This window comes from Theobroma cacao, chromosome 5, assembly GCF_053813885.1.
Source record: "Theobroma cacao isolate CCN51 chromosome 5, ASM5381388v1, whole genome shotgun sequence".
Classification (NCBI taxonomy): domain Eukaryota; kingdom Viridiplantae; phylum Streptophyta; class Magnoliopsida; order Malvales; family Malvaceae; genus Theobroma; species Theobroma cacao.
The window spans coordinates 28,974,128-29,046,216 of record NC_142643.1 but is presented as its reverse complement, the minus strand read 5'-3'; the positions used below and the strand labels follow the sequence as shown (position 1 = coordinate 29,046,216).

The following is a 72,089-nucleotide window of genomic DNA, read 5'->3' as shown; positions in this document are numbered from 1 at the left end:
CTGCCAGGCACCTCTCTCACCTGCCAGACGCGAATTTTTCGCGTCTGGCAGGATAGTGGAACTTGCCCCTGGGTGCCCAGGGACAAGGCAATGGGGCGTGCCCCCTTCCAGAACCCGAGAATCGGGTATAAAGGAGAGGGGGCACTGTAGCATTTCGGGCAGGGAGAATCTGCAACAAAAAACTACCAGCTTTCTAAGCAATGGAGAGCAACCACAATAAAAAAAAGACACCCTAAGTTTGCCTAGCAGCCAGAACAACCCAAGAAATTTCTTTTTTCTTTTCAAAAAATACGAAAATGTGCAATGGGGAGAGGCCGACCGACGGTAGTTGAGAGGCCGACCGACGGTAGTTGAGAGGCTGGCCAAAAGTCGACCGGCGGTAGGAGAGAGAGGAAGCTTGACCGTCGCTCCACCGTACACGGTACAGGAAAGAGGGCAGCAGCACCCGATCGACGCCAAGGGGGTTCGCGCCGGCAGGAGGAGTCCATCGACGTGGGTCTTCCGACAGATCGGCGGCCAAGGGAGGTTCGCCGGCGTGAGAAGCAGGAGCATCGGTGCCAAGGGGGTTTGCGCCGGCAGGAAGTGTTCGTCGGCGTGGGTCCTCCAACAGATCGGCGGTCAAGGAAGCCCGACCGTCGCTCCACCGTATCCAACACAGGGAAGGGAGTAGCAGCACCCGATCGACGCCAAAGGGGTTCGCGCCGGCAGGAGGAGTCCGTCGACGTGGGTCCTCCGACAGATCGGCGGCCAAGGGGAGTTCGTCGGCGGGAGGGGGAGAAATCCAGCGGAGGAAGAGTGTAGAGAGAAGTTAGAGAGTTTGTGGGTAGAGAGAGAAAGTGAAGGGAAGAAATGGGAAGAAAAGAAAGAAGAAAGGGGTTTTATAGTTAGAGTTTAAAGTTAAACGGTGTCGTTTTGGGGAATACGATTGGGCAGCTCAAGGGCATTCAAAACGACTGCGTTTTGGCTCAGGAAGGCTGAATACTTGGGGCACGCTCACGGGCTTTCTGCCAGACTGATGCATACTGGGCTAAGTTGGGCTTGAATCTTGGGTAAGTTTTAAATCTTGGGCTTTTGTTTGTGATAGTTATGATGATTTTCTTAATGTAGTCTTTTGTTAGTAAAATAATGGGGACATAGTATAATAACATGGTAATATAAATTAAAAATAATAATAATAAGTAAAAAAATCAAAATCATTAAAATAGAAAATATATAAAAAAATAGGTAAATAACAAAAACAATGATAATAAAATAATAATATAAACGAATGAAACAAATGGTAGGCTAAAAGATTAAATTAAAAATTATTAGATTAAGCATTAAAATAATAAAATAGGTATGAGAATCAATATTAGAAAGTTAACCCTTTTAAAAAATATATACATATATATAATTAATAAAATAATTGGCTGATGATGGGATAATCGATCGAGATGCGAGAAGTCGCAATCCCGAGTTTATGTTCCCTAGGCTCGGGATCCGAATCAAGGCTCCACCAGTATGATGGGAGGGCCTCGATTTCAAGATTCTGAAATCCTTAGTAAATAAAGAGCTTGATTATACAAAAAAAATTACTTGATAAAATTACTTGATAAAAATGAATAATAAGTAATAAATAATAATAAAGTAATAACAATTCAAACATATGATAAATAATTAATTTACGGAAATATAATATACATGACATTAAATAAATAAATAAATAAATAAATAATAAAAATAACTAATCTAAAATTAAGTATTGAGTATTAAGTGGCATAAACTATAAAAAATGTGAAGATAAAGATAAAATAAAATAAAATAATAATAGTATACATATGAAGTAAGATCTTAGGCATTAGGTTTGAATAAAAGATTGCTTATGAAAATATGTAAATAATAAAAATATATAAAATATATATAAAATAAAAAATAGTATAATAAAAATATATAATTTTTGCTTACTAAAATAATATAGAATTATAAGCAATTTGTCTAAGTATAAATGGAAAACATAAGAACTTAGAACAAAAAAATGTAAAGATAAAGATAAAAAAATAGTAATAATAAGAAATAAGAATAGGAAATATGATAATAAAATATATAATAAAATAAAAAATATTGATGATAATAAAAAATAAATAATTGTATTAGCATAGCATATACATATCGCATCATACATATCATTGCATATTAATATTTTTGTTTTCGAGTTTAAGCCCCGATGATGGGATCTTTCGGGGATCCTGCGAAGGCGGGTATTTCTCGAAAAGTTCCTTAGGTGAAAAGATGTCCTCGGGTCCCACCAGTATGATGGGAGGGCTCGAGAACCATCTTTAATAAAAGGCTTTTGCCCGAATTAGGTCCATTATGCACAAAATATTATTTTAAAAAGAAAATGTACGATGACCCCGAAGACGGGAATTATTCGTCGAATTTGCGAAGGCGCGTTTCTCGAATAATTCCCTAGGTGAGAGAATATCCCGAGTCCCACCAGTATGATGGGCGGATTCGAAAAATATCCTCGATAAAAGGTTATTTGTCCGGCATTTTTATCTCACGCCATGCATTTCATCTCGCCACTCATTTGCATTCCATTTTAGGTTAAATAGGAGATAAAATAAAAATAATAATTAAGGAAATCTAGTGAAATTAAAATTAAAGCCCAATAGGATAATCTAAAAATGGTACCGTTCATGGAACGGGCGTCCGAGGGGTGCTAATCCTTCCCCGGGCGTAACTGTACTCCCGAACCTAGATCCAGAAAATTGTAGACCGGTTTAAGGTTCTTTTCGGTGGACTTAAAATTAATTTAAGTTTGCATCGATTAAAATCGAGTCAATAGGTGGCCAATCGTACCTAGTAAAAAAAAAGATTGGTGGCGACTCCTGGTTTAATTTTTTTAGTGAGTTTTCACATTCACTTCTAGCGGTCGGGTTCCCGGACCTGCACGTTACGACAGCTGGCGACTCCACTGGGGACAAAATAGAGAGTCGAGCCATAAAAAAAATAGGTTATCCAAGGCTTTAAATAATTCACTGTTTCCTTAATATTAATGATTTGTACTGCATACTTTGTTTGGTACATTAGTTTATTTCGCATTTATTACGTTATTGCTTCTAATACTTGCGGGGATTTAGGGTAGAGGGATGTGAGATTGTTACTTTGAACTCATGATTTCCTTCACACACACAGCACATTTTACATTCATGCATAAACCCTCCACCCGGGTTATGTCCTTTTTAGGAGGGAGTTTAGTAGCTACGCTCTCGTGAGGTGATAACCTCCGCACGGGCTAGTGAAGACTCCCACTCAAATCGAACCTAGTCCGTTTAAAGCCTGTGATGGGTGAGGACCGGGGTGCCTTACTAGTCCGTGTGGACGACAGTGAGGAACGATTTGGGAACCTTAGCTCTGTTTATAAACCCCGCTCAGCATATAGAGTACCGAGAGCAGCTTAACCTTAGAAAGAGCCATACCCGTGAGAATATACCTTATAAATAGGTACACATGAAGGAATTTCTTCCACTCCCTCTATTTTAAATTATGCCCCGAGATAATAAAGTATCGTGGAGTAGACAATAATACCCATGATATTGCTTGTTATTCTCTCATTATTTTTAACATTCCATTATTTCTTTTTACCATACTAACTTAAGTTTATTTTGCTTGTCATGCGCATGTTACATGTTCATTTGCATACATCGTAATTGCATATAGGAGGAATATTGGCTACACAACATTCAACCTAAGAGATCCCAGTTATATCCATGGCATCGTCATCAGCAGGCCCGCTCAACATATACAGAAATGACTATGAGATAGAGTTACAGATAAGGCAGATTCAACAGGAAAAAGGAGATTGTTTGACCCAAGGACATATCTCAATTTTACCCGAGAGAGTTCACTTGGATCTTCAGCAGAATGACTTTACAGAGATGATAGGAATTTGGGAACAATGGAGACGTGCTCACCGAGACAATTTTCAGAACAAGTATGGACACATTGCATGGCTCCTATATGTACCGGTCGATGACCAGATGCTCCGAGCCATTGTCCAGTTTTGGGATCCCTCATATCGTTGCTTTGTCTTTAACAAGGTGGACATGACCCCTACCATAGAAGAGTACTCCTCCCTGCTCCGGATAGACCATATGCAGCCTGACAAGATCTATTGGAGGGCCCAGAAGACGGGACACCGACGAAAGTTGGCCAAGTTGTTAGGAATGACTACGGTAGAAGTGGATCAGCATTTGAAGAAGAAAGGAGACACAGAATGCCTTCCGTGGAGTTTCTTGAACGGATATATTAAAAAACACATGGAGGATGAACAAGGTCTCTTGGCTTTTGCGATGGCAATTTACGGCTTAGTGGTTTTCCCGAAGGTTTTAGGTCATGTGGAGGTGTCAGTCATAGACTTCTTTGATCAGGTGACAATGAGCATCAACCCGGCCCCATCCATCTTAGCTGAAACCTTCAGATCCTTGAATTATTGTCGACGCAAAGGTGAGGGACGATTCATCAGATGTGCTCAACTCCTAACCATATGGATCAAAAGCCATTTCGAATGCAAAGAAAGCAAATTTCGAAAGCTTTATCTGTCTGCGAGTTGTCCTATCCTTGAGTTCTGCGAAAGTGAATGGCCCGACTACAAAAAGAAAGAAGAGTAGGTCGCAAGGCTCCGAAGGTTAATGAGCATTGAAGTGACTTGGAGAGCTCCATGGATGCCACGAATGCAAGTAATGTATAAATGTGGGGATAAGCCGTGGGTACCACTGATGGGACCTTGGGGAGCCATCAACTATGCCCCAATAATGGTACGGAGACAGTTCGGATCTGAGCAGTTCGTGCCCATGACTCACCAGCTCGACCAGTTAGAATTTACATATGGAGAGCCAGAGACGCTAAAGAGAATTGAGGAAATTGCTCAGGACTGGAAGAAAACTTGCCGAGTAGATCAGGGAAGGGTTACTGATGAAGTCACCACAGGATATCATACTTGGCATGACCAAAGGGTGAAAAATGTCATACATCCCCCGAAGAATCCATCCAAACATCCCGTAAACCCAGAACCTCAAGACGTCCTGCTGGAGAGTGAATTAATGAGAAAAAGACTTGAAAAGGAGATGATGAATATGAAGCGTAGACATGAGGATGAGCTAGAAGAAGTAAAGAAAGAAACTGCAAGAAAGGTACGGGTGGCTTTGAAAGAGCGGGATGAGTGGCAAAGCAAGTTTGAGGAAGTGAGCGTGGCAAATTCTTCTCTGTTAGCCCGAATACGAGAACTCCAAAATGCCAACAACGCTTTGCAGCACGAGGTACAAAGGAAAGAACAAACCATCCAAGAGTTGAAAAATGACTGCGACATGTTGAAAACTGCCATGGAGGGCTATAAGGCACAGTATGAAGCAGTAAGGCAAGAATATTTCCAAATGAGGGAAAGAAACAATTCATGCGCACAAAGCCTTCAAAGGAAAGAAGCTGAAATGCAATGGATACTGAGACAGATGAGAGAAGTGGCATTTAGAGCTCGAGTAATGGCAGACAAGACTGAAGAACTCAGGCGAGAGATCCTTCCCAAGGATGAATTGAGTGAGCAGTTGATCAGTCACCTCAAGATGGTTAGGGACCAATATGACAAAGTCGGTTTTTCTTTTTGATAGCTATGGACGGTTTCAGACAATGATGTAATTGGATATTTAAGTTTTATGGATGCGGATTTTCTTATGGTTAATGTTGGATGGCCAATATTTTTCCTATTCAAATACATTTCATTTGCATCATAATGCATGATTCAGATAAAAATAAAAAATAATAATGCACTCAATATAAAATTCTAACTTATTCCTTGAACTAATAGAACAAAATTCCAGAAAAACAAATTCTCCACAGATACAACACAAGAGCCCGTTCTAAGATCATGGGGGACGAGCATTCAGAGAGGATGGATAAGATTGAGAAGAAGCAAGAAGAAATCATGGGTCAGTTATCAAAAATTTTGGAGTTAATATCTACAGATAAAGGAAAGAAAGCGGCAGGGAGTTCTGGTACACCAGAAGACGTTCAACAGACAGAAACCAATACAGACCCCGTGTATCCACCAGGATTTACACCTCCACCTGCAAGGAATGCTTCTATTCCCATGCCATCCGTGGGTCAATATCCATTTTTTGGGATGCCAATAGGACCACCACCGACTTATGCTCAACAACGGCCAATTGGAGGGGCAAGTCCTTCAGATCCCATCTCTGTACCTGATTTGGATGATCCAAAGGAACAAGAGAAGCTCAAATGTGGATCCGTTGAATCGAAAGATAATCCCGATACTCATCAAAAATTTGACCTTTTTGAGGAAAGACTGCGCATGGTAGAAGGAATGGGAATGTATTGTTCTATGGATGCAATTGAGCTTTGTCTGGTTCCAGATGTGGTTATACCCCCAAAGTTCAAAGTTCCAGACTTTGAGAAGTATGATGGAACCAAGTGCCCGGTCACACATATCACCATGTATTGTAGAAGGATGGCCGCATATGCTCATGATGACAAACTCTTGATACATTGCTTCCAAGATAGCCTTACTGGTGCTGCAGCAAAATGGTACGTCCAACTGGACCGCAATCGAATCCACACGTGGAAATACCTTGCTCGGGCATTTGTAGCTCAGTATAAGCACGTTACAGATATGGCTCTGGATCGCCTTTCTTTACAAAACATGGAGAAGAAAACCACTGAAAGCTTCAAAGAATACGCTCAAAGATGGAGGAATGTGGCCTCTCAAGTTCAGCCACCATTGACTGAGAAAGAAACCACTGTAATGTTTGTTAACACCCTGCGAGCCCCTTACTATGAACGATTGGTTGGTAGTGCCACAAAGAACTTTGCTGATATGGTGATTTCCGGAGAAATGATAGAAACTGCCATTAAGCAAGGGAAGATAGAAGGAGGTGATATGGCAAACACAAGGAAAGGGGGAACTTTCAAGAGGAAAGAAGGAGAAGCCCAAGCCATTACTTCAGGACAACACCAAGGAGGAACATACAACCCTTACCAGCCATACCTACCATACCCCTACTACCCAGCTGTGCACAACACTTCACAAAACCCATACCCATACCCGCCTATGCCAAATGCCTACCCTAACCCGTACCTATATAATCCCATCCAACGGACACCTTACCCACCTGCTTCCACACCTGTTACAGCTTCAACCACACAACAAACAACACCTTCAAACAACCATACTACCGGTGAATCAAGAGGATGGCGAAACAAGCAAGAGAAAATGCAGTTTGACCCAATCCCAATCCCTTATGCTGAACTCTTTACTCAGTTAGTTGCAAACCATCTAGTAGCACCCTTATACATAGAGCCATTAAAACCTCCGTTCCCGAGATGGTATGACACTTCCGCCCATTGTGATTATCATTATGGAATCGAAGGTCACTCGATTGAGAATTGCACGGCATTCAAGCATAAGGTGCAAGGGTTGATCAAGGCAGGAATCCTGAACTTTGAAAAAAAGACAGAACAGAATGTTAACAACAACCCACTGCCAAATCATGCTGGGGCAGGGGTAAATGCGATCGAAAGGGAGGTGTATGTCAAAAGGAACATTCGGGAAGTGGAAACCTCCATGGAGAAAGTATTTGAAGCCTTGGTAGAAGCCGATATGCTCGAGATGTGGCCTGAATGTCCTAATGTGAATGACTCACGAGATATCCAAAGACTATGTTGCTTGTATCACAAAGGATGTGTGGGACATTCAATCCAGGATTGCAGTTCTTTCCGGAAGGAAGTGCAAAGAATGATGGACGAATCAAAGATCGAGTTTTATACGGAAGCTTCAGAGTCAGCAGTAAACATGATATCCAAGGAGTCCACTCACCCCATGAAGATAAAACCTTTGACCATTTTCTACGAACCAAAAGGAGAGTTTGTGGAGGACAAAAACCGTGCCAAGATGATCATCGAAGTCCCTAAACCCTTCCCTTACAAAGACAACAAAGCTGTCCCATGGAACTACAACTGCAATGTACAAGTGTCAGAAGCGAAGAAATGGATAGCTGAATCTCAAGATGATGCTGCCAATATAACTGGCGTTGGAGGGATTACCCGCAGCGGACGCTGCTATTCACCGGAAGCATTCGAGAATCTCAAGAATGAGAAGGGAAAGGAAAAAGAGCAAAGTCCTAGAGGAGAAGAGGTACAACCTCCGGAATCGACAGATGGTTCAAAAAGATCGGTGACAGAAAAAGAAGCTGCAGAGTTCCTCAAGTTCATCAAACATAGTGAGTACAATGTAGTTGAGCAATTGAACCGGATGCCCGCTCGTATTTCACTACTATCTTTGCTTCTCAGCTTAGAACCACATAGGAACTCTTTGATGAAGATTCTGAACCAAGCATATGTGGATCATGATATCTCAGTTGAAAATTTGGACTACATTGTTGGGAACATTTCGGTGGGTAACATAATATCCTTTAGCGATGAAGAAATCCCTTCTGGAGGTAGAGGAAATTACAAAGCCTTGCACATCACTACCAAGTGTAAAGGTTCTACCGTCGCAAAGGTACTGCTTGACAACGGATCGTCCTTAAATGTGATGCCCATGAGGACCTTGGCCCGTTTACCCATCAACATGTCCTACATGCGAAAGAGTCAGATGATCGTAAGAGCTTTCGATGGAACAAGGAGAGAAGTAGTAGGGGACATTGAGATACCGGTAGAAATTGGCCCATGTACCTTTACCATTGAATTCCAGGTTATGGATATTGCTCCTTCATACAATTATTTGTTGGGAAGACCTTGGATACACATGGCTTGGGCCATACCTTCATCTCTTCATCAGAAGGTCAAGTTCATCATGGAAGGGAAGATTGTCTGTGTTAACGGGGAAGAGGACTTACTCATAAGCAAGCCAGCAGATACGCCTTATGTGGAAGCGGCGGAAGAAGTGCCTGAATGTTCCTTTCGATCCTTCGAGTTCGTTAACACCACGTATGTGGGAGAAGGAACCACGCCGCCTATTCCGAGGCTTTCCAAGACCACCAAGATGATTGTCAGTCAGATATTAAGAAAAGGATACCGAGCGGGGGCAGGGTTGGGAAAAGAACTACAAGGCATTAGAAGTCCCATACGTACTACCAAAAATGAAGAAAGGTTTGGCCTGGGGTACAAGCCAACTAAGAAGGAAAGAGAAGAAATGATAGCCGAAAGAAGAAAAGAAAGGTTGGCTCGCTTTAAGGGGCATGAGTTGGAAATCCGAGGAATGACATATCCTCATCTTTACAAGACATTCCGATCTGGAGGGTGCATCTTTCCTGAATCACTCATCGTTGGGAACCAAGAATCAGTGTCAGCTTTAGGAGGGACTTTTTCTGATTTATCAATATGTGCAACGGAGGAAGGTGAAGAACAGTCAGGAAATGTGGATGAGATTCCTACTACATACCTTGGGCCACCGAATCTAAAGCTAAGCAACTGGACCACCATGAGTTTACCAGTCACTTGTGATTCAATTTCAAAGTAATGCAAACTAAACATCCATGCTTATGCCCAAAAGCATTGGAATTTTATGTATCGGGCTTTTTATCATTTATCATTTTAATAAATTGACATGCGTAGTGCATTTCTCATATCTCTTCTCATAATTAATCATTTCCATTAGTGTCATTTCATCCCTTTATTTTAACTATTTACCTATACAATAGCTCTACATATTTCAATTCCCTTTACCTTCCAGGATTCCAAATAATGAATGCAAAGATGATAATGACAGTGGTTTTGAAGTTGATTTTGAAAAAGGTACAAGTGTCAGTGAACTTGACAATACAGAAAACGTGGAGGATTATGATTTAACTCCGGACTTGTTAAGACTAGTAGAACAGGAGGGGAGACAAATTGTCCCACATCAAGAGACACTTGAAACAATTAATTTGGGAGATGAAGAAAATAAGAAAGAAGTTAGAATTGGTGTGACGTTGGTGTCAATGGAAAAAGAAAAACTAATAAAGCTACTTCATGAATATGTAGATATGTTTGCATGGTCTTATCAAGATATGTCAGGACTCAACACAGACATTGTAGCCCATAAACTGCCTTTGAAACCTGAATGCAAACCGATTAAGCAAAAGTTGAGAAGAATGAAACCTGAAATGTTGTTGAAAATTAAAGAAGAAGTGAAAAAGCAGTTCGATGCAGGATTCTTGGAAGTAGCTAAGTACCCTGAATGGGTTGCAAATATTGTCCCAGTTCCTAAGAAAGACGGGAAGGTGAGAATGTGTGTGGATTATCGAGACTTGAATAGAGCTAGCCCAAAAGATAATTTTCCTCTTCCCCACATTGACACCCTTGTTGACAATACTGCCCGCCACTCCATGTTTTCCTTTATGGATGGCTTTTCAGGGTATAACCAAATTAAGATGGCACCAGAGGATAGAGAGAAAACTACCTTCATAACTATGTGGGGGACCTTTTGTTATAAGGTAATGCCATTTGGTTTGAAGAATGCCGGGGCAACTTATCAGCGAGCTATGGTGACTCTCTTCCATGATATGATGCACAAAGAGGTTGAGGTGTATGTGGATGATATGATTGTAAAAGCTCGCAAAACAGAGGACCATGCGACTAATCTTGAAAGATTATTTAAGAGGTTACGAAAATTCCAGCTCAGATTAAATCCGGCAAAGTGCACTTTTGGAGTCACTTCAGGAAAGCTACTGGGTTTCATCGTCAGTGAAAGAGGAATAGAAGTTGACCCAGATAAGGTTCAAGCAATCCGTGATTTGCCCCCTCCCAAGACGCAAAAAGAAGTTAGAGGATTTTTGGGGAGATTAAATTATATAGCCCGGTTCATATCACAACTCACACTCAAATGTGACCCGATCTTCAAACTCCTTCGCAAACACAATCCGGGGGCGTGGAATGAGGAGTGCCAAGTTGCTTTTAACAAAGTTAAAGAATATTTGTTGAGTCCGCCAGTATTGGCACCACCTGTGGTCGGGAGACCCCTCCTCTTATACTTAACGGTAAATGAAGGATCCATGGGATGTGTGTTAGGGCAACATGATGAAACTGGTAAGAAAGAAAGGGCAGTTTACTACTTGAGCAAGAAGTTCACTGAATACGAGTCCAAGTATTCCTCGTTGGAAAAGATGTGTTGTGCTTTAGCATGGACGGCGCATCGACTCAGGCAGTACATGCTATATCATACCACTTGGCTCATTGCAAAGTTGGACCCAATTAAATACATCTTCGAGAAACCTTCCTTATCAGGTAGAGTGGCAAGATGGCAAGTGTTATTGTCTGAATATGATATTGTATATGTGTCCCAGAAAGCTATCAAAGGAAGTGCAATCGCAGATTTTCTTGCAGAAAGGGTGGAAGAGGATTATGAACCAATGGAGTTTGAGTTTCCAGATGAGGACTTGATGTCAATATGTCAAACAAGTGGGGAGGAATCAGAGAAAGAGAATTGAAAGATGTTTTTCGACGGAGCTTCGAATGCCTTGGGGCATGGCATAGGGGTCGTGTTAGTATCACCAGAAGGAGATCATTATCCCGTTATAGCTAAACTCAACTTCTATTGCACCAATAATGTAGCCGAATATGAAGCTTGTGTCATGGGCATTCAAGCAGCAATCGAGAGGAAAATTCACATTTTGGAAGTGTATGGGGACTCTGCTTTGGTTATTTATCAGTTGCGAGGAGAATGGGAAACACGTGACTCAAAGTTAGTTCAGTATCACAAGTATGTATCAAAGCTGATTGAAAATTTTGATGAAATTTGCTTCAATCATTTGCCCCGAGAGGAGAACCAAATGGCCGATGCATTAGCCACGCTGGCGGCAATGTTCAAAGTTGGTACCAATGTCAAGATCCAACCCATCATGATTAATCTTCGAGAGTGTCCCGCGCACTGCTCTAGTGTAGAAGAAGAAATAGACGGGAAACCGTGGTACCATGATATTGTGCATTATCTCAAATTTCAGCAGTACCCGGATCAAAGCTCAGAAAATGATAAGAAAACCATTAGAAGGTTGGCAATGAATTTCTTCTTGGATGGGAACATCTTATACAAGAGAAGTAGGGATCAAACGCTTTTGAGATGCGTGGATTCAACCGAAGCTCGGAGAATAGTCGAAGAAGTTCACGAAGGAGTTTGTGGAGCACATGCAAGTGGACATAAGTTGGCGAGACAGGTCATGAGGGCAGGGTATTACTGGCTCACGTTGGAAAAGGATTGTATAGACTTCGCTCGAAAGTGTCACAAGTGTCAGATATATGCGGACAGAATCCACACCCCTGCTAATTCACTGCATGTATTGGCATCACCATGGCCATTCTCAATGTGGGGCATGGATGTGATTGGGTTGATAACCCCGAAGGCATCAAATGGGCATCGATTTATTCTGGTGGCAATTGACTACTTCACTAAGTGGGTAGAAGCAGCATCTTATGCCAATGTGACCCAGAAAGTGGTATGTAAGTTCATCCAAAAGGAAATAATATGTCGCTATGGTCTCCCGGAAAGGATCATCACGGATAACGCTAGTAACCTCAATGGCTCGATGATGAAAGAGGTTTGTGCCAAGTTCAAGATCAAGCATCACAATTCAACACCTTATCGCCCAAAGATGAATGGAGCAGTGGAAGCAGCCAACAAGAACATCAAAAGGATAATTGAAAAGATGACAGATATATACAAAGATTGGCATGAGAAGTTACCTTTTGCTTTGCATGCTTATCGCACAACAGTCCGAACTTCCACGGGAGCTACACCGTTCTCTTTGGTGTATGGGATGGAAGCAGTTTTGCCAATTGAAGTGGAAATTCCTTCCCTTCGGGTCCTTAAAGAAGTACAGTTGGAAGAAGCCGAATGGGTTAATGCTCGTTATGAGCAATTGAATCTCATAGAAGAAAAAAGGTTGACAGCACTTTGCCATGGGCAGTTATATCAAAAGAGAATGATGAGGGCATATGACAAGAAGGCACACTCTCGACAGTTCCGAGAAGGAGAATTAGTATTGAAAAGAATTCTCCCGAACCAGCATGATCCTCGCGGGAAATGGACACCGAATTGGGAAAGACCATTCGTGGTAAAGAAAGCTTTTTCAGGAGGAGCACTAATTTTGGCAGAGATGGATGGAAGGGAGTTTTCCAACCCGGTGAATGCCGATGCTGTCAAGAAATATTTTGCATAAAGAAAAAAAAAAAGAGAAAAAAAGAAAAAAGAAGAAAATTTTCAAGTTGAAAACCTGAAAATGCAGCTTGAATTTGGGAGATGTGTTTAGGGCGGAAACCCGAAAGGGCGGTCTAGACACGAAAAAGGTCCAAATACTACAAAAGCTTAACGTAGAAAGGGCGAAGGTCATGATCCGAGATGTTCATGCAAAAGACAAGGGAGTTGACAAATGTGCCTATTTCGGGATAAAATTTTGAGACTACTGTTAATATCTATCGAAACAGTCATTAAGAAAGGACTATATCCCGTTTGTATTAATCAATTTTCCCTTGTTCCTTGTCATTATACTTGATTGTAGAAACTTCACTTTTTTCTAATGAAAAATAGCCTTTCACTCCCAACAATGCCCTCATTTCCATTCTGCCAAAAGAGGAGATATGAGTACATTGCATTGCATTTGCCATAAAATTAGAATGATACTTAATAAAGAGCATGATAAAGTAAGAAATGTTTGCAATATGTTGAAAAAAGGATCATAATTGACAGGGAATGAAATGGAGTCTAAGAAGGGAAAGAAAGGAATGGAATTAGCAATAGAATGGAACACAGTTAAAATGTGAAGAGTGATTGGAACATACATATGATAGAAGAAGAAAACAGTTATGAGCAATGAATTGAGGAAGACGAGAGATCAGAAATGTGATCGATTCATCCCCCATTGATCAAAGAAAAGGCTCTAAAAACACTAAAAAAGGGAAACTGGTGAAGATGAATTGACATGTTCAAAATTTTAAAGTAATTGAAAAAGAGGGAAATTCATCTTTAAAATTATATGAATCTCAGATGAGGAATTGATTATTTTTCACCATTTCAAAAAAGGAAAAAGGTTTCGTTGCCTCAAGTTTGAAGAATTCAATTTTTAAAGGTACGTTGCCTCAGCTTTGAGGAGCTCACTTTTAAAAGTTCTCGTTGCCTCAGTTTTGAGGAGCTCATTTTTAAAATCTCGTTGCCTCAGTTTTGAGGAGTTCATTTTGAAGGTTTAGTGCCTCAATTTTGAGGGGTTCATTTTAAAAGTCTCATTGCCTCAGTTTTGAGGAGTTCATTTTAAAGTTTCGGTGCCTCAGTTTTGAGGAGTTCATTTTTAAAGTCTCGTTGCCTCATTTTTGAGGAGTTCATTTTAAAAGTCTTGTGGCCTCAGTTTTGAGGAATTTATTTAAACTATATATGTATAATAAAAATTTGGTAAGAGAATTAAAGAATTTAGTCAAATACAGTGTCTACGTCTTTGCACTATTTCGAATTTTCGAAAAGCTCAAAGAGGGGCAGCTGTAGACACTAAATTATAAACAAGAAAAATTAAAAAATATATAAAAAATATATATATATAAAAAATGAAAAATAAAAAAAGAAAGGAGAGAGGTACGACTGGCAGGGTGCGGACGCACCCTGCCAGGCACCTCTCTCACCTGCCAGACGCGAATTTTTCGCGTCTGGCAGGATAGTGGAACTTGCCCCTGGGTGCCCAGGGACAAGGCAATGGGGCGTGCCCCCTCCAGAACCCGAGAATCGGGTATAAAGGAGAGGGGGCACTGTAGCATTTCGGGCAGGGAGAATCTGCAACAAAAAACTACCAGCTTTCTAAGCAATGGAGAGCAACCACAATCAAAAAAAGACACCCTAAGTTTGCCTAGCAGCCAGAACAACCCAAGAAATTTCTTTTTTCTTTTCAAAAAATACGAAAATGTGCAATGGGGAGAGGCCGACCGACGGTAGTTGAGAGGCCGACTGACGGTAGTTGAGAGGCTGGCCAAAAGTCGACCGGCGGTAGGAGAGAGAGGAAGCTTGACCGTCGCTCCACCGTACACGGTACAGGAAAGAGGGCAGCAGCACCCGATCGACGCCAAGGGGGTTCGCGCCGGCAGGAGGAGTCCATCGACGTGGGTCTTCCGACAGATCGGCGGCCAAGGGAGGTTCGCCGGCGTGAGAAGCAGGAGCATCGGTGCCAAGGGGGTTTGCGCCGGCAGGAAGTGTTCGTCGGCGTGGGTCCTCCAACAGATCGGCGGTCAAGGAAGCCCGACCGTCGCTCCACCGTATCCAACACAGGGAAGGGAGTAGCAGCACCCGATCGACGCCAAAGGGGTTCGCGCCGGCAGGAGGAGTCCGTCGACGTGGGTCCTCCGACAGATCGGCGGCCAAGGGGAGTTCGTCGGCGGGAGGGGGAGAAATCCAGCGGAGGAAGAGTGTAGAGAGAAGTTAGAGAGTTTGTGGGTAGAGAAAGAAAGTGAAGGGAAGAAATGGGAAGAAAAGAAAGAAGAAAGGGGTTTTATAGTTAGAGTTTAAAGTTAAACGGTGTCGTTTTGGGGAATACGATTGGGCAGCTCAAGGGCATTCAAAACGACTGCGTTTTGGCTCAGGAAGGCTGAATACTTGGGGCACGCTCACGGGCTTTCTGCCAGACTGATGCATACTGGGCTAAGTTGGGCTTGAATCTTGGGTAAGTTTTAAATCTTGGGCTTTTGTTTGTGATAGTTATGATGATTTTCTTAATGTAGTCTTTTGTTAGTAAAATAATGGGGACATAGTATAATAACATGGTAATATAAATTAAAAATAATAATAATAAGTAAAAAAATCAAAATCATTAAAATAGAAAATATATAAAAAAAATAGGTAAATAACAAAAACAATGATAATAAAATAATAATATAAACGAATGAAACAAATGGTAGGCTAAAAGATTAAATTAAAAATTATTAGATTAAGCATTAAAATAATAAAATAGGTATGAGAATCAATATTAGAAAGTTAACCCTTTTAAAAAATATATACATATATATAATTAATAAAATAATTGGCTGATGATGGGATAATCGATCGAGATGCGAGAAGTCGCAATCCCGAGTTTATGTTCCCTAGACTCGGGATCCGAATCAAGGCTCCACCAGTATGATGGGAGGGCCTCGATTTCAAGATTCTGAAATCCTTAGTAAATAAAGAGCTTGATTATACAAAAAAAATTACTTGATAAAATTACTTGATAAAAATGAATAATAAGTAATAAATAATAATAAAGTAATAACAATTCAAACATATGATAAATAATTAATTTACGGAAATATAATATACATGACATTAAATAAATAATAAAAATAACTAATCTAAAATTAAGTATTGAGTATTAAGTGGCATAAACTATAAAAAATGTGAAGATAAAGATAAAATAAAATAAAATAATAATAGTATACATATGAAGTAAGATCTTAGGCATTAGGTTTGAATAAAAGATTGCTTATGAAAATATGTAAATAATAAAAATATAAAAAATATATATAAAATAAAAAATAGTATAATAAAAATATATAATTTTTGCTTACTAAAATAATATAGAATTATAAGCAATTTGTCTAAGTATAAATGGAAAACATAAGAACTTAGAACAAAAAAATGTAAAGATAAAGATAAAAAAATAGTAATAATAAGAAATAAGAATAGGAAATATGATAATAAAATATATAATAAAATAAAAAATATTGATGATAATAAAAAATAAATAATTGTATTAGCATAGCATATACATATCGCATCATACATATCATTCCATATTAATATTTTTGTTTTCGAGTTTAAGCCCCGATGATGGGATCTTTCGGGGATCCTGCGAAGGCGGGTATTTCTCGAAAAGTTCCTTAGGTGAAAAGATGTCCTCGGGTCCCACCAGTATGATGGGAGGGCTCGAGAACCATCTTTAATAAAAGGCTTTTGCCCGAATTAGGTCCATTATGCACAAAATATTATTTTAAAAAGAAAATGTACGATGACCCCGAAGACGGGAATTATTCGTCGAATTTGCGAAGGCGCGTTTCTCGAATAATTCCCTAGGTGAGAGAATATCCCGAGTCCCACCAGTATGATGGGCGGATTCGGAAAATATCCTCGATAAAAGGTTATTTGTCCGGCATTTTTATCTCACGCCATGCATTTCATCTCGCCACTCATTTGCATTCCATTTTAGGTTAAATAGGAGATAAAATAAAAATAATAATTAAGGAAATCTAGTGAAATTAAAATTAAAGCCCAATAGGATAATCTAAAAATGGTACCGTTCATGGAACGGGCGTCCGAGGGGTGCTAATCCTTCCCCGGGCGTAACCGTACTCCCGAACCTAGATCCAGAAAATTGTAGACCGGTTTAAGGTTCTTTTCGGTGGACTTAAAATTAATTTAAGTTTGCATCGATTAAAATCGAGTCAATAGGTGGCCAATCGCACCTAGTAAAAAAAAAGATTGGTGGCGACTCTTGGTTTAATTTTTTTAGTGAGTTTTCACATTCACTTCTAGCGGTCGGGTTCCCGGATCCGCACGTTACGACACTATATGGAAAAGAGTGCCCCAATTCATATCCAATAACATATCACATCGCTAAATTTTATCCTCATAAATAATAATTAATAATGCTAAACTATGGAAAAGATCACGCATAAACTATGGAACCAAATGCTCTAAATATTCATGCAGAATTCTGATCCATCACAGTATATATATATATATATATATTTCATTAAACGGAATCCATGTCTCGCATGACAATCTAATGCACAACCGTGTGCTCAAAGTATCCATATATATCACTACATATATCTATTGACCGAGACTACCTAAAGAACAGATGGTGACCTCTCCAAAGATGACGACCCAAAAAGAGAATTGAGCCATAAAAAAAACTAGAGAAAGAAAACCCCAGATTGAGTCTTGAAAATATTAGGCTTTTAGTTTGGCTGATTTGGGGTTTTAAGGGTGAGTTAGGATTCGGGATTGGCATTCAAGTGAGAAGGGAAGGAAGTAGTCTCCATATGCGGTGATAGAGGTTGGCCGTGAGAGCAGGTCCGAGGCGGCTCACTGTGGTAGAAAGGGGTGTTTAGGCTTTGGTTATTGGCTGAGAGCTTCTGGAGAGAGAGGAAAGAGCAGCTGCGAGTTAGAGAAAGAAAGAGCAAAAAATATATATTAAAAAATGTTAATTAAATGTTCATTTTTTATATTACAAAAACTGTAAAAAAAATATTATATAAATTTTGGTTTTTTAATTTGGGAAGGGTAGATCTTAAAATTTTGAAGAACAAAATAAAAAGGAGAATTTTAAAATTTTCATTTTTTTTCGAAAATTAGGAATTTATTTTTTAATAAAATTTTCAATTCTTTATTTTAAAAATAGAACAATTATTTTGTTTGTTTTCAAAATAAAAAAAATTAAATAGTTTTTTAACAAATGGAGTCATGCCACGTGTCTATCCTGGACACTGATTTGAAAAGTGAGGGGGTGTTTATTTAATCATATGGTATGATCTTATTAGTCAATTGACATGACACTAGATTTTGTTAATGTTGTTAGCAGCTGAAACACATTAGTAGATGGAATGGTAGTTCCAGTGCATTGAACATTATTTTAATTTAAGATGTTTTAGTATACTAAAAAATTGTTATAAAGCAACTTTCGGAATCCTAGGAATAATGACTCCATCTCTCCTATTCTTTTCTTTTCCTTTTTTTTTTTTTTTTGTATTTTCTTATTTTTATAAGCAAAATTTATTTTTTTTATAATTCTTTTTAATTTTTGGTGGCACAAGTCATGGAACATCAATTTCTTTTAAAAAATTCTAATGAAAAATACACTAAAGTTATAGATTTTTTTGTTCTTTTAAGAAATAGGGAAAGAATTGGACAGAGAAACTATATAATATAATAATTAAAACCTAAAACCAATAACCAGATAAATCATAGGAAACAAATTATAACTGATAAATAAACAAAGCAAGTAAATTCAGAATGACTCAAACCTAAATTTAGTTACTCTTTTAAATATGAAGGAAGTTGATTAAACTATAAATGTAACATAAATGATTACTGTATTAGTAACTTTAAAAGATAATAAAAATATAAAATCCCTGTATGTTTTATTTTTAAAATATTAATTTAATAAAAATAATAAATATAAGGAGGAGAGAATTAAAAGCAGAATAAAGAGTGGGTAGAGGTAGGCAACAATGCAGTAACAGAGGCTACACAAATTTTGCCAAGATCAAAAGCAGCTGTCATCTTCTGCACTGACTGAACAAATCCGAAAGAAGAGTTATCATCACGCATCCAAAGCACATGGCATCTACATGTCCCCCAGCTCCGCCAACTTCATTCCAATTGGAAAAGAATCCCTGGCAAGCAAGGATCAATAAAAGTAAACTCAAGCAGATAACCTTGAAATTATGAATGCTCACCTAGCACAATTACCATCAATATTGCATAAAACCACCTTTGAGGCTGAGGCAATAGCCCCATAATAACCACATTTTATCTCCCAAACTAGATTTTCAGTTAAAATCACCTCTTATTCCTAATTAGAAAAATTAAAAAAAATTAAAACCATTGTTCAAATTTATATTAATTATAAATACTGCCTAGACCCTTAAACAGATGCATGCACATGTATGCACAAAAACTCACATGAGAGAGAGAACCTTCAACAAAGGGCTATTTTGCCATCATTTAAGATGCATTCAAGTTTTCATGCTTATACTCTGCACCTTGAGGTGCCCAATAGCAGAAGTATAAGAACTGAATCAGTATCTGCAAAATGCAATAAGGTTCTACAAAGAATATGAAATTTTTTCAGGGTGACTGTAGCAACTCAATTAATGATAATAAGGAGAAACAGTGGGCAACATAAGCGACACCATAAAAATCAAAAAGTATTACTCAACAAAATAAAAAATTCCCAGGGTTTGTGACTCTAAATAACACATCCATTACAAAAATTAAAAAGCATTATATCAGAACCATCGTTAATAAGGATACAAAAATATCAAGCAGCACGCATCCTCCTGCATCCACCAGCCATGGTAAATTTGGTCTGATTCTTGACCAATCCGTGCTCTTGACAAGTATGCTACAGGGAAACAAAAAAAAAAAAAGGAAAGGTAACAACAACAGTGGAACAAATATGCACCATTAGGTAGCTGAGAAATGGTTCAAGTACAAACCACACTCAATACAATGATGAACAGGACTCGAAGTGAAGCCAAACATCAATGATGAGTTGACCAAATTTACCTTGCAACATATGTGGAGTTTCCAACCAAAGCGAAGACAAACATAAAAGGGTTCAGACCCTGCACACGTGGACAAGCCATACAAGATTCAGACCCTGCATACAAATTGATATAAATACAACATGTCCCCTCCCAGCCTTCCTCCCTCTTTTTCTCAGTTCTCTCATTTCGGTGACAATGATAAAGAACTATATATTAAGTGCCATGCTTATATGACTGGCTTCAAAAGCATTGTTCTTTTATTTCATATAGCTAAGCAGCATTTGACAATTGACAGAGGTATTGAATGAAGATTTTGAGCTGAAAAAGATATTATTAATTCTTTCATATAATTTTAATTCCAAAGCACTTCCCAAAAAGCTCCAATTCACAGAATACTTTTTCCTCTAATCCCAAGTAGAAAAAACAAGCTCTAAATATGCTGCATGCTTATTCCAGTGATTCAAAACGTTTTATAAACAAAAAGGAGCAGCACATGGCACCAAAATTTTTTGTGTGTTCTTGCTTTCATGTGGGTATTGAGAACTAAAATATTAATGAATATGCTTACCTCTACATTGCCTCTTCTAATCTGCAAAGTTGAACGGGAAAACTACATTAAGTTCAACTCAAATACATGATATTCAAGTTGTCAGCTTAAAACAAAATGTTGCCAAAAAATTTCATGATTTTGGACATACAAAGCATAGATACCAAGGCAATCCTTCCTCCACTAGTCAAAAGTGTAATAATTCTTTTATTAAACACATGCTTTGTGAAAAAATAACATTGTATCACAAAACTTGTGACAACTAGAAAGAGAATTTAATACTATAACAGACATAATATTAATTTGGCCCCAATCTACTAGCTTAAGTATTTAGGTCTAATGGTTTAGTATCATGGTATTAGATCCTGTTTTATCTAAAGCCCTAGAATTCTAATCCTGATATCCTTTGCTATATTTCATTTAAGGATCAGCAGGCAGTAAGAGGAGGCACTGTTCTTATTCTACTTGGCCTGGCAAGGAGGGGAAGTCTTACATATAATGCTAGCTTGCCCCAAGTTACCAATGTATAAGAACCATACTTATACACATCTGATAGAAGTTCAGTCTAACACTATAGTTACTAAGAAGTTGAAGGATTAGAAATTTAAAATTGAAAGTTCAAGGGGACGTGAGCAATCAAGTCAAAATAGAAGAACATATAGCATTTAAACACTTTCATCTTTTTATGAGAAACAGTTAAAACACACTACTCATTTGGTTCCTGCAAAACTTACATTTAAGCAAATTTGGGGAAGGCGTCCACCCATGTAAATAGCTGCCATTGCCCAACCAAGAAAAGTTCCAACCCTGCTGCCTCCTCCAATGCCACTTTCTCCTAATGACGCAGCATTTACCTGAAATCCCAGTAAATGGTTGGTGATGCCTATTCCTCTTCAGCAAAGTTTAATTTAAAATATCACAATGAATTCAATCTAGTTGAAGCAAAAGGGCATAAAAAATAAGAGCTATGAAGCCAATAGGCATTCAAGAGCTTTCCAATTCCCTAAAACATGGTGGCATCCAATTTACATGCTTGTCTACAACAAAGATGAATTCCCAATTTTTGACACACTACAACTGGAAGTCAAATAAAATAGGTAATGCCCATAAAAAAGTAAATAAATTAGGGTTAACAAACATGTTGGATAGAGGAGGCCTAGGAGAAACTCTAGAATGCTTTAATATCAGGCTATACATATAAGTGTGCTGTTCCAGCAACTGATTATGCACATATGGAGGAAACTAATAGCAGGTTGAACTACCTGGAGAAGCTTTCTTCCTATTTGTATCGCGAATCCTTGATTTATTATCTCAGGCTTTAAGTGAAGTTTATTAAATGCTGAGAGCTGGAAATTAAATGTGGCAATGAACATTAATGCAGATACCTGAAACAGAGAAAAGTTAATTCATATATTACATTCTTTTTAGAATAGAATAGAATGTAGTTCTTCAAGTTAATTAATAGTCACCAAGCATAACAATGATTTGGTGCTTGGAGGGGAGGCAGTCTGGGTAGAAACATGTGCACTGAGCAATGGCTCTTCAACTGAATTTCTTGTATGAAAAGGAGTCGTCATTCTTCGTGCAAGGAAGGATCCTTCTGTGGGAGTATGACTTGTTGATAGAGATCTTGCTGACCTAACATAATATAAAAAAAACAAACTGAAACTATTAGATCATCACTATATGCATCATTCAGAAGGGCATATCAAAATATGCATATGGTTTTCTGTGATCTCCATCTTTCGGTATGACATATGTCTTGAAGTAGTTTGATTCATTATATGTCCTACTGGTCACTGAAAACTTGGTTTCTAACCTTCTTTCAGGATCTGAAAAAGTATGAGAAAACTCGCTCTAAGTCTATCTTAGTGTCTGCATCAGCATCTATCAGTTACTTTTTCTTCCTAAATGTCCCAAAATTTTGTTGAACAAACAGAAAGTGACATACAGTAAAATATATGTATTTGCAAGTGCACATGTAGGCAGGGAAGTGGGTAAACCAATTCTAAGTCTATGACATATGCTTAACTAAATGACAATCCGGGAGGTATTTAAGGAAATTTGATCTTTTAACTTGGATGGCAGAACCAATTCTAAGTTCAGTGAAACCAAATATTCCAAAAAATAACAGAATCCAGATGCAAACTTCAAAAAAAGAAAAGAAAAGAAAATGAATCATATTGTTTGTGTTTCTCATGTACAAAGGTTGTTGAGGTGTTAGGTCCAAAAAGTAAAGCAAAATAGTGAAAGTGTGAGAACTTAAAGGTGAATATTGAATTACATGTAGTAAAATTCTCTGCCCGGAGAACTCTTTACATTAATTGCTGGAAGAGGAATAGGAGAACTTAATCTGTCAGCATCAATAACTTGTTTCACATCAAGATTGTTAATCTGTTCCCCAACTTTTTCCACCGCCTCAGGTTGGTGCTCTTTGGAGCCCTACATATGAAACACAGTGAATGGTGGAATTTTGTTGCGTGATACATCTATGAAAACAAAATAAAAACCTTCATAGAAAAAAATGCGACCATCAAAAACCAATGAAGATGTTTAATACTCCTGCAATGCTTTCAGAAGGTTATATTTATGTTGATCTCCACTGCGGGGAGACTAAATACAAGTATGGAGAAAACAACTGAGCGAATATCATGAAGATTCCATAGCATATCATGGTTAGATACTTTGAGATTGTTCCATGGCCACATATCAGGAACATAAAAAGTTACATAGACTTGATCTCTCAACTTAAGACCTCCTACCACAATAATTTGAAAGTTTTTTTCCTCGTATGCTTAAAATTTATTAACAGCAAAATGGAACATACTAAGTGAAAAAGCAGCACATAATCAAACAAGAAATTAGAAAGAAATATTAAATACATCTTGAATGTCCAAATAGAATGTCGGTGAAAATAAGTTAATACCCTACAAATGCAATTCCAACTTCTGCATATCAAGCTTTATTTCTTCGCATTAGAGCTAAGGACACTAAAATCTACAGCCCTCCCAATATGTGTGTTTTCTGAAACTCATTTTCCAAGCATGTAATAAATCAACCACTATATCTGGAATCACCCAAGTGGCCAAGCCACTATGAACAAAGCAAAAACTGGAGACCATAATTTTTAAGCTGTTGGACAATTAGGTAAAAGATGGTTTATTGATTCATTGTTATTCTGATACAAATGGTTAAGTAGATTATTTACATTTATTCCCTTTTCACTTCCTTGTGTATGGGCTTCCAACTATTAATTTCCATCCATATTGATTATTAAACATAAAATTGAGAACAATTAGCACCCTAGTGATTCATCCCTTGGTAAAGCAATCAAATCTATTTTATTAAGACCTGACAGAACCAATTCTACATAATTGTTTAAACTACAAGTCAGCTGAAATCGAATTTTCGAGAAATCAAGTTTACAAAATCCATATCAAGATGACCAAGAATCTGCTTCATGTATTTGCATGATCATAACAATACACTAATTCCATAAGATACCATATACTCTTCTGAAGTAACATGAAAAACACAATTGATCTGTGTATTCTTTCCCAATTCTTTTTTTTTTTTTGACCTTTTAGTTAAATCCAATCAAAAGATTGATATCATTTAAATATACAACATAAAATACCATACAAGCTAGTCTTGGTTTAATGAAAAACTAAACATTTTTCTCTCCTGCTCACCATTTAACAAAATAGTCTATTTCCTTTCTCTACTAGGTTCACTAGTTTCGGGAGTGCAGAGCTTTAACTTGTTGCCTAAACTTTTCTAAGAGAAATGTAGTTTAACTTCTTACCTTGTGGCACACTCCTTTGAACTTTAATCGAGGATAAATGTGACCATAGTACACAGTCTGGGCCGCAAGAATTGAGCTAGTCATTGTATACAACTGTGCTTTGACGAAGGTCATGTAAATCAATAACTGAGAATTAGAACAATATACTTATTAAGAATTGACTACACTAACAACATTTTGGGTTTCGTACATTCTTACAACTGCCATATGGTATTGCGTCGGAAGCTGCAAAGAGAAGCAATAAAGTTTCAGTATACTGGCTGCAGTAATACTCCCCATAGAAAATCAAAATAATTATTTCTTTCAAACTAGACTAGAGCTCCATGAAGATTTATTCTTAATATTTCAGAAAGCAAGAGGATAAAGTGTCGCTAGTAAAAAAAGTCATTCTGTGCTAATGTGAAATGTCTTTTAGCAATGAATAGATGCATGTTTTTACACTGGACAGCAAAAAATTTGAACCTGTCTGATAGAGGTGACCCAATAAATTTAAAAGTTTAAAATGAAATATTTAAATGGGGTTTTTTTTAATTAAAATTTTATTTTTTTATTTTTTTGAGATGTAAAATTTTTAATTAAATTTTTATAACTAAGTTTTTCTAATATTTTTTTTTCAATGGATAATATAACCAATCCATTTAATATTTCTTGAGACATTGTCGATCTTAAATAAAATTTTTTTAATTTTAGTTTTGAAAAACATTTTTCTCTTAAAGCAACACTTATTAGAATTGTTAACATTATTCTAAAAGCAATATATACATTCGGAAAAGAATCTAGTCTTTTTATATGATTAAGTATGTCAATTTGACTGTTTTCTTTGTGTATAATTTCTTTTAAAAATTTCAACTTTGAAAATAAACTGAATCCATCAATGTTAGAATAGTTGCTATATTTTTAGGAACATTCAAGATTAAGGCAATATTTTTTCAAATGAGGCTCACAGTTTTATGAAAATAATAAAATAACAGACTTGTTGTGTATTTTTTGAAAAAAAATTGAAATTAAAGGAAGAAAGAGCAAATGAGAAAGGAAGATTTCAAAAGTATATATTATATATTCAAAAAAAATAATTGGTTTTATATATAGAAAAAAAATAGCTGTTGAAAATCATTAAAAACGTTGATTGAAAATAAAAGAAATAAGTGAGAAAAAAATAATTGTTGAAGATGATTAAATACATATGACTATTAGTTAATTGAAACTTAGAGAATATAGTTGAAAATTAATAACATTCTAGAAATAAATAAGTAATAGAAAATTGAGATTTATTAAACACATAATTAAAAAATGAAAGAACAAATAATTTTATTAATTATTTTTTTAATTTTTTTATATTTTTAATATAATTAATTATATTATAATTATTATAAAATTATAAATTTTCTCTAAACTTGGGGCCTAAAGCCCTTGGGTGGCTTCACCCGAGGGCCGGCCCTGCTGTCTGATATGGAAACAGTAACAAACACCCAAAACAGGTAACAATCACCATGTATATACAGGAATCGAGCAAATCACTTACCGTAGCCGGTTCAAGAATACAACCGAAAAGATTAAAAAGATCCCTGCAAGTGTATAAGCAAGAAACAAAAGTGAAACAGAATGGTCCGGTAAATAATATGGAAGTAGGAAAAGAAAAAATAGTCACCCAACAATCCAAGTGATCAAGAAACCGAGGGAGAAGCCCTGAACCGACTTCTCCTTATAGTTGGTGATAATCTGAGGGATTTCAGCGACGCTCCAACTTATGATACTGATCAAACCCAAAGCAAACGAGCCTTCATCTCTTGCGCTGCAAATACAGTAGTTTATGTACACCCTCGCCCACTCCCAGCATTCCCCACGTCTTGGACATGTAATTGCCATTATCTCGAGAAAATGTAAGATTCGTATTCTGCAAGTTTTCTTTATTAACAGAGAATGAATAAAGAATTACTAGCCAAAGCTAAAATAGTAATGTATGTGTACACTAATTGAGTAAGATTTAGAATTTTAGTAAACTTCAAGCTCAGCAATAAAGGAACGAAATTTAATCTTATTGTAGTTTGTAGATAAATACTTATAACATAAATGTTATTGTTATATGAACATATATGCTATATTTATAACTCATAAATATTTTATATAAAAAAAATCGGTTACTTTGATTGGTCAGAACTAAAATTTTAAAATCAAAATCAATTATATTTTAAATCAATCATACTTTATATAAAGATCACTTCTAGTTGATTTTCATGAGAATGTTTAATTCATGTATGTTTCAAAATTTAATCAATTATATTTCATTATTTTTTTAAAAGAAAATTAGAGAAAAAAAGAAATTCGAACTTTGTTATTTGAGTAAAGAAATCATGTATCAACTATTAAACCAAACACTATATGGTTGCAAAGAGATTAAATTCAAGAAAAAGGCTCTGAAATACTTCAAATTAAACAATTAAGCATTTTTTGGATTATTGAGTTCAATTAAATCCTTAATTAACAATATATCTTCAAATTTTTGCCAGTTAAGAATTTGGAAAAGGTTTTTAATCAGTGGTTGAAGCTGTGGCATGAATGGAATTTTACACTTGTTGAAATATAAATGTATATGCCCCATGATTATGGCACCAATTGCTGCAATCTGCAAGACTTGAATGACTGCAGAAGAAAATTGCTAGGCTATCTATAGAATAGATTCCATAGAAGCACATTGATATTAGGGCATGACATTGCTTTTTATCATATCAGGAAAGATGCATTCGTGCATTCCTTACATTGAAACAAGCAAAGCTGCCTCAAACAAAATTAGTCAGGATGCTTTACTCTTGCACTGCATCATGTGTAGATGAATCCTAAATCTTGGACTCAACTCTAAATGCTAGTACCAATTTATATTATGCCATGACTCAACTTTTTCATCAGTAGAAATGCTTTCCTGCATTTGCTTTTCTTCTCATTGATGCAAGTAGAACCAAGTAATATAATCACTTCAGAAGAATTACTCTAGTTTCCCTTGTGAACTCCATTAGCCCTTCTTCCCATATCAAGTTGAGGAAAAATCTTTATTATGAATTACTGATAAAATGTTTTAAGCAAAAGTTTCATCTTCAAATTCTAGGCGCTACGAATACAATTTATGTTGGATTTGACATTAAGGCAAAACGATCTCAATTTTCATAAGAGGGAGCTGAGATTCTGGTGCAGGGTCCAATCTAAGTGGTTGGAGTCAGCAATCATTTTTATTATTTGGTAAACCTCCAACCAAGATAGGAACAAGTGAAATTGAATTGAATTATGATCAGGTATGTGTTGGATTAATGTTTTGTTTCTATCACAGGTATCATTATGGATAAGTTGTCCTGATGACCCTTTTGATATTAATGTGTTATCAAGCAAGGATGATCAGCTAGAGAAGTGAAAACGTTTTCTATTTGCATAAAACTGAAAGAATGCTAACTTGAGAAGAGAATGTTCGTTTTCATTTTCTATTTTTAGGATAATTTAATTTGTTTTTCTTCAAAAGAATTGAAAAAAAAAAAACCAAAAACAGGAAAAGACAACAAAGGAACTAGCTAAAAATCTTTTCATTGATTCCCTGCTCCTTTCCATCGTTGCTTGAGCCTCTTCCTCTGACTCCGGTGAGCTCTCCAGCCGAGGGAAAAGACTGAAAAGAGCACGATCAATGTGCTTATAATACCATATCCTCCATCTCTTCCAAAAGATAAGGGGTGCAATGACAATTCCTAACCCAGAGAAAAAACCTATATCAGCACTTATAAAATTCCAACGAATATCGCTCCCTGCCTCAGCTCTGGTCGATCTGCTTCCCAGTTTCAGAATCTCAAGGGAAGGGCTGTCTGGGGATTGACATTTTGCCTCTAAAGGAGGTCCACATAATCCCCCATTGTTATCAAATGAATCATCTGAAAGCCACCGGAACTGATTACCTTTTGGGATCCTTCCCCCCAGTTGGTTGTGTGAGAGGTCAAGGAATGCAAGGAAATTTAGTTTTGCCAGCTGTTGAGGAATACTGCCACACAGGTTATTACTTGAGAGGTCCAAGGATTCCAGCTGTTGCAACTTTCTTAAAGATGGTGGGATTGCGCCTGTGAAAGCATTGTGTGACAAGTTCAGAGCATAGAGTGCTTTGAATTCACCGATCACATTTGGTATTAGCCCTTCAAATTTGTTGCATAAAAAGTCAATGGAGGAGAAAACAGTTAGGATCTTTACCAGCTCCATTGTTAGACCTTTCATGGTAACTGTTATGCCGTGCAGATAATAAATTCCACTGAGTTAATTTCAGAACCTCAAATTGGAGGTGTTTAACACTTAATTGGGCTTCATCGTCATCACCCATCATTGCCTCCCATGTTGTTAACCATTTCTCCGGTAGTCTTCCATTAAAACTATGGTGAGCAATGTCGACAATTTGATGTTTTGGCCGGGGGGCCATAATTGCTGGACAACCAATTTTCCCATGAAATTCATTTGCTCTCAAAACCAGAATCCGCAAGGTGGATATGTTCTTCAAATGGCAAGGGAAGGAATCACTGATCCGATTGTTTCCAAGGTCTAACACCTCCAGCATTTTGCACCTAGCGAGGGATCTTGGAATCTTCCCTTCAAGCTCATAGCCATTGACATTTAGTGTTTGTATGGAACAATGACTTAAAAATGCATCAGGAATATTGCCACTGAGACTGTTGCCCCTAAGATTCGGTACCCCTAGAGATACTATCCTTTCAATTAAACATTTTGGTATTGCACCAGTCAGACTGCTGTTGGACAAGTCAAGAACTTGCAGATAACCAGCTCACATATTGAATTAGGAATGAAACCCTTAAGGCCATTGCTTGAGAGAGAAAAGAAAATAGTACACGAGAGGCAGCTACTAATGTTAGGCGGTAAAGAAGAAGTAAAGTTATTTCTGGAATAATCCAGATAGCTCGCACATGGAGGAAGAGTTGGGATATTACCACTAAGTTTGTTAGAATGCAGGTCAAGGACTGAGAGACCAGGTATTTGATAAGGTTTTTGCAGACTAACTAGCTGATCAAATGAAAGGTTCAAATGCTGGAGAAGGCCATTACCGACATTCCAAATCCAGTTGGGTACTTCACCTGAAATTTGGTTGTCTGAAAGATCCAGATAGGTAAGTCTTGCTTGGTTCTTTAGATCAGGAAAGACTTTCAGTCCGCAAGAAGCCAGTTCCAGTCTAGTAATCTTGGGGAAGGATGCCAAGGTAGAATAGCTGCCAGTTGCATTGACAGACAGATTGTTATGCCAAGGTCAAGACATATGAGGTTGAGAAGCTTCTGAATGTCTCCTAGCCGTATAGTACCGTTAAACTTGTTGGAAGAAAGCGAAAGGATGAAAATTCTACTGAGCTCAAAAACAAACTTGGGTATAGGACCTTGCAGTTGGTTGCTACTGAGATCAAGAGTATCCAATAAAGATTGTGGTGCATTTGGAACGTCAAGAACTTTTCCGTTAAATTGAATGTTGGAAAGCTTAACCTTCTTCAGTAACTGGAGTGCCAAAAGAGAGGAGGGAATATTCCCATAAAGTGAATTATGACTTAAATCAATATGAGTAAGATTTTGAAGGCCTTTCCAGTCATATGATTGGACCTCACCAGTCAGTTTATTATGAGAGAGGTCTATATAGGCAAGATTTTTGGACATATCAAATGATGGATTTTGACCAGTCCAAATAAACAAGCTGTTGGAGATATGGGATTGAATTCAGAATTGCTCCACTGAAATTGCAATAGGAAAGGTCTAATCTTGTCAAGTTCAGAAGGTTGCTTGTGGAATGTTAATGACTCAGAAAACTTTGTTTTGCTAATCACTAGGATACGAAGAGAACCATTATGAGAGAATTCTGGCAAGGAACCTTGAACTTTTTCATTTTATTTCAAGAGACTGTAGCTTGTTTACCTGAAGTATCTCTTTTGGAAATAGTCCATGCAAGCCACACGAACTGAGCCGCAAGGAAGTCAAATTTGAAAATTTAGCAAGGAATTTTGGCATCGTAGAAGACAAATTGTTCTTATCCAAATGTATAACAGAGAGATCCTTCAAGTTTTAAAGGTGAGGTTCAATTGGTCCAGAAGAAAACAGCTGGACATGCTTAACACTTGCAATTCACTTAATGAAGCAGATATGGCCTGGCACAACTCTTTTCCCTACGCTGATACGTTCACGCCATCAAGGTAAAGCTCTTGTAGCTTACTCAGATTTTGAGCAAGCATTCGTAGATTTGGCTTTTCAAGCTTCAATGGAACGTCTCCAGGGAAGTTTAGCGTAGATAAATCAAGAGTAACCAACCTTGTCATTCCTGAAATTGCTACAGGTATTTGACAACTGAAGCCAGCATTTGACAAATATGTTCTTGTTAACACAGAAAAGAGGCAGCAGGCATGCAAAGGAGAAAGTAAAAGCAATAGACAAAACAGAGAGCAGAACTTGGTTAATATCGATCCCTTGCATTAACTGAGGAGAAATGCATAAATATATACAAGAGCTATTTAACTAACACTTGTACAAAAAAAATCCAAGTGTTTGACACAGCATTAGAGCAAACATGCAGTGCTTACACGTCCTAGGACAAATGTGCAGCAGCATGCATTGTGAATTACCAAACCAGCACAACAAAACAAAGTGGACACTTGTCCTGTACATAATTAGACAAAATGACATTCAAGCTAGTTTGTATCTCAACACTCCTCCTAAATACTAGCTTGCTGAATATTTAATTTGCTTCTCAGTTCTTCAAACGTGGACAAGTGAAGAGGTTTGGTTAAAATGTTTGCAAGCTGATCACTGGAGCTACAATGCCGAATGGATATCTCTTGATTCTTCTCAGCTTCTCTCAAGGCATGGTATTTGACCTTGATATGTTTTGTTCTGCTATGAAAAACAGGATTTTTCACCATGGCAATAGCAGATTTGTTGTCCACATACAGCTTGACTGGAGGCACATGAAGAAAGCCAAGATCAGTGAAGATCTTTTTCACCCAAATGGCTTGATTTGCAGCTGTAGCTGCTGCTATATACTCTGCTTCTGCAGATGATTGAGCACTGGTTTCTTGCTTCTTTGAATTCCAACAAAAAACACCATTTCCTAATGTAAACACATATCCAGAAGTGCTTTTACAATCATCCACACAGCCTGCCCAGTCACTATCCGAGAATCCAACCAACTCAACTAAACTTTCATCTACATAAGTGAATTGAAGACCAAAATTTGCAGTGCCTTTTAAATATCTAAGCACTCCTTTTGCTGCTGAGAAATTCTGAGTTGTTGGAACCTGCATGAACCTAGACAGATAACTTGCAGCAAACATCAGGTCAGGTCTTGATGCACAAATATAAAGCAATGATCCTATCAAGCTTCTAAAGGCTGAAGGATTTTCGAGTGCAGACCCTTTGTCAACTGACAGATTCTCATGAGGAATAAGTGGAGTGGCTACTGTCTTGCAATCTGTCATTTTAAACTTGTCCAGAATCTCACCAATGTAATTTAATTGGCATATGAAAATTCCAGTATTACTTTGAAGGATTTGTAACCCCAGAAAATAACTCATCTGTCCAAGATCTGTCATTCTAAATCTGCTTTGCATTTCAAGCTTGAGTTTTGCAATTCTTTGATCATCTCCTCCTGTAACTAACATGTCATCAACATACAATGAAATAATCAAAGGATTTTGATAATCAGTTTTCTGTATATATAAAGCAGCTTCATTACTGCTCTTTTGAAAACCTTGACCCTTCAAATAGTCATCAAATTTGCAGTACTAGGCACGTGGTGCCTGCTTCAAGCCATAGAGTGCCTTATGAAGTTTATACACTTTGTCTCGGTTAGGCTCACTTTCAAAACCATAAGGCTGCTCAATGAAAATTTCTTCCTGCAAATCACCATTTAAGAAAACAGATTTGATATCCAAATGGAATATTTTCCATTTAAACTTAGCTGACAGTGCTAGCAGCAGTCGAATGGTATCCATTCTTACAACTGGTGCAAATGTTTCAAGATAGTCTACTCCAGGCAATTGAGCAAAGCCTTTAACAACAAGCCTTGCTTTATGCTTGCTCAAAGAGCCATCTAAGTTCAGCTTCATTCTAAACACCCATTTCACTCCAACAACATGATGATGCTTAGGTCGTCTACCAAGCTCCATGTCTTGTTGAGATTTATCATCTTCATTTCTTCTTCCATTGCTTCTTTCCATCCTGGTAATACAATAGCTTCTTCAGGTGTAGCAGGGTCAAATACAGCTACATTGCAGCTTTCATAAATTTCTTGTAATGATCGAGTATCTCTCACAGGAGGTTCATCTACAATCTGTTCTGCATCAAGTATCTCTTCACTGTTTGCAAGTTGAAGATTAACATCTTCATCTAGAAATTTAGTATGCTGCATTTGATTCTTTTCCCAGTTCCAATATGCACCTTCATCAAATGTTACATGTATGCTAACAGAGACTGTGCCAGATTCAATTTGATAAATCCTGCAAGCTTTTGACTGCTGACTGTAACCTATAAAAACTCCCAACTTTGCCTTGGGTTGCAGCTTGTCTCTAAGTTCGTCAGGAACATGGAGATAGCAAATGGATCCAAAGATCCTCAAGTGATCCACAGATGGTCTGATGCTGTACCAAACTTCATAAGGAGTTTCATTATTCACAGCTTGAGTGATCAGGATATTTTGCAGATAAACTGCAGTGTTAGTTGCCTCAGCCCAAAAGCTTTTAGGAAGCTTCTTCTCAAACAGGAGACACCTGGACATCTCAATAATTGTTCTGTTCTTCCTCTCACTAACACCATTCTGCTCAGGACAATATGGAGCTGTTAGTTGGTGATGAATGCCCTCCTTCTCCAGATAGCTTGTGAATTCTGAAGAAGTGTACTCACCTCCATTGTTTGTCCTTAGTATCTTAATTCTGCAGCCAGATTCATTCTCAACTTTTGCTTTGAATTTCTGAAATACTGAGAACACTTCTGACTTATGCTGTATGAAGTAAATCCAAGTCATTCTAGACATATCATCAATAAAGATAACAAAATATTTGCTTCCATTTAAAGAAGGCTCACTCATAAGTCCAGCAACATCTGAATGAACTAACTCTAATCTATGTTCTACTCTATTCAAACTTGCTTTAGGAAAAGACCTTCTAGTCAGCTTACCATATTGACAGGAGCTGCATATAGGACCATCTTCATGTAGTTTAGGAAGATTCAACAACAAACCAGAGGCACTTACTTGCAACAAGGACTAATAATGGTAATGGCCTAGCCTCTTGTGCCACAGATAAATTTGTTTTGATGAAGATTCTGTTGCAGATAAGCACAAATTTCCCCATTTAACAGGGAAGCAATTTCTAACCATAGGAACAGACATCATATAGACAGCAGAGGGATCATAAACTGTGCATGCATTGTTTTTGAATACCAACATGTAATCTTCATCAACTAACTGACCAACACTTAATAAATTTTGAGTTATTTCAGGAACCAGAAGCACATTCAAAACATACCTGGTGCCTGAAGTAGTTTGAATTGCAACTGTTCCTTTCCCCACAGCATTCAGTATAAAGCCATTTCCAATTTTAACTGAAGAGCAATGATCAGTATCCAGCTCTGAGAATAGCTCAGCCTTTGAAGTCATATGATTAGAGCATGTACTATCGAGAAGCCAGTGATTATAGTTTGATGAGTTAGAGTCTTCAATAGTCATGAACAACACTTCTTCTGCAACTTCAGCTTTCTCGACTTGCTTTGCAATCTGTTGCTTTTTGTCTGCAACCTCAGCTTTATTCTTGCAGACTTTCTCTACATGTCCCAACTGCTTACATGCATTGCATTTAACTCTAGGTCTGAACCAACAATAAGCTTCATAATGGCTTCTCTTTTTACAATGAGGGCAGATTGGAAACTTGCCTTTTTTGTTTCGAAATCTTCCGGCAGTTGTACCAGTTTTGTCTTTTTCTTTAGTCTCATTTGAATTCTTTTTAAATGAAGAATCAGCAGGAGCTTTACCTTTTGCACGAGCTGCCAGTGCATGATCTACCCTTTCATCTCTTCTTGCTGCCTTCCTCTGTTCATCAGCTTCCAAAGCACTAACCAAGTCTGATATTGAGAGCTCTGTAATATCCTTAACTTGCTCCAGATAGGTGATCGTGGGATCGAACCTTTCTGGTAGGCTCAACATAATCTTTTCTACCACTTTCAAATCAATGAGGGAGTCTCCCATGAGTCTGATCTGATTTACAAGTTTCATCAGATCTTCAACAAACTCGCCTATTGTCTGATTCTCTTTCATTCTCAGAAGCTCATATTTCCTTCTGAGGTTTTGCAAACGCACTTGTTTGCTCCTTGCAGACCCCAAAAACTCCTTCTCAAGTTTACTCAAAGCCTCGTTTGCAGTCTCACATCCCATAATCCTGTTGAAAACCGATTCAGACACTGTTGAATGTTTGAATGACAAGGCTCTATATCTCTTTGCAATATCTTCTACATATTGCTTCACTTGAGCCTGCGTAGCATTCTCCTTTAGCACTAGCAATTCAGTTTCAAACTCAACAGCATTCCAGAGGTTAACACCTCTTAGAAATGCCTTCATTTTTATGGCCCATACTGTATAATTGGAACCATACAAAAAAGGAGGTGACTATTGTGTAATGGTTGAAGTTGAAGTTGACATGTTTGATAAAGAAGTTTGGTTATTGTAGATGAGACTTTCAAGGTAATTTGTAAGTGTTTAAATGACTCAAAGGATCAATTCACAACTCTGATACCATGTTCTTGTTAATACAGAAAAGAGGCAGCAGGCATGCAAAGGAGAAAGTAAAAGCAATAGACAAAACAGAGAGCAGAACTTGGTTGATATCGATCCCTTGCATTAACTGAGGAGAAATGCATAAATATATACAAGATCTATTTAACTAACACTTGTACGAAAAAAATCCAAGTGTTTGACACAGCATTAGAGCAAACATGCAGTGCTTACACGTCCTAGGACAAATGTGCAGCAGCATGCACTGTGAATTACCAAACCAGCACAACAAAACAAAGTGGACACTTGTCCTGTACATAATTAGACAAAATGACATTCAAGCTAGTTTTTATCTCAACAAAATTGAGGTAACTCAAATCCGCGAGCTCATCAAGCCTAGAAGCAATTGTGGAGTTGAATCTGTTATATGCCGAATTTAGACTCTGGAGATACAGAAGGCCGAAGAGGCTGCTTGAATTGTCAATCACACCGCTGATTGATTGGTTGCTCAAGTCTAGTTCGATAACACGACCCCCTGCATCGCAGCTTACATCATCCCAAGAACAACAATCCTTGCTTTGATTCCACTTCACCAGCTTCACAGATAAAGTAGAATCGAGGCCATTTTTCAATCTGAGCAGCAACTCTTGCTGATCGCTTTGACATTGGCCAGAAACCGAAACTGCGTTAATGATACAGAAAATTGCTATAAATGAATCGAAGAAGAGCCATGAAACAAGTGAAATCCTCATTTTGTGAGCCCAGCTGGACAGTTATAGATTGCTGCGCTACAGGAGTATGCTATCGTGTATACGGTAACGGGAGACCAAAAGATGTCGAAGGGGAAGCAACAGAGTAAGACGAACTTGCTCAGTCTCATATGAAGGAAGGAAAATTCTGGGTTGTTGTGGTGGAGAGCATAATGGATTGGATGTGTTACGACTTGCATATATAGTTGCACCAGAAAATTTCAGACTTCTATCCTTGACTTTGTTCTTTTTATTATTTAAATAAAAAAGTGAACTTTAATTTTATTAATTATGAATAGAAATTATGACTCGGTTAAGTATTATTGACTTTTTTTTAATTTAAGCTAAATATTAAAATTTCACTTTTGAAAAATATTTTCAAAACTTAATTTAGTTTTAAATTTAACTGTTGATCTTAAATTGTTTTGTCAGCTTGGAAATTTTGATATAGTCAATGAAATCCAAGTATATCTACAAGTTTAATTCACCATTTATCTTACAATTGCATACAATAGACTTAAAAGTTTTTGAGTTTATGATAATAAACAGCTTCTTGGTCTAATTAATTTCAATAATATATAACTCAATATCTTTTCATATTTTTGTTAGAAGATATTTAAGATTTTAGGTTGATAACTTTTATAATCTCTTTAGTATTTATAATTTGAAAACTTTTGTCTATTTTTCCAAATTAATTCTTATCAATCCCAAAAACACACTCGGTTGCAGGCAGGGGACTTGGCCTTCCCTCTGCTTTCCAATTTTTGGACGTCATGCTTGATTTGTCTAGCATAACGTGGAGAATTTTCATTTTAGTCCCTTCCAAAAATTTATAACGTGACCTCTCTTTACAAATGCTTGGTAATTGATATAACTTCAGGGCAACGGATGGGAGAAGTGGGAGATGTACCAACAACACTAACCTAAATTGCATAAATTTATTCGACTAACAACTCAGCTTTAACCACAAGAATGGAAAAATCTGTATGATTCAGTCATTAGCATCCCGAGTTGCTCTTTTCTCAAATTACCAACACTTCAATGGACATTGTCTTCTGACAGTAGCATTAACGGAAACCTAGTAAGCTTGTTTGGAATTGGAAGTACGAGTGTTCTGGTAAAACAAAGCAAGAAACACCAACCGCTACAAGTCCTCTGTTGCTTTCAGCAAACCATCGGATATTTGTACTTCCACTTGTCCTCATCCAAGGCAAAACAATAAATTGTGAAAATTGATTCCCACCAATACCTGGAAATTGACTTCGAAAAGAGGAAACAGAGAGATGGGGAGCCGACTCATAGATGAACAAGGAAAGAGAGCGGAGAATATGGCGAAGAAGCAGCAGGTTATGGTTTTTGCAGAATGGGGTGTCAGGACCAGCTTCCAATCGCTTGTTGCCCTTCTCATTGCCATTGTAGTCATTGCCGCCATCTACCTGAGACAAAAGAAATGAACAACTCTTCGAGTACGGGGACTATATATGAAAGTTCTGGTGGCAGCTTGACCTCAAGATGCAATTGGTTTTCAGGGCTATACGAAGAGAGAGAATGCACGTTTATGTCTAATCAGTTAGCTAGCTTGTGAAAAGTTCGGGAGAAAGGTCCCGAACTCTGAGTTCTGGAGATGGCAACCTCACCAGTGTGACCTCCCTAAGTTTCTTTTATTCTCTTTTGTTAATTTTCCATTCCAGATGCCTATGTTTATATCCATAAGAACCATACAAAAACAAGGATGATGATGGTTTTAAGATTGCATATGACAATGTTTTTGAGTTTTATGCAATGTTTCCTTGTTTTATGTTAATGAGGTCACATGTACAGGAAAAGTTCAATTCTTTGCAAGACAACAACTGAACTAGCTAAAAATAACATGATATGTCACTTCCTATGTCATGAAACAGGACGAACCCTAATATGTATCTCTGATGTGGAAGCCATATCTCACGTTTCTCTTTGTAAAGACAGATACAGAAGTATGTCATTAGCTTACTTACACATTAAATTAAGAAAAAGTATTTTTATAGTTATCTTTTTTAATTATCTTTTATTTTACTCTTATTTATTTTAGGCATAATATATAAAAAAATTGCTAAATTATTTAAGAAAATTCAAATAAGTTGTTATATTTTTATTACGTCCAATCAAGCTTTTTTATTTTTATTTTGAACCAAATAAGCCCTTATACTTTTATTCTGAATCAAATAAACTCTTATTACTAATAATTAATTTAATCAAAATATCATTTGTTATTCTATGTCGCATGACGCTGATTTGGTATGTTAAAATATCATAATTGATTATGATGTGACATACTAACGTATCATAATTAATAATGATACGATATACTAATTTGACATGATAACATGATCATGTGGCATTTTTCACTCTCCACATCAATGTCATGTGTATATAAAAAGAAAGTGACATTTTTACTAATAGCAATTAGTTAATCATTAGTCATAAGGGCTTATTTGATGCAAAATAAAAGTATAAGGATTTGATTGAATGCAATAAAAAAATAAGAGTTTTTTTTTTTATTTTTTCACTAGATTTTGACTTAATATAAAAGAATAAGAGTTTATATGCATATTCTTGAATAATATAAGAGCTTATTTGAGTATTATGTCTTTATTTTATTTAGGAATTATAATAATCTCACATGGGTCTTTGCTTTAGGAATAGTTATATAAAGCCCTATTAGGTTAATTATTAGACACATTCAAATTGAGAATTAATAAAGATTTAAATAAGAAGTGTTTATTTTTTCTAAATTCTTTTAAAAAGAGCAAGAGGTTCTAGTATTTCTTTAGACTCTCTAACCTCTAGACTATAAAAGAGTCTAGAGGTTCTAGTAATTCTTTATACAGAGATTCTAGTAGAAAAGTCTAGGGGTTCTAGTATTTCTTTATTCATAATTTATATATATGTATATAGAAAGTAACAATGCAATTTGTATGAGCAGTGCAATGAAAAGGATAACAAAGTAGATTCAGTTATCAGACTAGGGTAAGGAACAAAAATAAAGTAAAAATTACCATATATATACAGGAAACGAGCATAACACTTACAGTAGCTGATTCAAGAATACAACCAAAAACATTGAAAAGATACTTGCAAATAGAATGGTGATAAAATCCTTTTGGTAAATAATATAGAAGTAAGAAAAGGCGATGGTAGAATAGAAGAAATACCCACCCAACAATCCAAGTGATCAAGAAACTGAGGGAGAGGCCCTCAACGGATTTCTCTTTATAATTGGTGATAATATGAGGGATTTTAGCGACGCTCCAACTTATGATATTGATCAAACCCAAAGTAAATGACCGTTCATCTCGTGCGCTGCAAAAACAGTAGTTTAGGTAAACTCTCGCCCATTCCCAGCATTCCTTACATCTTGGGCACGTAATTACAATTATCTTGAGAAAATGCAAGAATCGTATTCTGCAAGTTTTCTTTATTAACAAAAAATGGAAAAAAGAAGTACTATTGATACTCAAGGCTATTAACAAACAGAACAACCAAAGGTAAAATAGTAATGTATCTGTACAGTAATTGAGTAACAGTACATTGTAAAGTAAAAACTAATATTTAGAATTTTAGTAAACTTCAAGCTCAACAATAAAGAAAGGAAATTTAATCCTATCATAATTTGTAGATAAATACTTGTAACATAAATGTTATTGTTATATAAACATATATGCTATATTTATAACTTATAAATACTTTATATAAAAAAATTAGTTAATTTGATTAATCAGAAACAAATTTTTTAAATCAAAATCCATTATATTTTAAATCAATTATACTTTATACTTTATATAAAGATCACTTCTCGTTGATTTTTATGAGAATGTTTAATCACGTGTGTTTTAAATTTAATCAATTATATTTCACTACTTCTTTTATTAGAGCAAAAGTGAAATTCGAACCTTGTTTTTTGAGTAAAGAGATCATGCATCAACTATTAAACCAAGCACTATATGGTTACAAAGAGATTAAATTGAAGAAAATGGCTCTGAAATATTTCAAATTAAACAATTAAGCATTTTTTGGATTATTGAATTTAATTAAATCCTTAATCAATAATATATCTTCAATTTTTCACCAGTTAGGAATTTGGAACAAAATTGTCACTTGGTATAAATGATCAAAATGATTTTAGCACACATTAACTTTGATAGAGTTGTTGTGTACCTTACAAGCTGATGGACATGTTTTATAGGAAACATTAATATTGATTTTATACATTGTAATAACAAAAATATTTTTTTTATTTATGAGTGTTAGATTTATAAGCTCAGAAAAATAGAAAGTCAAGAGGGGTGAATTGAATATTTAAAAATTTCCTAAGTTTAAAACCCTAGACGCTTTGCTTTTTGAAAAATTCATTTCTTTGAGACTTTCACAATTAAAGAAACACTTTTAAAGAAATTGGTTTTTGAAAACAACAACTATAGTTAGAACGAAGAAAAGCTAGACACGATTATTTTATAGAAGTTCGGCCTCTTTGCCTACGTCATCTATCTTAGTTCATTAAGAAATTTGTAATCCACTATATAAAATGCCTGTTAAGGATCAAGCACAGCTTTTACATTAGTCTTTTCAAGTCTAAGACTCAGCCTCTCTATCTTTTCTAAGGTTTAAGCATTAACTAAACAACAATGCTTTTTGAAGGCTAAGGTAGAACCTTTTAATCCAATACAAGGGTGAAGATATGAAAGCTCTAATGCCTTTATAAGGTTGATAGTTTGTGTAAGTACAAGAGGTTTACAAAGTATGTCACTAAAGAATGAAGAAATTCAAAGTTCAATGATTGATACAATAAGAAGATATAAAAGTGAGAGAGAATTTGATGATTTTGAAGATGATTCTTGTTCTCTGCTTAAAGGAATGTTTTTCAGTGCCTTCTCATCTATCAAATCAAGTTGAAAACTTGTATTTATAGTCTGAAAGTTGGGAGCCATTTAAGTCAATTTGTACAAAAAATAATCGTTATTTGTGCCTTTTTCACGCCTTTCAGTTTTGAGGTATTGATACTTTGTCTCATGGCTTCTTAAGTATCGAGACTTTTCACAGAATACTTTCTGTTTGAAATACATCAATACTTTTCTTTTGGGTTTCGATACTTTTGAAGTTGACTTTTGATATTTGACCCGTCGAGTAGCAAATGATTATGGTTTTAGATATGACAAAGTGATCAAAATTGCTTTAGTAATCCTTGAACTTATTAAGTAATCCTTGAACTTAATTGAGAACTTAATTGAATGATTCTTGAAGTTATTAAAATTTCATATGCTTGTTCTTGATTAAATATATGTATGAGTTTTACTTGCATAAGTTTCATGACCTTTCGAATATTCATTTTTGAGATGTTGAAGTGTTTTGAATTCCAAAAATAGGTTCACAGAGTGAAGAATTTACCTTAAACTATTAAAAAAGGTCAAGCCCTATAATACCGAGCTTAATTCAAAATTTGAAAAACATGCAACAGAGTAACTGGAAGTTTATGTGACATAACTTCTAGAAGAGACTAGACATTTGACTTTTAAAGCTCGATTCTAAATGCTTAAAAAGAGAAAAAAAAAAGAAAAGAAGAAAAGAAGCTATTGGTTCAAGATCGACATCCATGCCTTGAAGCTTGATCCTAAGTTAGAAACCAAGAAAATGCAAGAAAGCATAAAGGATCAACATTGGCCAAGCCAAGCTCGATCCTAAAAGGAAGGAAAGATGACAAAGAGTCACTAGAAGCTTAGAGAATCGACATATTCATTTCCAAGCTCAATCTTTGAAGATGAAAGAGTAAAACCAATCAAGTCTCGGGTCTTGGATTAACATAGCTCTTTAAAAGCTTGATCCTACAAGTACAATGCGAAGAAGAAATACAAACTAGGATCAACATCCTCATTATCTAAGTTCGGTCCTTAAAAACCCTTAGACATAGAGTTCAAATGGAAACGTCTTGTTTCTTTATTGAATCAGCCTTAATGGCTCCAAGACTCTTTCAACTATAAAAAACCTTTTGAAATCATTTTGTAAAGGGGAAAAAAGTGAGAAAGGCCAAATACTCAAAGATCAAATTGTGTAAAGAAAAAAGAAAAAGAGAAAACTAAGCAAGAGCAAGCACCCATTTTTAAGCTTAAAGTTCTTTGTGCTTTCATTTAAATCTTTAAAATATCTTTATACTCATCACACTCTTCCAACCTATATTTACTTAACAAAACCCATCTTCTAGATGAATTCTTGCTACTCAAAATTGTAAGATAGAAGAGGTTGTGCCTTAGCCTTTAAAAAGGTATCATTGTAAGGTTGTACTTGATCCATAAAAGGCATAAAGGTTCTAACTTAGCCTGAAAAAGTTAAGTGATTGTGCTTGATCCTTTGAAAAGGTATTATGTAGGTTGTGCTTGATCTTATGAAAAGGTATTGTAAAGGTTGTGCTTAATCATTTGAAAAGGCATTGTAAAGGTTATGCTTAAGCCTTGAAAAAGTACTTTCCATGGTAGATTTGAAACTCCTTAGCTTGCTAATGGAGAGGATGTCGGCACTTATAGAGAGGGCCAAACCTTTATAAATTTTTTAGAAAAATTATTTATAACTCATTCACCTCTCGACTTGCACATCAAAATATTTTTGGCATACTTGAAAAGCTTACCCTTCAGCACTTTCACTTGGAGACTTTACTTTGAAAAGTTAAAAACTTGTTTTTAACTTGCACATTCTTTAAGTTGCTTGTTAAATTTCCTTTGGCATGTCTTAAAGTGAAAAACACATTTAAAACCTTATTTTTAAGCTTGGATTCCTCAAACGTTTTCGATTGTGTAAAAGAATTTATATCACCCCTTTCTTGGATCTATTTCCCATATTTATAGAGCTAACAATATCTAACAATTGGTATTAAAGCTTGGACTAAATATTATAGGTCTAATAGCCTTTGTGTGATCCTTGTTAGCTCTAAGACATGGCCACACTCCCTTGCAGCAATCTTAAGTGAAGGTAATTAATTGTGAATCTTCTTTTTCTTAATGGCGAAAACTACTCCTTTTGGAAGAACACAATGAAGTTATTAATTCAAGTAAATGATTATGAAGTATAGAAATTGATGGAAAATGGTCCACACAAGGTAAACAAAGAAATGGATAATTGGGATACAAGTGATTTAGACTTATTGCAACTCAATGTAAATGCCATGCATACTCTCTTTAGAGCACTCAAAAATAGAGAGTACAATAGTCGCCCAAAGTAATAGTGCCAAAGAAATTTGGGAAACTTTAAAAGAATTGTATGGAAAAGCGATGATGGAGGAAAAATTAGAAGAAAAAGATTATGAAAGCTAAGTTTGAATACATGATGAGGTAACTAATGAGGAATCAAATGAAGTCCAACTCTCAATCCAAGAATTTAAGGTAGATTCTTCATCTCATGAACCTTTCTCTTTTTCAATGGAAGAAACGTTTGAGGAATTAGCTTGCGATTTCAAAAACATGAATTTAAAACATAAAGAAAAGATTTCAAAACTTAATATTCAAAAAGAGTTCTTGATGAAAGCAAAACTCATTTGGAAAAGGAAAATAAAAAGTTGAGAATGGACTTTGAAATATCTCAAAGGAAATTTGACATCCTAGGAAAAGAAAATGAAAAATTAAAATATATTGTTGAAACTTACAAAAAGAAAGTTGAATGATTGAAAAAGGAAAGTTTAAACTTGTGCTTTATTTTCATTCATTTTTATAGGTTTAAATAAGTATGAGCTCCAAAGGAACTTTGTATGATAAGACTAACCTTCAAAGATCTATAGAAATTTGGATACCATAAATCGAATGAGAAAGTCTCCTGTAGGCGTGTTGGAGTAAGAAGGCACAAATTGAAGATTGGATGCTTTCTAGATACATAATGAAAAATGGGTGACTTTTATAACAAAAGTCTTTTTGATCTTTTAAATTTGATAATTTTGCTTGATTCTTGAGATTGATTGGTTTAACTTGGTTTCTTAAGTTGTTTGCCTTTTTGATTAAACACTTGTTTGTCTATTCTTGCTTGAATATTAAGTGCATAATTCTTTAAATTTTATTGATAAATCTTGATTATGCAAAATTGATCTAATGTGATACATGTCATAAATTGCATAATCTTGAAAGAAGTATAAGTCTAAAGATTGAGTATGCACTTATATTTGATCTTGAATATATCATAATGCTCATTTTTCTATATTGATTTTGCGTGATTGTGAAAAATTGTTTTGATAAAATTTCCTCATATCTTGTGAAATTGATTTCATATTATTTCTTTGAGGAAAAATTATTTTTGAGCATTTTTTTAAGCATAAAATGTTTGATTTTGATGGCATGTGAAGTAGCTAATGTAATTAATAGATTGAGTTGCATAATTGCCTATTCTAGTAGCATAACCAAAGAAAATTGAGTTTGAAGAGTTAACTTTTTTATTTCTTTGTATCTAAGGTAATTTAACCATTTGAACAACCTTGCATTGTCATTGAAGACTTTTTTGAGTGTTTCAAGTTGGTTAAATCTGAGCATGATAAGCTTTGACTACTTGAATCGGTACTTTTAAAGCAAAATGAGCTTACATGAGAAAAATGCTTGCCATTCTTGTGCTTATAATGATTTATGAATTAAACAAGTTTGTTTCATGATGAAAATACTTATTGACTTGTTCTTATTGGATGTGTATGTTTGCTTGCAAGCTTGAATGGTCATAAGGGCATTTTTGATATATAATTATTGGATATTTGAAAATGACCCTTGACATGTATAAATATGATTCGTTATGCTTATCACACATTTTATAAATCATTTAGAGCATAATTGAACAAAATTGAGTAACATTAAGCTCATGATTTACATAAAGCATGTCTAACTCAAATCTTGTATGTTTCAAAGACAAATTTTTGAAAAGAGAAATTAAATCTTTGTCAAAGGATTTTCTTGCAAAACTTTTTTGTTTCTTTTAATTGAAATTGATTTATTAACTTTGATGGATATAGCTTGGTTAAGCAAAATTGATTTAATAAATGTATATAAATTGCACAAATTCCATTTTGTTTGGTGTTTCTCTCTTGATTTGTGAAATTGATTGAAAAGGTTTTCTTAAGCATGATCTTGAGTGTGAAAATTTGACATTGATGGCATTTTCAAGCAAAGAAACAAATCTATTTGCAATGCTTGACATCCTTGAGGTTACAAAGATTTCAATTATATAAAACTTGAACAAGTGTACCTTGTGTTGAAAATGCTATTATAATTTCTTCCTATTGCAAATGAATGCATGATTAAAAGCTTGAATGATCTCAAGGATATGTTTGTCCATATATTGAAAAAATATTGAAAATGTTAAATTTGATGCTTATTATGCTTAAACATTGCCTAATGTGCTTGTTCAACATTTCATAAGTCATATTCATGCATAACGATGAAAATTAAGCTTGCTTGAACATATTAGGGGCACAAATTTTTAAATGAGTTTTTCAACTACTTAGTGTTTGAGCACAATGAGCAAAGATTGAAAAATAAGAGCTAAATTTTTAGTTCACATGTTTTCATTGAAGAATCTTAGGCTATACATGTCCAAAATGATATTATAAACATTATAGAATCGAAAATCCAACTTGTTATTAAATAAATTCATGTTTTGGAACCTTTGCACCTTGGCAAAATGCATTTTTCTACACTTTTTCTAGTTTTCATGGTACACGGATAGACCTCCCTTCATGAAGGATCAATCCCCGGATGGTCTGGAGCCAAAACAAACAATTTTTATACCTGGAAATGCCTTATTACTTGACTCCTAGTCCATTGTACCAAATTCTTCCATGGATTACATTTTAATTTTGATTATTGGCTCTTAAAAACATGCATTATAAACATTCTCATGATCATTTGGTGCAAATACATGTTCCTGAAGTTGCAACAATTGTTGAAAAAAAGGAAAATTTTCACGAATGCTTGAATATATCTATGCCCAAGTATGGCACTCATATTGATCTTATAAATTCTCATATATTTACAATGATAAAATAGAAATATGAGAAATTGTTCTTAAATGATTTACTTTCTTGAATTTATCATTTCTAATATGTTTATATGGACAAATCATTTCTTGAAAATTAAAATGTTCTAAATGTTAGTCTAGGATCAATTCTTAAAACATGCTTCTTGTTTGTACTTAAATGATTGTTTCAAGATTGAATTATTGCCTAAGCTAATGAATTTGATTAGGATGAACTCTTTGAACTTCATGAAAAGTATTCTTGGCTCATCTATTATTTTGGTCAAATCACATGCTTATATGACATTTAATCTTACTTGACCTTAGTGATTGTAGTCTAAAACTTGACTTAAGTAATAAAATTACTTATGGTACTTAATTGCATAACCCAAGTCAAGTTTGATCATAACACATTGTATTGACATAGTTGAAATATCTCTTGAATATGCATTTGAACATTAACAATGTCTTCTTTGAGCTTAAATGCTTACATGATCTAAATATTTTTTGTGCATTCAAATTTAGCTTATAGGTTACCATAAATAACTTGATTTGTCAAATGAAATATGGCCTATAGCTTAAGTTAGCATGAATTCCTAATTTGCTTTGATTGAATGCTGTGTCACGACCCAAATTTCGGGTCATGACCGGCTCATGGGTCCAATGGACGTAATCCACTAAACCCAGGCAAGTGTCACGACCCAAATTCCGGGTCATGATCGGCGCATGGGTCCAATGAACGTAATCCACTAAACCCAGGCAAGCCTATTATTTATCTTACTTATGATTCTATTTATTATCACTAAGTCCTATTTCATGACTTTGAGTCAAAATAGTGATATACATTGCCAACTCGTACTGGCATTACTCTTTTAAAATTTACATTAAGTTCATCTATACATAACAAAATAATACTCGACCTCCAGCGGAGTGATTCGGATGGATATACAGCTACCGAATGCCGAGACACCTGCCAAAAGATGTACACAGATCTACAAGGACACCTCGTCCTAATTATCGGCTACCTCGTGATCTGAAAACATGAATTTGAAAATGGTGAGTATAAACCTAGTGAGTGAACAAGGAAGGGAACAAGCAACAATTAGGAAAAATTTAAAATCATGATGCACTTGTTTCAAAACAATGCAATTTAGTTCATTCCTATTTAAGACCCCTCCAAACCCCAAAGTTTTTCGCTACATCGAGCATGAATTTCGATGCAGTGAAAACAAAGCAACAAGAGAAACATTTTTCCTCACTCAACAAAAAGCCATCTTGCTAAACTAATAAAATCAACCTAACATTCATGAAAATTCTCAAAGTACAATGTCTCAACTTTCATGTACATCACATCCATAAATCATTGTCCATCCATTTGCTATATCACACATATTTACATATGTATATATATATATATATATATATATATATATATATATATATATATATGTATGTATATACCCATCATCATCATCTCACCAACCCATCATCATCACCAGCTCATCATCATCATCACCAGCTCATGCGCACTCCCTACTCGCACATGGCTGGGTCATCACCGGGTTATGCGCACTCCCTACTCGCACATAACCTGGTCATCCTCGGCTTATGCGCACTCCCTACTCGCACATAGTCGAGTCAACATAATTACACAACATTATATTCAAGTGTATATGTATATCAACATAATACAACCACATAGAAATCCATAATAACCACATTTCATAACATAAACTTTTTCTCAAAAGCTTGTTCCCAAGGCATTTATTTTCATAAAAAAAATTTATAAAATCATTCAAACACTTTGTTCAAAACAGTCATATTCCCAAAACAATTTTAATAGGCAGTCCACTCACAGGTGTCGAAAATTCGGATTCCGGGTGAACTCTGACTAATAGTCCTCAAGCGTAATTCCTTTGCCTTTTTCGGACGTCTCACCACCTTGACAAATAACAAAGTCGAGGAATTTACTATATTGTCCCAAAATTGATATAAATTAATTTTAATTACTAATGCTTGATATGTAAATGCAAAAATATGTCCGATTACCGTTTCATCACGGTATCGATTAAGTTCGACCGATCACCCGATTAATTAGCGATTGTGTCCAAATCACCTCCAAATTAATTCATTTCTCCTCTAATACCTTAATTTACCACATTCATTTAAATAAAGCCAAATTCAGCATTAGAACCCTCACAGTTCCTTATAGAAAAATTTGGTCATTTGGTGCACTAGCATCGAATTTTTTTCTACATAACCGTTTCACCTTAATTCATCATTTTCCATGCCATTTTCCTAGAAATAAAAACAATCCCCCATTGATATTCAGCCCTCATGGTTCGGCCAACAAGGAACCCTAGAGAAATTGAATATTTTTTTTGTGTTTTTGTTCATAACCATGCTTAACTATCCCTAAACACTAACATAGTCTAAAATCAAATTATTCCAACAACAATTCCTCTTCCATACCCATTTTTCAGAATTGAATTCATCATGATAACTCAATATTCAACCATGGAAATCAAGAACAAAAGAATGGGTAAGCTAGGTATCAAGGAGAATTAAAGAAATTTTAACTTACCTAGCTTGTTTCCTTGATTTCTTCACTTTTTCTTTGAATTTCCACATAGGTTTTCTTGTTTTTCCTTTTGTTTTTCCTTTTTTCTTGTTGCTGGATGTCTAGGCCGAATATGGTGAGGGAATTGGGGATTTAATGGGCTGATTTCTATATAAAATAATAAAATAATCAAGCATGCCATGTGTCACATGCTTATTGGCCCAATTTTTAACTTTTTGACTTTTTCTTCTTAATTTTCCACCACAAATATGCTGGTATTTATCCAATCCTACCACAATTAAAATCCCTTGGTCTTGAAAAGTGCTGGGCCGAAAATTTTACTGATTTGCCACCGAGACAAAAAAATTATGATTTTGCCCTTATACTCCGAAATGTACCGGAATCTCATTATTTCTACTTTTCAGCCTAAAATAACACTAATATTGATCAATATTAACCAAATGGGGCAAAAATTGTTTAAAAAAAATTTTCGTTTAGTCCTCTAGTGGCAAAATTACCATTTTACCCTTCTGCTCCATAAATACCGGGAATCACAATTTTTCACTACTAAACATCATTTTATACTCCAATAATCATAATTATATTTCATATAATTATTCTTGGTCAAATGTGATCAAATCTTGGCTAAAAATCTCCATTTTATCATCAAATGGTAAAATGACCGTTTTGTCCCTAATTGGTCAATTTTCTGATGGACTCCAAACTGAACCTTGAACTCCAAATCACTATTCTAAGCCATTCTGTTGGTTTTAAAATTTTCCAATTCCTCTTAGAATTTCTATTTGAACTAGTTCAAGGCTCAATTTAACTTAGTTGTACCACTCGATACAATACCGTCTTTTAATCGAGCTTGACAGGGTCTCACATGCTGATATCTTGAATCTTAACAATTGGTATTCATTGATTCTTGGATGTTCATTTGGAATATATCCATGAGTTGAGTGCTTTACTGTGAGACCCTATCAAGCTCGATTAAAAGACGGTATTGTACCGAGTGGTACAACTAAGTTAAATCGAGCCTTGAACTAGTTCAAATAGAAATTCTAAGAGGAAATTGAAAATTTTGAAAACCCACAGAATGACTTAAAATAGTGATTCGGAGTTCAAGGTCCAGTTTGGAGTCCATCAGGAAAATTGATCGATTAGGGACAATACGGTTATTTTACCATTTGATGATAAAATGGAGATTTTTAGCAAAGATTTGATCACATTTGACCAAGAGTGATTATATGAAATATAATTATGATTATTGGAGTATAAAATGATGTTTAGCAGTGAAAAAAATTATGATTCTTGGTATTTTTGGAGCACAAGGGTAAAATGGTAATTTTGCCACTAGAAGACTAAACGGGAATTTTTATAAAACGAGTTTTTTGCCCCATTTGGTTAATATTGATCAATTCTAGTGTTATTTGAGGTTGAAAAGTAGAAATAATTTGATTTTGGTACATTTTGGAGTATAGGGGCAAAATCGTAATTTTTCTGCCCCGGGGGCAAATCGATAAATTTTTCACCCCAGCACTTGTCAAGGTCAAGGGATTTTATTCATCCTGTAAATGGATAAACATGAGAAATGTGTGGTGGAGAGAGATTGCTTAATGGCTAAGTATGACACATGGACCAATGGAATGGTGACATGTGTCAAAATCTCATCCATTCATTATTTTCTTTATAAAAGGCATAAAAATCAGCCCATTTCTCCCATAGTGATCAGCCAAACCAGAAGAGAAGAGAAACCAAGGAAGAACAAGCCCTAGGTGGGAAAAATCAAAGAGAAAGTGTTGGAATTCAAGGAAACATGCTAGGTAAGTTCAAATTTCTTTAATTCTCCTTGATACCTAGCTTACCCATGCTTTTGTTCTTGATTTCCATGGTTGAATATTGAGTTATCATGATGAATTCAATTCTGAAAAATGGGTATGGAAGAGGAATTGTTGTTGGAATAATTTGATTTTAGACTATGTTAGTGTTTAGGGATAGTTAAGCATGGTTATGAACAAAAACACAAAAGAAATATTCAATTTCTCTAGGGTTCCTTGTTGGTCGAACCATGAGGGCTGAATATCAATGGGGGATTGTTTTTATTTCAAGGAAAATGGCTTGGAAAATGATGAATTAAGGTGAAACGGTTATGTAGAAAAATTTTCGGTGCTAGTGCACCAAATGACCGAATTTTTCTATAAGGAACTGTGAGGGTTCTAACGTTGAATTTGGCTTTTTTTAAATGGTATGTGGTAAATTAAGGTATTAGAGGAGAAACGGATTAATTTGGAGTGAAATTGGACGCATTGGCCAATTGATCGCATGAAAAATCGACTTAGGCCACTATCGGGTCTAGATGGCTACCCGTGCATTTTTCATTTCATATTATATATATATCGAGCCTGAAATAGCTTATGACTGTTAGACACAATTTAATTGGAATATGTGTTATGGATTATGGCTAGGTGGTGAGCCATTGGATACGGGTAAAGGACTGTACTCGCAGATTGAAAATAGGAGTATTTCTACTCCTAATGTCGGTGAGTGGACTTGCATTTCAAACTTGTTTTGGGGAATATGAAAAATTCTATCCAACTTGTCTTAGAAAATGTACCTTGGGAACAAGCTTTAAGTAAAATGATTTTATATTGTGAAAATATACTATACAATGGTTTATGTGTTATCACAATATGATAAAATGCATGATATGCATTGGATGCTTCTTTGCATGTTGATTTGGACCCGACTATGTGTGAGTGGGAGTACACATAAGCCGTTGCTGACCCGGCTATGTGCGAGTAGGAGTGCACATAAGCCGTTGCTGACCCGGCTATGTGCGAGTGGGAGTGCACATAAGCCGTTGCTGACCCGGCTATGTGCGAGTGGGAGTGCACATAAGCCGTTGCTGACCCTGCTATGTGCGAATGAGAGTGCACATAAGCCGTTGCTGACCCGGCTATGTGCGAGTAGGAGTGCACATAAGCCCTTGCTGACCCGGCTATGTGCGAGTGGAAGTGCACATAAGCCGTTGCTGACCCGGCTATGTACGAGTGGGAGTGCACATAAGCCGTTGCTGACTTGGCTATGTGTGAGTGGGAGTGCACATAAGCCGTTGCTGACCCGGCTATATGCGCATAAGCCGTTGCATATGAGATGATGATGATGGGATGGTGTGCATGTTGATGATGGGTATATGGTTGTAAATGCAAATATGTAAGCATTTGTTTTGTTGGAATTTGGAAGTTTACATGTGTTACATGTTGCTATTGTTATTTTAACAGGATGACTTGTTTTAAGGGAAAAATGAGACTTTTTCCTTGATGTTCTGGTTCTCGCTGCAGCGAGAATGAAGTTCGCTACAACAAGAAACTTTCTGTCCATTTTGCTAACTTGTGGGTTTTTACCATATATCCCATTTCTTTGGTACCTTAGTTGAGCATGGATTTTTGTAAAGTGATTTACTCATGTGTGGTTTACATGAGGGCTTTAAAGGAGCTAAAACAATTGCATGGTTTTGAGAAAATGAATGCATCATGATTTCGATAAACATTCCTTATGGTATGCTTGTTCCCATATTGTTCACTCACTGAGTATTGTACTCACATTTTATAAAAATTCATGTTTGCAGATCAGGTGACTGTTGGACCCTAGATCGAGGAGTCCCCATAGTGCATCTCCTGGGTATGTGTTTGGCATTCACTAGTAATCTCTTTTATTGTAAATGTCTCCGCTAGAAGTCATGGGTCTTTTTGTATTGTGAATACAATCTAACAATGTGAATATGTGTATGCAATGTAAATTGCTAAATACATGACTGGTATAGTGCATGTATATTATTATCGATAATGCCATTATGTTTTGGCTATGTTCACACCAAAAAAAGATGTGTGTATATGCATGATATGATAAATTTGTTAAGCAAAGGTAAATGGATAGGCTTGCTTGGGCTTAGTAAGCTATGCTCATTGAGCTCATGGGCCGATCATGGCCCGGAAATTTGGGTCGTGACATTTACTTTCCAATATTCCATAACAATTGGTATCACTCATGAATTATAAAGTTTATTGAGAAATGACATGTACCACATTAAAGTTCAATGCTTGCATTTTTTTTAATGCGTATAGTCTATATATTTTTGAAAATTGAAATCATGCTTGTATTTCCTAAAACAAAATTGGAATCATCATTAATGAAGATAGCCATTTTTTTTTGTAATCATGCTTGTGCTTATTTGATCATAATATTCTCTTACATGATTGCAACAAAGTGCATAATGCTTTGGTAATGCTTCATTGATAATGATATTTTCTTGCTGTGAAAATTCTCCTTGAATTGATAGTTTCATACATAATTTGAAGAATATCTCTTGAAATACTTGCTTGATAGTGATTTGGAAGAATGTTTGCTGAATGAATAGTTGATAATAAATTAAAAGTGCTAAATGATGATATTCTTTTGATATGGAATTTCTCTTTGAGTTGCCATTTTCATACGAATTGAAAATTCATTGGAAATGATTGATATTGTGTCACGACCCGGTACTCCCCTCGAGCCAGTGACAACCGTCGTGATATCCCGATCGACACTCATTACCCGAAACGTTAACCGGAACCCCGCAAGGTTTTAATATCAGTTTCTCATTTCTCCTGTAAGTAACCGTTGCCAAATATCATGTTCTAAAAGATTTTAAGCTATTTCCAACCTAAATCAATATTAAAAAAAATGATTTCTATCTCACAGGGGTATTTTGGTCATTTTTTTTAAAATTTCGAAACCAGCTAAAAATGTAGTATGCGAGTATAAAACACATAATTCATATTCAAAAATAAGTTTAAACGTCGAAAACCTTCATTTAAAATGAATTTAGGACTATTTGAATATAATAAAAATATTCAATAAAATATTCTATTTTCTTATAAAACAATATTTATAGAGTTATCGGTAAATAATTTTTGTAACGTAAAAGTTAAATAAATTCATACATACTGTAATACAGATAACCAAAATATAAAATTTAATTTACAGTGACACGTGGGCCCACGAAGGACCAAAAGTATCAAAAGCGGTAAACTTACAGTTTTTGAGGATGCAAGTCCAACTGTAGCCCTCAACGAAATGAGTTATTTACCAACTATCCTGAGCCTGAAATGGATGGAAATGAGGGTGGTGAGATTATATAATCCCAGTAAGTAAACAAACACCATCTAAAATATCTAAAGCTGAGTAAATGGAGACAGATAAAATAGTTTAACATACTGTAATTCATCACCTTTCAACTCATTTCAACCAAATAAAATCAATTCATATAAATCGAGTAATCAACATGGCTTATGAATTTCTTAAAACTTTGGCTCGTGCCAAAATCATTCTCATACTCAATTATCAGGGATACCTTGGCCTAGGGCTATCTCAACTGAGTCCCTCAAGGTTGTTAAAAAGTTATGTACGCATAAATCATGTTTTTATTTTGAAAACATAGTCGTTCCTTGGCGTTGGCTGAATTCACCCTCACGTGGTGGTTTTGCGTGAAGTGAACTCTAAAGTGTTAATCTCAGGAGTTATCCATCCGCGCCTCTCATACTGAGGTATGAATATAATAGGGTTACTGTGCCCCTTTAATAGGCTGGTCCACAGAACCCGTCCACTGCAGCGACCAATTATAACCCACCAATTCAATAAAATTCAACAGCATGACATGACAATTATATCACAATCCAGCCTCTCAAGGCTAAATACACAGTTCATATATTTCAACACAAATACCAATTTAGCCATTCATGCAAATATTGTCATAAGTCATTCGATTCAAACTATGAATTTACAACGCATGAAAACAGTCTCCAATTACTCTATTTTCAAACCATCATTTCATTTCAAGATAATGTTATAAAATCATTTCATTAAATCACATTTTGATTATAAAACACAAAGATTTACCATTTAACTCATTTTCCATAAAATCACAAAATCGGATAAAAACCACTTTAGATAATTAAGATAATAGTAAGGTTACTCACTATTTCGGGAGTCAAATTTCGAGTACTCCGATTCTTGATTCTTGGGTACTATTTTTTCACTTTTGCCAGAATGCTCACCACCTAGACATAATGTACAATAAGCCATTTACTACATTTGTGCTAAATTGTTATAAAACCAATTCAGGCTCTATACTAATGCATGAAATAGGATGTAAATTGTTCAGATTATCGTCTAAACACGGTGTTTTACACAAATTCAATTGTGTACCTAAATAAAACGGTGTTGGCCTAATTCGATCTATCACTTGATTAATTGGCTAATATGTCCAATTTGACTCCAATTAACTCCATTTTTCTTCCTATTCTCCAAACCATCAAACACAAGTTAAATAACTAGAAATATGGCAAAAATCATCCTCACATTTTCTCTTAGAAAATTCGGCCATGGTGGGTGCATCAACACTATGATTTTTTCTACTTGATTTTCTCACCATAATTCATCATTTCCTAACCAATTCACTTGAAATAAAATCAAATCCACCATCAACACTCTACAAGGAAAGATTCGGCCAATGGAGGTTCTTGAGGGGTATACGATTTTTCATGCTAAACATTACCATTTTCGATTTCCACCACCACAATTCATTAAATTCTAACTAAATAACATAATACATCACCAGATTCATCTTCAATATTGTCTTTATGAAATTCGGCCAATGAAGAATCCACGAAGAATATGTGGATTTTCTTACTTGTTTTCCTTCCAAACATGATAAATCAACTATAAACACTAAAATATCTCAAAATCTAACTAAATAAATCATCAAATTTTCTCTCTCTAAATTGGGTCACCATGAATCCTTCATGATATCTTGTGATTCAACCATGGAAAATGCAAAATAATACATGGGAAAGGTAGATCACAAGTCAAAATCAAGAAATTTTACCTTTGATTGCTTGATTACTTGAAATCCACCAATTTTCTCTTGAATTTTCACTCTAGGGTTTTTGTTCTTCTTTTCTTCCTTTTTTCTTGCTATGACCGGCCATGAGAAATGAATTGGGAGAGTTTATCTGCTGATTTTTAAAGTCAAATATAAATGGATGAAAATTTGACACATGTCACCATTCCATTGGTCCATGTGTCATACTTACCCATTAAGCAATCTCTTTCTACCATTTAAATTTTCTCAATTATCCATGATAATGTTAGGTAAAATTCATGTGCTAGACAAGTGTTGGGTGATGTAAAATTACAATTTTGCCCTTGGGTGGTAAAATGACTATTTTACCCCTATGTTGGAAAAAATGTCAAAATTAAAATTTTTCACTTCTCAAACTCAAATTATGTTCTAAATAGTCAATCTTGATCAAAAACTTCTTCCAACATTCCAATTTTAACCTCGAGTGGCAAAATGACCATTTTACCCCTAGATCATGAAAATTCTAATTTGACTGCAAATCGGTCCTCGAACTCCTAATCACCATTTTAAGTCATTCTGGGGTTTTGAAATTCTCAATTTAATCTTAAAATCTTTATTTGGACTAGTTCGAGGCTTAAATCAACTTAGTTGTACCATTTGGTACATTGTCGTCCTTTAACGATTTTCGAGGTACCCAAGTAAGCAAACATGTATTCTTATGTAGGAATGGCATAATAAATATATCGTAGAGCCGGGCTTGATATATTTCTTGGTATTGCTGGCTTGATGATGATTATGATTTAGAATACATAATGAATGCTTATGATGCTTGATGATGCTTAATGATTAATAATGCTTGATGAAAAATGAAGAATGCTTAATGATGCTTGACAATGATTAAGAATGATTCTTGATAACTAATGATACATTGGACATGCTTGAGAACTACTTTGCAAACATTTCTTGAAAATATGAGTGTTAGATGCATGTGTTGAATATCTACTTGAATGCTCATACTTATGTAATTTTATGAATATTTGAGTATTTGATGAGCATACTGGATATCTACTTGAGTACTAATCTATTATAATCTTATGATTTCTGTCCTAACTTATATGATGTGCAACCAATCGAGAAATGAGTTTTTAGGGTTAGTTGGTGGTTATAAATAGGTCATTTTTAGCAGTTGAGAGGGAGGTTCAAAGAGGCAATGAACGACAGTTTTTGAGCAAGAAGAAAAGAAATCGAAGGAATCGAGGATTCGGAATCGACAAAGGATTTGATATTTCTTTACCCTTTATTTCTGTCTTGTTATTTTACTATAGCAATGATATTTTCTCTTAATTTAATTATGTCTACTGTAAATACAATGATGACTAATTTTGTTTTCAAGGATTATGGGATATTTTATTATGTAGTTTGATTATTTGATTTTTCCCTGCTTAGTGTTAATGGAAATCACATGGTTTATTCAATTCTACACTTAATACTTTTCACTACATAATCACCAGTTGAAATGTAGTAGGTCTTTAAATGGAGCTCAACAGAGGGAGTTTAATATAAACCATAGTTTTAAATAGCCTTTGTTAGATTCACTTCAAATTTAGGTGATAGTTTCATGTTTAGGATAGACATATACTTAAATACCTTGGGTAGCCATATTATAACATGAACTTAATGAACTTTTTTCTAATTAATTTGCATAGACATATGGGATTAATTTAGAAAAGGTATGTGTGCATGATCTCGAGAACTGACGTGTACATAATTTGAATTCTAGGTTAGCCTTGTACTCCATTAATTTAAGTTAAGGAAAATGATTTAATTCAGATAAAGTTTTGAAAAACACCATAATCTTAGGTTTTGAGTAAATATTTCTTTTAGTGACAATTTGTGCTTCGTTAATTATTTAATTAGTAAATTATTTTTAATTTAATTGATCCTTTGAAATCGAGACCTTGGATGAGATTATTTTGTTTCAAGTTTAGTACTCAATAAAAATAAGTACAAATCTCTGTGGGAAATAGCACTCGACTTACTTTATATTACTTGTACGACCATGTGCACTTGCGTGTATAACCCGAGCAACAAGTTTTTGGTGCCATTGCCAGGGATTTATCTTCCTATTTATATTTACTGATATTAAATTAAACAAATTGTCTTAAACCAAGTTTTTCTTTTCTTTTGTGCTTTTTAGGTGTGTTTGACATTGTATGCGTAGGGCATGAAACATAGAGATTATCTCGTATGACCTAGAGATCGAGCAGACATTTCGACGACTAAGACAAAAAAGTCAATAAGATTCTAATTCTTCTAGTACAATGGTGTAACAACCGTTCCTCGATCGTTACCGACGTCCGAGACTTGCGGGAGAACCCGCCAAATTCTGAACAAGCATTAGTTGAATCTTTGGTTATTATGCCATCAATTTGTTAAACTATTTGAACCATATATCTCTTTGTAATAAGGATTAAACATAATTGTAATAAACCATCTTAACCTTTATTCACCATACCCGTAAGGATTACATTATAGTCTATAATTATTCAATTGTATACTTACATTGACACTACTTACAAATACATTATACTATGAACGACTTGACCACTAGCAGCAGAGTGACTCGGAATAAAGTGCTACGAGATGCCTTTACCTATCCACGATAGACAACATGTACCGATGAACGCACACTAGGCTAAACACTATTTGTAAAAGGGAAATAATGGGATGAGTCTCACAAACTCAGTGATCATCAGCTTTGTGATCAGGGAATAGATGGGAAACAAGTTTAAGGCAAATCATTTGAATGATAAAACCGGAATAAAAGTAATAATCTGAAAAAAATCAAATCCCAAATAGAGTGTTTGTGCCTTGCAACAATGATGCTGTTAAATCATCGTGCAATATTTCACTTGGCAAAATGATGCTGAAAACAAGTGTAGCAAAACCAAGTTCAATCATAGAAAACATCACTTACTATCAAAATGCGAGAAACAATATAAAACTATGCATGCTTCCAAGTTGTGTGGTACGAAAAGAGATCAATTTATAAAGCGACATAAACCAACTTATGATCATCAAATAAGCACTGAAAGCTTTTATTCAAATAAGGGAAGCTGCAGAGAAAATCTTAACTCTCCACCATGCAAAAGAGTACATGTTGAGAAACTCATAAGGCTCTCAAGTAGGAAATTATAATATCAACACGTGGACCCATTTTCACGTAATAACAATCTGAGAGCACTGTTTCCACCGGATTCCCACATGCAGTGGTAGTCTCGACAATGTTGGCTGACATCGGAGAATCAAGCGATCACAACCTCGAATATCACTTGTGGCCTAGCCACATATAACAACCCGTGGCCTTGCCACGTATATCACAGACCATGGTCCCAGCCATGTCTAACAACCCGTCGGTGACCCAAAGGTTCTCTAACTAAAGCTCACTTGTGTACAAGGTTCACACTTAACCAAAGTGACATCCGACCTACTCTCGACACTCTCAGTTTGTGAAAACTGTTTTCAAAACCAAATCAAGTTTTTAGAGACTGTTTCTTTTAAATCGTTTGAAATCAAGGTTTGATAACCCATCAAATTGCATTTCTCATTAATTGGCATGGTGTAAACACGTATACAAAGGTCAGAATAAAATCGATGCTCAAAACTTGTATTTAAATCATTTTAAAAAATGCATTTAGCTATGCAGATTACACACAAAAATACAAGGCACGAATTTTGATGCAAACATCGTAAAAAGGCTTGTTTCCCAATTTCTAAAACACTTTACATATACAGATTATCTATAGCCATATCCAAACTAACTTTTAAAACAACTTGCATCCACAAAATACCTAGGATTCTACAAGCTCATGCTTTCCATAAATTTTCATTTAAAATAAATCATCACACACACATATATATATATATATATATATATATTATGGAAATTTGGAAATCGACACCTGTTACTCACCTTACAATAGCAGGATGCTTCGTTGCTATTGATTTGGGTGCGTATCTAGCTATTTCTACTTACCGGTCACTTGTTACCTCATCTGGCACGCCACCACGACAAACTTTCCTAGCAACAAATTAAACTTAATGTATTTAGTGTATATCATTTCCACTTCTCTTTCTCATTTAATCATGAATTCTCATTCTACTAACTTGCATCTTAACATGTTTTGCTAAGGTTATTCATATCCTTTGTTTGTGTAATTCTTTAGATTATAAGTAACTGGCAACTTATTTATAACTTTAGCTCACATATTAATCTTTTCCAATGATTTTATCAAGTTCAACTATCATTTTCACACCAATAACCTTGCATATGGCAGCAATTATAAATCTAATTTCATCAAGCATATTCTAAGTTTACATGCACCACAATTCACATTTACATGCTACAACCAAGCATAACATCAATATTCATTCATACGCACCAACGTTCATAACCTTTTAAATCTTTCACAACAACACATATCCACACATTACATTTTTCCAAGCTTTCAACTATCATAATTGCTTCTAACCATACCTTTGACATCACAATAACACTACACATTGCATGCCTTACCTTTGTTGTGAATTTGACCTTGCATGCAACCTCAATGCTCTTCCAATATTCCACTAACCAAGCTGCTAGGAATTGCACAATCATTCCTCACAATATTCAACTAACCGTAGGCTTCAAAACATAGTGTTAAGCTTACTACTTTTCTTTCACCTTGAACCCATTATGCACCCACAGGTTTGGTGGCTTGCATGTCACCAATTTTCCTCCAAACAAGCCGATCTTTGCTGCCACAAGGCATTTCTCTTAGTCATCATCTCATTTTCAAGGATTACTCAAGCTAAAAACAAAAATCCTTGCCTTTCCTTGCATGAATCACAGAACCGAGCTTTATACCTCCATTAACTCTCCACGGCTTCTCTCTTGAGTATTGAAGGTTCCTTGAGTGAAACAACAACATAAATCTACAAGATGAGAGAGGAAATCTCACGGTTCCTCTTAGTTTTGTGCAAAACTAAGCCTTTCCTTCCTTTTTCTCGTTTTCTTTCTTTCTTTCTTTCCTTTCCTTTCTCTTTTTCTTTCGTTCTTTCTTTCCTTTCCTTTCTCTTTTCTTCTTTCTTTCCTGTCCTTTCTCTTTTCTTCTTGGTTATGGGCGGACTTCTTAAAGCTAAGCCTTGAAAATGGATTTCATTTCTCATTTTTCTCTCTCATACGTGGATTGCTCACGGTCACTCACCTTTTTCTTTTATTTCTTTTTCTTTTCTCTTTATTTTTCCTTCATGGGCGGATTGCCCAAAGCTTGCTCATTTTAACCTTTTTCTTTTTTCCTTTTATGTGGTAAAATGGCAAGTCAAAAAGGCCTTTGAACCATTCCACCCGTCCTTCAATTTTCATTGTCCAATCTTTCTTCATTTTTTTCATCTCTTATTTACATGCCATGCCATTCAATTACCTTTCTTTGTTTTCTTTCTATTAAATATTATAGTTATGCCTTTTTTATTTTCAAATCACATCACCTTTCTTACTTGTTTACCATGGGCTATCTTTGCCAAACCATGGTTTTCTCCAATTAAATATCTTTTTATTCTTTTTCTCTTGTCAACTTTCACATGGTGGGCTCCCACATGTTTCTCACTAACTTCCTCTTTTCTTGCATGCAATGATTTGCATGAAATAGTGAATTTCACATACATATCTGATATTCCACATAATCTAACCTTGCTTGGTTAGTAAATTCCCATTTAACTTCAAATGTTAAAATTTGCACATAAGTCCTCAAACTTTCCTTTATTTACCATGTAACCCACCAAACTTTCATCTTTTACAACTTGGTCCTTTCAACATGTTTTAAATTTCAATTTCCTTCTATTTTTCTTCCTTTACATGTGTAAAATCAAAATATCCAAGTTGCACTTAACCAAGGTGTTACCATAATATTTAAATATATACTTACCTAAACTTACTCTATTTAATAAAGGAGTGTGAGCACCATTAACGTCATTTTTCTTCGAAATTCTTTCTTATTTCTTCTCCCCCACTTAGATGAGTCATATAATGCTCCTTCATGACTAATTTCGACAACAGTTAAAATATTAATATTTTAATATTATTTTATTCTAAAATTCTCCATTTGTCTCATCGGGTTCCAAAATGTCTTATTATGCCTCGGGTCACTTCCTAATCACCTTTTAACTCACTAATTCATCCTTAAGAAAGATATTATTATTTAATTGCTATTTCTTCGCGTGTAGAATATTTTATTTCAAACTTGTCCTTTCACCCTTCATCACTTTTAAACATTCTAATTAACCTCAATTGGTATCCAACAAGCTTTACTAGTCGCCATATCAAAGTACGAGGTGTTACAAATGGATTAACAACCAAGAGAACGGTAAGTCCAAGAGAAGGTAGTTGAAGAGAATCATTCATTAAGGGACTATGTTGTCCCTTTAGTACGAGGTATTCCATCAAGCATAAAAAAGCCAACAATTGACGTAAATAATTTAGAGATCCAGTTGGCCATCATCACTATGATCCAGACATTAGTGCAGTTTGAGAAGGTTCCAAATGACGATCCAAATGCTCACATATCTAATTTCCTGAAGATATGCGACACATTCAAGCATGACAAAGTCATAGATGATCCCATTCGACTAAGATTATTTCCATTTTCATTAAGGGACAAAGCAAAGGTATGGTTGAATTCTTTACCCACAAGCTCAATCACAACATGGGATGACCTTGCCTAGAAGTTTCTTGCAAAATAGCCAAGATAAGGAACGATATCACTTCGTTCATACAATTTGATAGTGAGACATTATATGAAGCTTGGGATAGATACAAGGACTAACTTAGGCATTGCCCACATCATGGTTTATCGAAGTGGCTTCAAGTTCAGGCATTTTACAATGGATTGCACAACCAAGTTCGAGATACAATTAACGTAGCTACAAAAGGAGCTCTCATGGGAAAGACCATCAATAAAGCATATGACCTATTGGAAAAGATAGCATCAAATAATTATTAATGGCCATCAGAATGATCCACACATAGAAGAGTAGTCGAAGTTCACGAGATTGATCCTATCAAAGCATTAACTGCACAAGTAGTTGCTCTAACTAAAAAGTTTGATTTTTTTAGTACTAATCCTGTACAAAGTATTTTTATAGTTTGTGACAATTGTGGAGATGGACACTTTAGTGACCAGTGTCAAAGTAACAACATGGAAACGATTCAATTCGTTGGCAATAAATAGCAAAACAACTCTTTCTCCAATACAAATAATTCCAAATGGAGAAACCATCAAACTTCTCATGGGAAAATAACTGGGAAACATTAGCTTCAAAACCAAATATACCTTTTAGTTTTCCACAACAAGCAAAAACCCCCATTCCTGAGAAGAGGCCATCCATGGAGGAGTTAATGATATAATATATGGCTAAGATAGATTCCCTCATCAATAGTTAGGCAACATCACTGAAAAATCTTGAGGCATAAGTTGGGCAATTGACAAGCACAATTAACAGCAAGGCTTAAGGAACATTGCCAAGTGACATTAAGGCAAACTCGAAAAGGGAGGGCAAAGAACATATGAAGGCCATCACCCTAAAAAGTGGAAAAAAGATTAAGGGCAACACTAAACAAGTTGACCAAATGGAGAAGGAAACTCAGAATAAGACACAGGTAGTTAGTCAGAACAAGTGCATTGCAAAACAAGAGACTACAATTACACCACCCTTTCCTCAAAGATTCAGAAAACAACAACAAGAAAATCAAGTTTGGAAATTTATGGAGTTATTCAAGGTATTCAAGAAACTACACATAAAAATACCATTCGTAGAGGCTTTCAAGCAGATGCCTTCGTATGTCAAGTTTTTGAAAAAGATATTGTCAAAGAAAAGACGATCGCGTGAGTTTGAGACTATGGCACTCGCTGAGAAGTGCAATGCAATCACACAAAACAAGCTTCCACTAAAACTCAAGGATCTTAGAAGTTTCACAATATCGTGCACCATTGGAGCATACTATTTTGCTAAAGCATTAAGTAATCTAGGAGCTAGTATCAACCTGATGCCACTGTCTATTTACAAAAAATCGTGTTTGGAAAAAATCAAGCCCACCACAGTGGCTTTACAACTCGCAGATCTTACCATCACCTATCCTCGTGGCATTATAGAAGATGTAGTAGTAAAAATGGACAAGTTCCTCTTTTCAGTTGATTTTGTGGTACTTGATATGGAGGAGGATAGAAAGGTTCTAATCATTTTTGGAAGACCTTTCTCACGCACTACCAGAGCACTCATAAATGTAGAGAAATGAGAGTTTACCTTTAGAGTCTAGAAATAAGAGGTAACCTACAATACTTTTAAATTTTTGAAAAAACTAATGTTTATGATGAGTGCTTTATAATAAATGTAGTTGTGGCTAAAAAATGATTGCTCTAATTAAACGAGATGGATGAAGTATTGTTAGATGCATATGAGAATGCTAGGATTTACAAAGAAAAGACAAAATGATGGCATGACAAGAAGATTGTTGAGTAACACTTTGAACTAGGTCAACATGTGCTGTTGTTCAATTCTCATTTAAAGTTGTTTTTAGGAAAGTTGAAGTCAAGGTGGTCAGGACCGTTTCTCATATCAAAAGTGTTTCCATATGGTGTCGTGGAATTAGTGGACGACACAACAAATGCAAAATTTAAGGTGAATGGGCATCAGTTGAAGAAATACTAAAAGAGTGACATAGATCATCAACACACCTCCATTAGTTTTTTCGACCCCAGCTGAGTTTAACTAGGAGTCTAGTTAAAGATATTAAAGAAAGCGCTTTTTGGGAGACAACCCAAGTTTTATTTCCTTAAGTAATTTTTTATGATGCTTTAATTATTTTTGTTAGTAAATAACAATATCATTTTTAATTTTATTTTTATTTTTATATCACTAATTACTTATTTTTTTCAGGTAAGTACTATTTATAATAATAATTATTTTTGTTTATTCAAAAAAAATAATGCTAACGTCGTGGCACTAAGGGGCATCCCTCAGGGTCCATAGTAAAACCCGAGTCTAGGGCACTACGACGCCACCCTAAGGGCATTGCAGCACCCCACAAGAAAAAAAATGCATAAGACATGGGCTTATGGAGTAATGCGGTGTTCCAAGCCTAGTGCTGCAACGTTGTGTTTAGCCTATGACCTATATAAACCCCTTTGACCCCATTTTTTCAACCTTAGGCTCAAATTCTCATTCTCTCTCTACCCCACTTGAAAAATCTCACTTCTTTTCACTTACCCACTACCAAATCTCTTCCAAACACCAATTATTTTGCATTAAACTTTAAATTTTGAAGATTTTAGAGCATTTTCACTTCCTTTCAAGCATTTGAGTGTAAGAAATTATGGTAAGTGCTCTACTTCCTTTCTCTAAAGATTCTGATGATTGGTGTTGTGTTTTGAAAATGGGTATTGCTTAGAATTAATGGGTATAGGCTAGATATAACAATATAGTAAATGGGTTCATTAATTTTTGAGTTTTGTACATAAATTAGAATTTTTGAATGGTGGGTACACGGCATAACTTTATTTTTTTACGCTTTGAATTTGAATTTGATGGATAGTAAAATTAGTGTTATTCATATTATTGAGGAGTAGAATAATTAGTATCAATTATTTTGTCTATGTTGATTAAAATTACTGCAATGTATAGTAACTAGATGTGATCAAAAGTGTGTTGTTTGTTTCATGAGTACTTAGATAATTATCATGGCACCAAAAAAAAAAGGATGTGTGTTAGTGGAAACGGGCAGAATTTTGATTGTAGCAAATTTATTTTGACCAAGGTTGAGATACACCACACCTAATCCCTAGTGCAAAAAATGACAATTCTAGAACGTGGTATCGATGTCTGAAGAGGTCTTTATCCTGACATCTATAACATAATTGACACACGCCAATAGAAGAAATTTTGTGCCCAGCCAGAAGCAACAGTAATGCTTGTGGTTCGAGAATTTTATGCTAATGTTGTTGAGCATGACAATAAGCGTGCCTTTGTTCAAGGTTGTCAGGTACTTTTTGATACTCATACTTTTAATCTATTTTACAATACTCATGACTTTGAGAATGATGAGTATGGTCAATTCGTGAACAACGACATCAATTTGGATGAAGTTCTAAGGCACCTTAGCATTTTGGGTACTAAATAGAAATTACACAATGATGTCCTAATTTCGTTCATAGCTAATGTCATGGACAACGACTATAAGGTATGGCATCATTTCTTGGCCACAAAGCTATTACTTGTGAAACATTTGAGAGATGTGACCAAGGATCGAGCAATCCTCTTGTACGCCATTGTGATCGAGAAGTCTATTGACATTGAGCAATTGATCTTCAACAACATTATCATGTTAACCTATTCACCATATGATAGATTGTGGTATCCATCCTTGATAACTACCTTATGCTGTCAAGCCAGAGTAGTTTGGTCACCCAATGAAAAGTTGTGACATCCACAGATTTCATTGGATAGTGGAATCATCCACAAGTTTCATATGAGTGAGCACACTGCAACTAGAGGTAGTTCATCAACTGCACCTCAACCACCACGACATGCCCAGAATCTCTCCGTGCTTTAACGAATAGAAAGGCTTGAGCATTGTTTGAACCATTAAGCAGAGTGCTTTAAAGCCATTAAAGAGATGATGAGGGCATATGTCGATCATGCTAGCATGGACATGGCTATTTTTCCCACACTGCCCGTCGATCCTACCCAAGATGAGGATGACGATGTTGCTGCAAAGAAGGATGACGATTGACTTCGTCCACAAGTTTAGGGGAGTTTCTCTTTCTTTATTTTCAATAACATTGAAGACAATATTAATTTTAAGTTTAGGGGGAAATTTAAACTTTTTACATTTTTATGCTTTATTTATTTATGTATTTTTTTTATTTTATTCGCCTATTAAGTTATGAATGTGTGAAAAATGAAACTAGAGTAAATGCACCATGAAATTGACTTACCCATCCAATGATGAAATCTAGTTGTCTTGCTATTCTTATACTTTTAGTAAGCATGAATAAAGTTGACGTATTATGTTGAATTCTTATGTATAGCAACATTGTAGGATAAAATTTCCACAATTGAACACTTCATCTCTTATACTGAGTTATTATGTACATTTAGAAAATGATTATGTGAATGTGAACTCTTATATTAGGTTTGAAGTTTTAGAATTTGTTTTATCCTTTCTTGAGGTGAAATATTAGGAGACACCTAACTAGGAAATGACCTAGGCCATTGTTGGATTAATTGAGCCATTCGAGCTAAACTAATTATATATTATCCCTAGTATACCCCCTTGAGCCAAGAAATTTTTCCTTTTCTTTGTCAACCATAAACAAGTGAGCTAGGCTTTTAAATAATGTTTCCAATTCTACACCCTTCATTCCTAAGCATTTACATTGTTTTAGGAAATATATTGCATTTTTTATGAAAAGGTGGACAATATATATATGTATGTATGTACAATTTCTAAATTTGATATGAAGCATTCATCCCACTCTCAGTAAAAGAAACAAGTTTGGAGGTGATGAATTGAGAATAAAAAAATATGGTTGATGAATGAAGAGTGAAATGAAAGACAAAGGTGTACTTGGTGGAGAAAAAAAAAAGGCTATATAGGTGCTAGAACAATTATGTGCTTAGGGTGACTTGAGCTACAGAATATCCTATATCTTACCTTGACTTTAGTCATACATTACAAGTTGAATAAAGTCCTAAGGATCCAAGTTGAGTGTGAGCTTGCATTAGTGGAGAGAGAGGTGAAAAGCAAAATCATGAAATTCTAAGTTGGTTTAAGGTTTCATTGAGCATAAACTTATCTAAAGTGCATGATGTTCATTATAAGAGATTACACACACACACACACACACATAGAAATTCATCTGAAAAATGAGCTTACATTTGAATGAAATGTAAACTTAAACGATATTTATGCTTTACTTGAGTTGGGAAAACAAGCAATTGATGAGGATATTAAAGGTGATCAATGAATTGGTGTGATCTCTCAATTGATGTTTTCAATAGTGTTACTTCATTTTCTTTATTTTAGTTTTGCTCGAGGACTAGTAAAAAGTTAAGTTTGGGGATGTGATAATTCTATTATATAGAGTTATTAGCTACATTTTGGGATAATAAATAGCTAAGTCCTCACGTTTTGAGTTAACTTTAGATGGTTTTTAGGTTTTTAGTTAATTAGTTCAAAGCATATTGATGTACTTTAATTTTATTAATTTTAACTCAAATTCTTGTTGCAAGTCTCTATTTAAGTCAATGCTAGTTTGGTCTTTGATATTGTAGGTTCACATGTGCTTAAAGTTGAATGTTGGTGAACATGGCAATGGAGACCAAGTGTAGACTTTTACTAAACATGTTGTGATATTTCAGTCATAACTTGAGCTACAAATTTCCAATCAACATGATTCTTGGACCATTGCGAATTGGAGAGGAAGACCTACAACTTTTGTGTTTATCATTTTACCCATATCAGCCTAGAAGTAGGAGACAATCATGTTTCAAAATAAGGCACCATAGTAGACTACACCAAGGCAACACAAGAGTAAGCAGCGCTGTAGCCTTAAAGAGCTCAAGCTCGCAATGCCCAAGGGAGCAGTAATGCTCCCATACAAAAACTCGAGAGCTTGGCACCACAATGCCCAAGGAGGAGTGTCGCGACGCTAAATGGAAAGCAAGTAATAAAAATATAAAAGTTAGAAGCGTCGTGGCACCCCTAAAGCAAAGTCGCGGTGCTTTGACATGGATTAATATAGTGCAGCCAATCAACAAATGAGTTTTTAGGGTTTGTTGGTGGCTATAAATAGGTTTTTTTCAATAGTTGAGAGGGAGGTTTAAAAAGGCAATGAATGCCAGTTTTTGAGAGAAAAGAAAAAGGTTTTCAACAAGAGAAACAAGAAGAAATCGAAGGAATTAAGAATCAAGAATCGATAGGGGATTTGATATTTCCTTACCCTTCATTTCTTTCTTATTATTTTCCTAATGATCTTTTCTCTTAATTTAATTATGTTTGTTGTAAAGACAATGATGAACTAAATTCATTTTTTAGGATTATGGAATATTTCATTAAGTAGTTTGATTATTTAATTTTTCCTTGCTTAGTGTTAATGGAAATCACATGGTTTATTCAATTTTGCACTTACTGCTTTTCTTTATTTGAGCACCAATTGAAATATAGTAGGTTTCTAAATGGAACTCGACAAAGAGAGTTTAAAATAGATCATAGTTTTGAATAGCCTTTATTCGATTCACTTCGGTGTTAGGTAATAGTTTCATGTTTAGGATAGACATATACCTAAATACCTTAGGCAGCTATATTAGGACACAAACTTAATGAACTTTTTCTAATTAATTTTCCTAGACATATGGGATTAATTTAGAAAAGGTATGTGTGCATGATCTCAATAGATAACGTGTATTTAATTTGGATTCTAGATTAGCCATGTACTCCATTAAGCTAAGTTAAGGAAAATGATTTAATTCAAATGAAGTTTTGAAAAACACCATAATCCTAGGTTTTGAGTAAATATATCTTTTAGTGACATTTTATGCTTTGTTAATTATTTAATTAATCAACTATTTTTAATTTAATTGATCATTTGAAATCGAGAGCTTGGATGAAATTATTTTGGTAGAAGTTTAGTACTTAGTAAAAATAGGTACAAATCTCTATGAGAAATGATACTCGACTTACTTTATATTAATTGTACAGCCATGTGCACTTGTGTGTATAATCTAATCAACAAACATGTTTTTTTGCAAATCTAGGCTGAGGTAGTCGACTATGGTGAAGCCAGGGTCAACTATGTCTTTAATTTCCATCTTTTTCACACATTAGGCTTGCCAAGGTCAACTATAGAAGAGCCAAGGTAGACTATGTTTGTGTGAGTCTTTAATATTTCGAGCTTTTTGCTTCACCGTCGACTATGACTTTGTATTCTTCAAGTTTTCCACTATTCTGCCTTTGAATTAACTTAAGCTTTTCAAGGGTCAACTCTTGATTTGTGTATTAAGGATTCCTTGATTTTTTGGTGCTTCTCTTTGGCTATTTCTTCCTTGTCTTGTTCCTATAATCAAATAATAATTCAAGGCATATATGTTCTTTGTTTACTTAGCTAAATATTTATTGTTTGAAAGCTTTTGTGATATTTCTAATATGCATGGCTTTTCAAACAATTTTGTGACTTCAGGGGATGAAAAATATGATTGAGACAATTTCAAATGCTTAACATTAAACTTAACATATCATGCAATTTTTGTCAAATCAAAACATGATGTAACTCAAGACTAACAATATCGATAGATTAGATACTTTATTGATATAGTTGAGCAATGTATCGATATGTCCAACCTATTTTGAAACCTAAACAGTTTTTAAAGGACTTTTAAAAATACAAATAAATATGCTTCAAAACTAAACTTTGAATATTTAGTTTTTCCACTTCAAATATTTCTAAATTGATTAACACTCATTTTTATTTGAATTATCTGGATCGATTTATAAATAATTAATTTTGTCGCTAAAGTTTACAAGTTATTTTCAAACTCTTGTTTTTATTTGAAAATCTTTGGATATTTGATTTCACTTGGGAAGTAACCTTTGGAATCTTTGAATATTTGATTACACTTGGAAAGCGAACTTTGAAACTCTTCAGATATTTGAGTATGCTTGATAAAACGGACATTGACTTATTTGGGAATAGTTACTTGCATTTATTTGAAAGTGTATTTCATAAACATTTTTCTATTTAGCTTGTTCCTTTCCTCGTATCTGTTCACGGATTTATTTATAAATCACACAGGTAAGATGCATTTGTTATTTCATATTAGTAGATTGTTTGGCTTGCTGTCTTTTGGAATGAGCTACTTTTACAATCAATTTTGGTAGGTAATCGTTATGACATCTATTAGGTGTCATCCCTTTGCTTTATGTTGTACTACGCTGGTCTAGTCTTTTGTGTTTTAACTATCATGGGTTATGACAATGTTTATATCTTGTAATAAATGTTATATTTGAATTCACCATTGGATGGCTTATACTTTGAATTTGCCCCAAGATAGCTTATACTTTGAACTTTGAAATGATTTGCTTCTGCACTTTGAGCAAGGGGTTGTGCAAACTGATATATTTAGATATTTGATAAATATAATTATGCATGTTTTGTACACGATTCCATGGTGATGAGTCCCATGATGTAAATTGGGGTAATTGGTTTATTTGCTTTAAGGCTTGCATGCGTTAAAAAGGTCACTTTTGTTGATACCCTTGCACCGGTCATGGCCTCTGGGTTTGGGTCATGAGACTAGCCCATCAAGAAAAGGGAAAGAAAATGTGTCAATTGAGGATATTATTACACAGAAACCATATACTAGGGAAAAAAGGAAAACGTTTAAGGGGATTGGCAATTATACCAATCCATGCATTGGTGAACAAGTGTGGAATGTAAGTATCATTAATATATATGTATATATATATATATATATATGTATATGTTATTGTATACATAGAAGACATAATCAACAAACCCTCTCAACAAAGTAGAAAATTGGAGTAACTTATGCATCCACATATGATTATGTTCACAGAAGTCATAGATTGAGGTGGAAAGGAAATAAAGCCATGGACATCTAAAAAACTTCAAGAGCAAAGGGATGTCATGGTGACCAAGATGGGGAAAAGACGTGAAACTTCATGCATTGGAACTCAAGGCAGTCAAAACACACTTTCAAATGCAGAACAAGAATATGTTGTTGTTGTTTTTTTTAATACAAAATTGTGCTTTCTTATGGATGGTTTCCTTTTTGAAATGATATGGATGAATATGGATGAAATTCACCCTACAACAATAAAAAATTAATCAAGTTTATGGACTAATGATTTGAACTCTTGAAAATAGGTTTGCTTATAGACTTATGATTTAGTGAAATTTTGGCACTAAACCACAACTCCTTGTTTTACAAATTACTATAAAATTATCTAAAATTGAAGAAGACATGACCTGCTATTACCCAAAAGGCTAAGAACGATCACGTGAAATGGAAACATGATCATTGCTCCAACAATAATTTTATAAAACATAAGATTAAAGATTAAAAGTGGCAATCATCATAGATTAATCTTGAGATATTCCTCAAGAGTTGTTACCTTAATGAACAACATGCCACGGCTAATGATATTAATTCTTAACACAATAATTAAATGTTCAAAATAGTATTAATGGTTTTTCCAAAAAGTCAGAGCATGTGGGTGACCTTTTGTTTCAATTTCATTCTTGTTTTACGTTTTCTTATTATTTTGTTGATAGAATTCTAATTTCACCAAACTATACATTTTAATGTTTAATGGCTATGCTTTCTTTCACAAGTCAGTGTTAACTCATTCCTGTAGGACAATAATAACTTAATTATAAGCTGCCACAAAATTCAAATGGTAGTAG

The 72,089-nt window shown here is 35.2% G+C and overlaps 2 protein-coding genes, 1 non-coding gene and 1 pseudogene across 3 annotated transcripts; 1 reads left to right on the top strand and 3 right to left on the bottom strand.

Moving 5' to 3' along the window:
* Nucleotides 1-19,696: 19,696 nt before the first annotated feature.
* LOC18598669 (vacuolar lysine transporter YPQ1) lies at nt 19,697-26,459 on the bottom strand. Its single transcript, XM_018120956.2, has 12 exons — nt 26,242-26,459; nt 26,116-26,158; nt 24,792-24,818; nt 24,594-24,686; nt 23,073-23,230; nt 22,258-22,426; nt 22,051-22,173; nt 21,523-21,642; nt 20,810-20,830; nt 20,261-20,319; nt 20,006-20,096; nt 19,697-19,777 (listed from the first exon to the last, which is right to left on the bottom strand). Exons 1-12 carry the CDS (start codon nt 26,457-26,459, stop codon nt 19,697-19,699), a joined length of 1,203 nt encoding a protein of 400 aa, XP_017976445.2.
* Nucleotides 26,460-27,578: 1,119 nt separating this feature from the next.
* Nucleotides 27,579-36,319, bottom strand: LOC148762529 (receptor-like protein 40; annotated as a pseudogene).
* A 26,032-nt stretch (nt 36,320-62,351) lies between these two features.
* On the bottom strand, nt 62,352-62,458 carry LOC148762528 (small nucleolar RNA R71). Its single transcript, XR_016026774.1, has one exon. It is a non-coding gene; the product is annotated as a small nucleolar RNA R71 (small nucleolar RNA).
* Nucleotides 62,459-63,235: 777 nt separating this feature from the next.
* LOC148762527 (uncharacterized) lies at nt 63,236-63,901 on the top strand. The gene has a single exon (XM_088806620.1). It carries the CDS (start codon nt 63,236-63,238, stop codon nt 63,899-63,901), a length of 666 nt encoding a protein of 221 aa, XP_088662746.1.
* Nucleotides 63,902-72,089: the final 8,188 nt, after the last annotated feature.

Excerpts from the sequence above, each read along its gene's own strand:
- LOC18598669 (XM_018120956.2), bottom strand. The coding sequence starts at position 26,459 with ATGGCAATTACATGTCCAAGACGTGGGGAATGCTGGGAGTGGGCGAGG. Across the intron at positions 24,687-24,791 it reads CGCAATACCATATGGCAGTT|TTGTATACAATGACTAGCTC; the intron begins GTAAGAATGTAC and ends GTCAAAGCACAG. Across the intron at positions 20,831-21,522 it reads TTCCCCAAATTTGCTTAAAT|ATTAGAAGAGGCAATGTAGA; the intron begins GTAAGTTTTGCA and ends TCAACTTTGCAG.
- LOC148762527 (XM_088806620.1), top strand. The coding sequence starts at position 63,236 with ATGGAGAAGGAAACTCAGAATAAGACACAGGTAGTTAGTCAGAACAAG.